Source organism: Vanellus vanellus, assembly GCF_965231255.1.
Source record: "Vanellus vanellus genome assembly, chromosome: 2".
Classification (NCBI taxonomy): domain Eukaryota; kingdom Metazoa; phylum Chordata; class Aves; order Charadriiformes; family Charadriidae; genus Vanellus; species Vanellus vanellus.
This window is the reverse complement of record NC_138906.1, coordinates 142,078,652-142,150,740: the sequence shown is the minus strand read 5'-3', so window position 1 is coordinate 142,150,740 and position 72,089 is coordinate 142,078,652.

The following is a 72,089-nucleotide window of genomic DNA, read 5'->3' as shown; positions in this document are numbered from 1 at the left end:
GACAAAGCTCAAAAAACTTCTGAAATAAAAGAAATTATATCATGTCTCCACCCGTACCACCATCCAATCTGAATGTGACTTTAGAGGAGGTTGCTTGCCTGGGATTGAGTCCAGTGGATTTTACAATTTTAAGAGAGAGCTTGGATATCAGACGCCTGTGTGCTAAACTGGGATTGCTTCAGTAAGCCCAAGTTACGTTCTGTACCTGCTGTTCTGCTCTTGGGAGCTGCAAGCAGGAACAGACAGTGACTCAACAGCCTTCTCAAGATACTGTTCACAGTAACACTGCATGACATAAGAAAACAGCAATAAAATAATCCATACTCTATACACTGTAATCTTCCTACACACAATTCAGCACTCTCCAGTTGTTAGCCTAACACAGATGTCTTCTTCAGACTTCCTCTGCCCTGCCTCTCTGTATCAGGGGAAGTTGCAATAGTTTTATGACTGAACTTTCATCCTGAGCTCAGTCATCAACATACCTGCTGACATGCTAAATTTGTATCCAGATTTGGCACGTCAGTGACCACAAAGCTCGGGCATATGGAGTCAGTCAGGGTCTCCATCTCAACTCGGCACCGGAAAGCAAGCAACTGAGGTCTGCTGGACCTCAGTGAGCACTTCTAGCCCATTTCAGGCCAAGGTCAAAGAGAGCTTTAGAATGCCCCTGAAGGTGGCTTAAACCACAGCAGAGCAGAGAGAAATTTTTGTACTTGTGTACACTTGTTTCAGCTCCAGCAGCCTCTATTTCCAGTGAGAGGGCAATAAACTAAAATATGAGAAGTGATAGCTAGTGTAATTCCTGTTTCCTTTAATATGTTCCTACATTCTGTGATTGTAGCTACCCTGTTGATTTTGGCATGGATCACACGGAGTCAGCTACCAGGTCTCAGGTGGGAGCTGTGACTAATGACTGAGGTACAGGAAAGAATAGCTAAAGCTCTCTCCACCAGGATCCTGATGAGGTGAGGAGGATGGTGGATCAGCGTCATGGCTTGTGTGCTGGCTCACTTTCCCTGGTAAACCCACGCCCATCCTAAACTGGGGCATTTCCCGTAAGGGTGCTCTGACTCAGCATCGTGTTCCTGTGACAACTTGGATTCACATTCAGTCTCCTCCTGAAGCAGCTGCTGTCTCAGGAAGTAGCTTTGTCTTTCTTCCCCCAAAATCTCCTGTCTTGAGGGGACTTTTGAAACTGAGGACCAAGATCTCGAGACCCCAGGTTTAATTTTCCTGGGAAAAGACAGTCAGGTATACATTTTCCCATTAATCTCCCAGATATTAAGTATGTTGAAGGTTTTTCTTTTTACAGAAACTTTGTATCTCTAAATGTTTTATTTCTTGCTTTGTATTTCTACCTGGCCATTTACACTTATCTCCTCATAACCACATAGGAGCCCCTGGTAAAACAACCGAATATTCACATGGCACATAAAACATTCACTACTTAGTATAATCTAGGTTACATTCTCTGTGCACACTGCTATTTTATACTTACAATTGTGTGGATACTTTCAAATACGCAACTGTGGCAACGCACCTTCCTGAGAATTTTTCAATTATATCCAGTATGTATGTGACTTTTATTAAAAAAAAAAAAAAATTAAAAAATCCTTCACATTGAGATGTTTCCTGAAAAGAGCCAGTCCACAGCAAACACTGAACACCTAAAATCAAATAACAATTATTTATTCTGAGACAGGGAAGAAGAAGTTTAGAAGCTAGCTAATCAAAGTAAAAATACGGACTGCTAGAATTCGCAGAAATCTCAGGGCAGCATAATGCAAATTCTCCCAGCATTCAGTATCGATTATTGTGCTGCTATGGACATGAAAATAGGAGCATGGCTGGAAGAGACAATCTAGGTCATGATCTGCAGACAGGCTGGTTCATCTAGGTCAGAACACCCCGAACTGTGGGCAATTGGGGAAAAATCTCTAGTTCAAAAGGCTAGAGAGACTCAACATGTACCTAATACCCTAGACTGCAAAGCACCCACCTCCATCACCCTGTACTGAATTTATAGTCTTATATATAAACCACAACATACAAGCCAAGTGTCACAGCTGTGCCATGGGAAGCATGAGTGAGAAACGGAGACCATCTCCAGTCTCTGTGCTACCACAGTAATATGTTAAACAAAACTTGCTCAAAGACAGACTACTTTCCTCTCTATGCAGAAAGGCAAGAGAAAAAAGACTTTTAAGTCAAACTTGGGAGTAAAACCCTCTCCTGATCAATATCTTCTTTAACCCTTAGCACCAGCCTGAAGCAATATAATGCACTATGACCCTCAAATGTATCTTGTAAACTTCCTCCCCACAGCTATGGCAAAAGTTTTTAGCTTCAAAGCTGAAAGCAAAACCTGTCTCCCCCAGAAACAAGAGCATTCACCTAGGGAAATCCTCCCTGGCCTCCAAATGTGATAAGTAAAAAGCCTTGAGAACATATTGTAAATGCAATGCAAGCTCACAAATATCCAGGTACTTAAGATATATCTCTGCCTACATAACACATGACATACGTGAAATTTGATTGCCCGTGCTCACAGCCTGATTCAGAAGCTTAAACACGGTCACCTAATGCCATTTGAGATGCTGTAACTTAGCTGAAAAATGTGTACAGGTCTGGCAAATACTACCCAAATCTCGTAGAAGAACTTCTCTGGACTGGCAGCTAGAGTCCAGGAGGAGTATCGCAGGACATGGCTCTAGTTGCCTCTGTCTGGGGGATTGAAGTGAGCCACCAGCTTCCTAGCCCCAGACATTTTCTTACGCTGTTATGCAGCTCTTTCCATACATCTACTGAAGTTCGTCTTAAAACAAATGTAGCTTCACCTTCTCCTGTAGCCTATGTGGATATTCTTAAAAGGAATTTCCACAATAGATGTATTAATGATCAATTTACAGTAATTTGATTTTATGTTAGTGCTTCTATTTAGCTTGAGCCATTCTTTCTCTCCTTGATATTCATCCAAAGACATATTTCTAGAGTCCTCATATCCTGTTCTGTCTTTTATTTTGCTTGGCTAAACAACCCAAGCTCTGCAAGATCTCATTGTAAGGCTTTCTCTTTACTTAATCCTATAGATTGTTTCTGCTCCTCTTCCAGTTCAGTTTCATCTTTCTTGAGCATAGTTGACCAGCCCAGTACATGATATTCCAAATGAGGCCTTACCAATGCCTTGTTGCAATGGCACTTCTGCAATTCCCCATCTCATATTGGTCTCACGCTGTGGGGCTTTTAACATAAATGGCCACTCAATTCTGGAAACATTTTATAAACTTTAGTCATTTAAAAATAATAAATCTGAGGGACAAAGCATTTAACTTGCAATTTCCGTAGAGATAGGAAGGTCGATGTAGGATTTTTATGCAAGCAGGAAGTTTTACATGGACTGTTTCTTTTGTCTTTTGTTCACTTCCTCATTTCCTCTTGTGCTGCCAAAGCGATTTTCCATCAGCACTTTGCCACTTCACTGTAAACAGCCTTTTAGTTCTTTAAGTTCTCTGTATATCAGTAATCGAGGACACTTCTTACCACTTTCTTCTGTTAGTAAGAAAGGAAGATTTATCTTCATCATGTATTTTTTCCCTTATTTACAATCAGCATCATTTGCTAGTACATGTCCCATGTAGGTCAATTGCCTAAAGGCGCTGCTGTCAAGGTCTAAGACCATTATCAAACTATCAGCGGACTCTAGAGGGGAAGAGCTGTCACCATATGCCATAAACCTATGTGAGTTTAAATGATGCATTCTTACGTGATATGTGATTTATGTTACAATGTGACAGACACAGAAATCCCTCTTTGCAAAATGTAATCAAGATACCCCAGTTATGAAAACACAATGCTTCACCAGGGATTTCAGGAAATAAAGTTTATCGTTATAAAACAGAGATGGCCATACTTAAAGGATATTATTACTGTAATTTTAAATTCAGTTAAGATGACTGGCTAGGACAGGAATATATACAAACTCTTTCCTATCAATAAACGCTGATGAAATCACAACCCATCATCTGAACTGCAAACGGCTCACTTCTTCCACTATCTACACAGACATTTAGGTCCTGGAATGTGAAATGGTTTTGCATTTCAAGTTAAATAAGCTCCTTGCAGAGTGGATATAGCAGGAATAAGTTCAAGCTAGTATAAATTGGTGTCACCTATCTTTCGAAGCACACAAACACGAAGCAGGGGAAAATAGGGAGGAATGCTAAACAGGAAATGTACACAAACTCCTCATGAGAGTTGCTGTGCTCCACCCCAGCACAACACTATCACTGTTGTGCACAGAATATTGTGAAAGCTTTTTCTCTTTGCTCCTGCTTTGCATCTATAGATATCCAGGTTCCCTATTACCCCATTCAGTGCCTACAAACTCTGTTAATTTTACTTTTTCTTTATTGGCAATGCACTTGTTCTGGACTCAGTTATCTTCTTTTCTTGACCAGCTCTACAGTTTTCCATTATCATCTATCCCACATTAACTCGTGTGAGATTTTGCTGGGGTAAGAGCAGCTGAAGGAGCATTGTCTTCTGTGTTATCTTACCCACCACCGCCACAACACAGGAATATACATGAAGACTCATTTTTTTTCACAGGTAAAGACGAAACTCCAAAAGAAGTTATATTTATGCTACTTGCATTACAGTGATGAACCTCAGCTTCTCTTTTAAACAGAAAGTGTGAATGTTTCCGTGGGAGTGAAGGATCTGCTACTCAGCCCAAGAAATGAAATAGTAAAGCCAGTACTAACAAAACTGTTTTGTGTTGGTGACATAGCACATGATCAACACATGAATAATTTATTTTTGTGGACCTGGTAATCGAGATGTTGACAAAATGTCTCCAGTATTTCTGTCACTTAACAATATCCTTAGACTGCTTTCAGTTACAGAATTCATCATCTACCATGGAATTACAAGGGGCTCAAGAGTATCTTCCCCATTCTCTAATCTCTGCTTCTGACATCCTTGTAGAGGTTGCTTCTTGAAAACCTTCTCTTCTGTATTTGCCTATTATAAGACTTGTCTGTGGATGCATAACATTCACCTCCACCCCTGACCCCTGTGAATTTGACTCCTGGCTGGGGTTCTGGCAGGCGGCTACCTGTCAGCAATTTAATGGAAGGATCCTGCCGTCATCCGTTTCAAGCTCTCTGAGCAGGAAAACGAGATGGGGGTTTCATATTTCAAAGAACAATATTGCTCAGGGATGGTTTTTTAAATTGAAATTCTGGCTGCGGGAGTCATTAAATATAGTTCTGCTTCTCTTCTAGACTGTGAGATCAAACAGCACAGGCAATAGGAGGAATATTTGCTCACTTACGGTACATGTACAATTTTTGCGTATTCGTTGGCTTCCCTCTGCAACTGACTATAAAAAGGACATAAAAATATCATTGACATGTCTGGTTTTGTGCTGAAAAAAATCCCATGCTAAAACATTTTTTCCCCAAACTGTGTCTGAACTTTTTCTTTATTCATATTCAGGCCCTAAAACTTGCATTTTTCTGTTGATAGCTGATTGGAGAAATTACAAAGTTTGAAAGTTATCTCAGTTTTGACTAAATGAACAGTATTTGTTTTGAAGGATCTGGTATGAAAAGAATTCATTTTCACCACAATCCAGCCTTGTAATGCTGAGAAACCCCATAAAAAGTTACAGATAATTTAGTAACCTCCAAGACCGTAATCCAAAAATCTTCACTCCATGCTCACTAGAGAAGCAAAATTTTCACTAAATTCACCAGACTAAACTTGGGAGCATTGTCTTTCACTTTAGGATTGAAATCATATTGCAAAAAAGCCTGCCCTACTCATGACCTATAAAAGGGAAACAGTTTATCACATCTCAGCTTCACAAAACCCCAAACTCAAAATATGGATTCAGCCAGCTTAATGCAGCAGGGTACACCTAAACTGAAATTCAAGTTCTTTTTTTTTTTAGGATGCCTAACCAGAAGCACATGTGCATGTGTAATCTTCAGTTAGAGTGTCTGGACAATGCCGATTTGTTGCAGTAAGAAATGTGGAGGATTTGGATAAAATTTCATTACTTAAGCAAAAGGTTGTTAGTTAATGGAGGTTAAAGTATTGCATTTAAAGAGTTCATTTCACAGTTATACTGTTTACATGTATTTGGTAGCCAAAGTAAGAGACAGAGAGTTGTTTACCAATATAAAATATCAGAAGAATTTCTGTTCCTTTCTAGGAGTTTTAAGGTAATAAATTAGGAATGTCTCAGAAGATTCATAGAATAGGATCATTGAATGGTTTGGGTTGGAAGGGATCTTAAATATCATTTAGTTCCAACCCCCCTGCCATGGCCAGGGACATCTTCCACTAGACTAGGTTACTCAAAGCCCCTTCCAACCTGGCCTTGAACACCTCCAGGGATGGGGCATCCACAGCTTCTCTGGGCATCTTGTTCCAGTGACTCACCACCCTTAGAGTAAAGATTTTTTTCCTAATATCTAATTCAAATCTACCCTTTTTCAGTTTAAAACTGTTACCCCTTGTCCTATCATTAGATGCTCTTGTAAAAAGTCCCTCCCCATCTTTACCATAGGCCCCCTTTAAGTACTGGCAGGCTACCATAAGGTCCCCCAGAGCCTTCTCTTCTCCAGACTGAACAAGCCCAACTGTCTCAGCCTGTCTTCATAGGACAGGTGCTCCAGCCCGCTGATCATCTTTGTGGCCTTCCTCTGGACCCACTCCAACAGGTCCATGTCTTTCCGTGTGCTGAGGATTCCAGGGCTTGATGAAGTACTCCACGTGGGGTCCACTAGAGCAGAGTAGAGGGGCAGAATCACCTCCCTCGACCTGCTGGCCACGCTTCTTTTGATGCAGCCCAAGATATGGTTGACTTTCTGGGCTGCAAGCACAGAATCATGATTTATAAATGTTTACACCATTATTTCTTCACTTTAAGACACTATTATTTTTTTTAATAAAAAGAAACCTCCAAACTAATGGGATGCTGAATTTTTTTCTCTGTAGATGGCAGAAATAATCAAAGCATTAATGAGGAAAAATTAAAAAATGCAAGATATGCATCTCTTGCATAAAATATATCAAGAGAATCTGCAAATTTCTGAGACATGGTACTGTCAAGTATGAAGGACAACTTTGAGATATACCAAAATGGAGGGCTCATAATAAATAGGTATGGGATCCAGTAAGAAACATGCAGAATCACGTCATCACAGTACAGACCCTGAGAGGCCACCTACTCCACCGCAGAGAGCAAGCCTCTGGATCACAAGAATTCATCAACACAGTGGTTTGGGTAGTCTCACCCAATCCATTGGAACAAGTCATTGCAAGGACCTTGCAAGGGCAACTCATAGCACCATTTAGTCTAGGACTGATCATCCTTTTTGAGAGGTTTGATGCCCCGTGTGAGTGCTACCCTATGCCTCATGTCTGAGTGTTTGTGCAACAGCTGAAATGGAGGAAAAGAGAGGATTTGAAATCTTAATGTAAGTACTTCTAGCAAAGATATTCTGCTCTTTTGGTGAAGCTGGTATTTTGGTATTGCTTGTCCTTTGCACCTTTTTGCAAAGAAATAGAATTATAGAATCACAGAATCATAGAATGGGTTGGGTTGGAAGGGACCTGCCATGATCAGGGACGTGTTCAACCAAATCAGGTTGCTCAAAGCCCCATCAAACCTGACCTTGAACACTTCCAGGGACTGAGCATCCACAGCTTCTCTGAGCAACTTCTTCCAGTCTCCCACGACCCTAATCATCAAGAATTTATTCCTTATATCCAATCTAAATCTACCCTCTTTCAATTTAGAACCATTGCCCCTTGTACTGTCACTACAGGATCTGGTAAAACGTCTTTCTCTGTCTTTCTTATAAGCCCCCTTTAAATATTGAAAGGCCACATTAAGGTGTCCCTGGAACATTCTTTTCTCCAGGCTGAACCCGGAAGATAAAATACTCTCTAGAAACTTCAGAAAAATTCTTCTATAATTTCAGTAAAGAAATTATAGAAAATCTTGGTTTGCTGCAATGCACAGAACCGTGGGATGAACTTCCCAGAAATCATAGAGATATACATGACCAAGGACAGCAGATCCGACTCACCTGAAGCTCAGATACCTTGTCACAGCATGACTAATTCAAGGTTAGGCAATTTACTGGAGCAATTCAAGTGAGGAGCTAAGCCTCTGCAATGGAAATGCACATGTAGAAAAACATGTATAAAGAAGGCAGATGATTTCAAGAACTGCCAGTAAGAAAATCAATATTTTTAGTATCAGAGTTTTCTATTAAAAATTTAGAGCTTAATAAATCCTAATCCCGATTTCTGACATTGAGTCCTCACATTTTTTTGAGCTCAAGGTTCACTTTTTACTGAACAATTTCTGTGGGTAGAGCTGAGTTTTGCCACTTCTAGCACTTTTTAAAAAGTGCTTTTAAAAATGCTGAATGACTTGCTCAGGAGTAGTTAGTAGGTCCTCTTGTTCTTTGTAGGTTTTTGTAATTAATGCACAATAAAATCTCTTTCTGAGATTGTGTGTACGAGTAGCAGCTGGATAGAAGATGAGAGCTGCTGCTGGAGCACCGCCATCTATACAGTGTGAAAAAGTAGACTTGGCAAAGGGCTCTGCCTGTACCAAGTGTGTCCCACTGGCAGATGAAACTTTAGCAAGCTGCCTGAGTTATCTTATTATGCATCTGTTCTCCTTGTAGTTTATCAAGGCATTCAGGGCATTGGTTGGTCTGACAGAGCTGTGGGATTCAAGCTAAATTACACCCCATGCCAGCACTGTATACGCTGAAATAATAGGAGTTCTTCTCCTATTATGAGATTATTATGAGATTTAAATTTATGCGTTATTAGAATTTGTTTTTCAGATAATGTTGCTGTTTTAATGGGTTCACTGAGTCGTTTTCATTTACTTTTCTAGTCTTAAAGATAATTATACAGCATAAACAATAAGAATGGCATTGATAATGAAAGCTTTGCAGTACTTACTGTCCAAAAATTTTTACATTTTGAGAAGGTAATGCTTCTAATGAAATTTTTACATTTTTTTTTCTTTTCAGTGTCCTTGCTGCATCTTAAAGCTTAATAGGTTTGTTTTCTAGTCGGTAGTCCTCGTTTGCACTTCTTGTGAGGTCGTGTACTAAGTAAACCTATTTGCATTAAAGATGGTGACATTTTAACAAAGATTGGTTGTAAGATTTGTTCAGTTTTTTTGCCAAGAAGCAGTATGCACAGTTAGAAGACTTCTTAAAAATACCTTGTAAAATTTTTCTTTTGGTGCCATGGGCACCTCTCCAGCTGTTCTTTCCACTGTTCTCTTGCAGACTGAAGTAACTCTATTGGTTTGTAGTCTTGTCTCACTTATTTGGAGAATTCAAGATATTCTTGCAGGTACAGAATGATTGTAGAGGAGAAGTCTGCATGCCTGGCCACTGCTACTCTTCCTACCAGCCTAATTCTTCATCATAGCAGTTATATCCCTCCACACCTCCACACTGGAACCCCCTTACCCATCTCTGCTGTGGCCCCTCAGCCCCCGGTTCTGATTCCTCTTAAACGAGTGGTTCCAGTCATTCTGATGCCCATCTCTGTATGGCCCAATATGCAATTCATTTTCAAAGCCTCAACTCATTCACGGTGTTTGAAACAACCAAGGGTCAGTTTGCTTTTGGTTGCTCTATCTATTGTTTTGGCTGTGGCCAGGATCATTTCTGGCCTCACCGTTTCCTGGGAGTGAGAGGGATTCACCAATACACATGTCAGCCAAAAGAATGTTCTCTGGTGTTGAAGTGGTGCCAGGCAGCATGGAAATGAGCCAGGAGGGTCAGCTGGCAATTACTGGACCCTTCCTGTACAAAGTACAAAGACTTCTGCCCGAAAAAAGAGTGGGAAGAGGTGAAGGAGACATTCATCAAACCAAGAACAGGTGACAGTGCTCAGGGAAAATGGCATCAACAAAAGGGAGCAGCGCTCACTAGACTTAAGTTTTTTGACAGAAAGGTCAGGAAGCAGCTGCTGGCTGAAAAGGAATGAGTCACCTCCAGCACAAGCCTGATGCATAACACAGAGTGTATGCAAAGTTGTCATAGTGTGATGGGTATTCAAGGGTGGTTAATATGACCTCTTTCCCCAACATGACCTAAATTAATATGACCCATTACTTATTTCCAAGGGATCATCAGGAAAATGGGTCAGCAGTTTTTGGGCATGATGAGTTGTCCTCTTTGGCTGCAGATAGGATGTATATGGACAGAAAGAGCTCTATTTGATGACATGAATTAATCATTAAAATGTATGGGTTTTGACAGGACATTGAAACCATAAATACCATGGATTTGATACTTTTAAGATCAAATGTATAGAAAAGCAAAGTTCCAAATTTTGTTAAGTGCAAGGTGAGATATTATAGGTGAATTTCTTAGAGAAGATTCATGAGTATACAACAGACTTCAGTTATGGGTCTATGGATCCTTCTTTGAATGGTGACAGGCTGACGTTCATGAGATGCGTCCAAAACTAGCAAAGAGACCAGGCTAGATGGGGTGAATATTATTAGGTGAGTCATCTCCGAAGAGTAGTGCAAGAGGGCAATGCAAAGAAGCTGACAGTGGAAGATGTGCTGTCTGGTTGGTGTGCTGGTGCATGCATTTTATTAGAAGATACGATGTCTCTCGATTGCTTGTGTGGCCAGACGTTGTCCTCCGACTGCTGAGAAAATATCATGGCGGCTGGCATCTGGGGCGTGAAAGAGCATGTTAAAATTTGTGGAGTCAGTTACATTGAAAAGATCAAAGAGTAGCAACTGGAGGCTTGAAATCTTATTGTGTAAAAAGGACAAAAAACTGTGTGGAATTTGTATTCTGAACTCTGGGGGAAATTTTAGGATAGGGCTCCGGATCTCACTGGATGAATAAAAACCACAAAAAAAATCACAGGAGTAAGTAGACACCCTACTAGGAACAGGAAAAAGTCCTACTTAGCGATGCAATTATGTTTAGGAGATCAAGAAGTATGGGATAATGTGAGACAAGCCAAAAGTCAGTCCGAGCCAGACTTTGTAAAGGAAATTAAACAAATAGCAAAAGGTTATTCAGCTGTATAAATAAAAAGAACACAGGAAAGCATAAGTGGGTCCACTACACCATATGACAGAGCAGAGATTAAAGATAATCTAGCTATGTCCCTAAAAGTAAATGAACACAAGTACAAACTGATGTCCTTGGAGCCTAACAAGGAACTTCCTCTGTAGGCTGGAGTTCATTAGTTGGCATCGGTAGAAGCCTCAAGAAAATGTTATTTTTGTCCACAGTAGCCAATACAGGTCTTATACGGACTCCAATGAGGTGTGTATCAGTCATTGGTAACTAATTTGTTACCAGCACAAGTGTAAAGCTGAGTAATATTGATATGAAAAGCCAACATCAGGTTTACAGATAAAAGGATCAATCACAACTGTGTGAAAAGAAACCATGGGATTGAGGGGTATTGACTACATGTGTATTGTAGTTTCGATGAAATCATGCAAACTGCAGCTACTTATGCAGTGGATGAATTAATACCCACTAACAATGCACATAATAGGTACATTCTGGACCTGGATCTCTATTTTCACCTCTGGTTGTCATTATTGGCGAGCAGGTTGAGGGAGGTTATCCTTCCCCTGTACTCTGCCCTGGTGAGGCCGCATCTGGAGTATTGTATCCAATTCTGGGCTCCCCGGTTCAAGAAGAACAGGGAACTGCTGGAGAGGGTCTGGCAAAGGGCTACAAAGATGATTAGGGGATTGGAACATCTTTCTTATGAGGAGAGGCTGAGGGACTTGGGTCTTTTCAGTCCAGAGAAAAGAAGACTGAGGGGAGATCTTATCAATACTTATAAATACTTAAAGGGAGGGTGCCAGGGGGATGGGGACAGTCTTTTTTCAGCGGTGCCCAGTGATAGAACAAGAGGTAATGGGCACAAACTTGAACATAGGAAGTTTCCATCTTAACATGAGGAGGGACTTCTTTACTTTGAGGGTGGCAGAGCACTGGAACAGGCTACCCAGAGAGGTGGTGGAGTCTCCCACTCTGGAGGCATTCAAAACCCGCCTGGACGCCATCCTCTGGAAGGGGGGTTGGACTAGATGATCTCCAGAGGTCCCTTCCAACCCTGACCATTCTGTGATTCTGTGATCTGACAATGTTGTTGCTGCATGGCAGATAGAGGTATGAGGCTAGACAAAATGTTCTTATTTACCAAGTTTTTACCATTTTATAGGGTGTGACAGCCGTGACTTTTCTAATATCCAGAGTCTAATAGGTCTCAAGTATTATCTGTTTCACTTAGGCAGTGCTTGCTGTTTCCTCCTTCAGTTTTTCAGTGGCATAGACACTGAACTGACACAGCCATATTTGCTCTCCCGTAGCGCACTTTGTACAACAGCAGTTTTCAATGCTGAATCAAATCCTATTCATATAGATAGTTTGAACTGAGCGTTGCTGTAACTGACACAGTGGTTCCTCTTTCCTGGACATGGGGAAACAGCCATATTATTATAGGGAAGAAAGGTAAAGAATACTTTGAAAATATTTTTTGTACCTCTTCATGATTTACTATATTCTAAACATAATCTTCTACGCATTGAATCAATATACAGTTCCCAATGTACTGGACTGTTTTCTCACAGTCAAGAGCCTGTGTCTCAAAACCTGATCTAAAAACCGTTGAAGTGAATTAGAAAATTTCTTCCATTTACACCAGCTGCTTTTTTGGTCCTACAAGAGATTAGAACAGATCAGGTATATAAAGTGTGGGGAGTAAAATTATAATTTCCAGTTCTCAGATGGAGTTTTTGGGATATAAATAGATTAAAAAATTGCTGGAGGTTGCACTATCAGGTTTGTTCCACTGAAAATGGTTTTTGTGTCCAGTCCAAGATCCTATGCCCACAAGCACATCCCCTCACTCAGATGAAACGGTATTTTTCATTTAAAATAGTTGACTCTTTGGTAGTATAGGCTAATCACAAATGAAGCACTAACACAAGCACTGAAATGCCACTTTAATACCTGTAGTCTTCCGGTAATATCCAATTGTTCCAATGGGGGATTATAGGCAGGGCAAAGAAAGACACTCACAATTGTTTGGAAAACCATTCCTAGAGTACTTCAGCTTAATATTGTGCGATGGTCCTCTCTCAGTTGCCTCAGTGAAGTGGAAATGAAGATGGAATAAATGAGGCCACAGCAGCATGACCATTATTTCAAAGCCTGGGTAGCTCTCATTTGAGGAAGTCTAACTTGAAACATGTAAACAGAGTAACTCTGATGAGTCTTCAATACAGATATATGCACCTGAGAATCTAAGAATGAACTCAGATATTCAGAGACTCAACTGCAGTATTTTATCCACAAGAAATATCTCTTTCTTTCCAGTAACGGAAAATTCTAGTCTTGGATAGGAAAGGACTTACATGATAAGATGTTCAGCTGAGTGTTCACAGTAAAGTTTACACATCTAATGTTAACTAATTTATTAAATTATTTATCAAGATTTAACATTTTAATTGCATTACCCATAAAATGTGGAGTCCTAAGAGATATTGATGTCCTAAGAGAAACAGAAAAGATAATAATATTAGAATGTAAGTTCAGCCCAAAGATGTAATTTTTGGGGTATTTTTAAGGCAGTTTATGTTCATGTGAATTTATTTAGGGTGTTTTTTTTTTTTTGTAGTTGGACACTTTGTTGCTCTGAATCTTGAAAGTTTCTGACAATAAAGACAAAATCGAAAGCTTTGGTAAAATTATGATTGTTCAGTAATGGTCATTATGGTATAGGTTGTTTGTCCTGAAAGTGATCTAATATTGCTTACAGCTATGAATAATTTTACTTGGAAAAATAGCTATTGTTAACTCGAATGAAAAACTTGTTGATTTAAGAAAGTCAGACATACATTTACTTGATTAGTCCTATGTCAGTGCTTTTGAAGATAAATTTCCTGCTAGTGGTGTACAAATTAATTTATAAAAATATTTTCTAAAACTAAATTGGTGGCTAGATTATATCAACCTAGTGCTCATTTTTTTTATGCTTATTAGGGCCACTTTTTACGGCTTCTTCATGCAACTTGTTCTTACTTAGCTTAATAATCCCTTTCTTTTTTCACTCCTGACCTCTTGAATCTACTGCTGTTTGTAAAACCTTTTCTGTAATCATTATTTAGCAACCATTATTTAGTAACCTTTTTTATTGCTTTTATATAACAGTGTGTATCCCTGGAAGAAATCTTTAATGGAATAAAATTCATTCCTGTCTTAGGGTGGTGTAAACAGAGAGAACTTTCACAAGAATGTATTTAACTTTGAAAAAAATAAAGGCTTAATAGCCTATCTGAAACCACACACTAAAAAAACCCCTACCATGATAAAATGCTTTTCCACTTATTGTAGTCCTCCTTGGTTCTTTGTTCTGTTAACTCTCTTGTGATGTTTTTATTTAGAAGCCAAGATTAGTCCAGAGGCAAATATTTTTAAGTCAAAAACAAGGCTAGGGTTGGTTAAAAAGTGTTGCTGCTATTTCATTTGTAGAGGAATGGGACTCCTAAAGCCCGCATCAGTGTATGGTAATGTCTGCATTTCATCTTGTGTTTTTATTGCAGAGCCAGTGCAAAAGGTACGTTCATCTCTGCTCTCTTTCACAGAAAACCCCATTACCGTCTGTGTTTTCAGACAGAGTCACCCCTGGCCACGTGAAAACACAACCTTCATTCTTTCTGTTGAATGTTGACCTGTCCACGTTGTGGCAGATGAAGCACACCTACCTCATAGCTTGTATAACTTTCTGTCTATTTTTGTCATCCTTCAGCAAAAACTGCACCTGTGCTTCCGTGTGGTGATTTCTAGTCCAACCTACACTGAGTGTACCAGAATCATAACAGGGACTTAAACTGTGCAAAGTTTGCAGGGAGCGGTAATGTCAAATTTTCCATTCCTCAGCAATGAATGGGAAGAGGCTGAACACAAATAATGGCTTATACTACAAAGCACCTGTTATCAGCTGCTGCTCTGCCTTGAGTCTGCAGCCTGGGAATGCTGATGAATTACTGTTTTGTGTTGCTTAGTGCCCATCAACTTGCTGCGACTAGCTGTACTTCAGGCACTGTGCGTGTTTACACTGAGAAAGAAATATTTCAGCACCTGCATGTTAGAAATACAGAGACACATTCATCTTCGTTTTGCGATGTGATTGCCTTTTGTGTTAAGAAATCAAACACTGATAGCTATGTTTCAAGGAGAGGAATAAGAAGTACCTTTCAAAAGTACAACCAACTCACATACTTATCTTGCTTTCATTATTTGCTGTGACTGTAGAGACAAGCATTGCTTCAATCAAGTGATCCACCTGCCAGAGTATAATACTCTGTATAGTGCAAATTTCTCCTCTAAGTGATTGTCTGTAGGCACATTCCCAGGTTGAGGGCATACGTGGTCAGTGGTGGGGAGGTCCACATTCCACCCCAGCCACGGTACAGTGGCATCCCTCACCGCCTTCTGTCCACCCCCTGCTCATTCTTGCATCATCTGGGCTCCTCTCAGCCGCTAGCTTGAATTTTACTTGTAACTTAGGGCACTGCTCAAACCTTTCTGTAGTGTAGTTTAGTTCTTTTTGTAGTTGTTTTTTTTTTCTATTTTTGTTCTTTAGCATTTAAATTTACTTCCTTTTCTAGGACTCTCTCTTTTTACTCATACGGCTTCTGCAGCTATGCCATCTGGCTTAATGTCATTTTTCACCTGAGGCATCAAGCTTGGTTCAAGAAAAATGCTTGGAGAAATTTCAAAACTTCATCTTTGGCAATGCTCTGTGCTAGAAAATTGAATTCAAGTACTTAGATTTTTACTTTGGCTCCATATCATTCAAAGAAGAACTCATTCAACTTGTGATCAAGAGTCCAATCTCAAATCTCTGCTGTGCATTGCAGTGCACAGGTTCTCAAAACATAAGGGGTCCCAGTAAGCCCCAGGACATCCCTGCCCACCTAATGACATTCCAGCTGCACTGGCAGCACAGATGGACCAATCTTGGAGTTCAAGGGAAAGGGAGCAGAGTTAACAATTCCACAGTCAGAACTGGTCTGGACTACAAAGCTGCATACAGCATTGGCCTCCAGTCGCTCTTGCAGTTCAGCAAGTTTCAACCTCCTTTTGTACTATCTGCTCTTCTGTCTCCTGGGATACATCTCATCCACTGAGATGTACAGCACCAGATGTTTCTGCAAGGAATTTTTCCATTACCAAGCTCTGTTGAAGGATGTCCTGGACCACACCTTTTCTTGCTGTTCCCAATTGCAACCCAGTATTGTAGGGCAACCCTCAGTAATTTTGATTTTCAAAATTCCTCCTTTCAGGAATCTCACAGTTTTTGAAACTGTAATGCCAGGAACTACAAAGAATGAATGAGGGAACAGGTGCTTACTTGAAGACAGAGAGAAGACTATTTATCTGGAAAGTTTTTGAGAAGTGGTCACCACATCCTTACATAAGCCACAACGTCAAAGGATGTAGAGCTATAGAGGACTGCAAGAGGCTCTCTAATTCCTGAAGCAGCATCAGAACACATAACTGACTACTCAGCAAAACCTAGCGCATATTCATCTATAGAGGTCTCTATTACAGACTCTGAAGTTTTCCCACAGATAACTCATCTTCCCTAAGAGGTGATTGACAAGCTTTCCACAAATATTTCCCATAAGGTAGGTTCCGTAAGTCCCTTCATAGTAGCATAATAGAGTTCATGATGTCATCAATACTCTAATATCATGTCCTGAGTATACTTGGCAGTTTAAAGTCTGAAAGCCATAATCAGGAAGATGTATTTAAAGTAGAAACATTTCAATTCCTTTAAGGTAGCAAGTGTTTTTTTGCCTAGGTTTATTAATTATTTTCCAAAGAGTATTTTCTCAGTCTCCTTTTATCTGACTTCCCAGCACCAGATCTGTTGGATCCTAAATTTTCTTTGCATCCCTGACCTCCCTGAACTTTCTGATGAGCCCACACATCAAGCACTGGAAAGAATCATAGTTCTACAGCTAATGTCTTGGTAAAACTTGTGTAAATAATCACTCACTGAATTGTGATACACAATTTAGCTTGTCTATATTTACACACCTTTTGGTTCATTCTTCTCCAGACAATCAGATGACCATATTTATTTGCATAGATGACCATTTTTATTTGTTTCCTAATTTTCTTTCACAATACTTATGTCCCCAGTGCAAATGAAAACGCAGAAGAGAGTACCTCTGTAACCTTACTTGTCAAGAGATTTCTTAAATGCAGATGTTGGCGACATCCTGCAGAAAAAGCTAAGCCAACGAAGATGTATTGAAGCACTGTGAGAAAGAAAACTGTGTGAACACATAAATAACAATATAATATTGCACCACTAATATTCATGTACCATAAAAATATTTAGTGTTGTAACAAAGTATTTGAAATATGTCATGGGACACCCACCAAAAGATTGCTTTGCAATGAAGAATCAAGAAGAAAAACAATTAAACTTGAATGCTCATTCAAAAAGTTATAAAAGTAGGTCTGCTGAATGTACAACTGTGGAAAGGTATTGTATTAGTATATTTATCTACAGGGAATATGAAATTAATCTGAAGAGAGACACAAAAGTTATACGGATGCACATGATCTCTTAGGACAAAATAATGACTTGAAAGTGAAGATTGTGGGTGTGGGTTATGTTCCTGATTCTGTAATAACTGTGCATCTTATTCTACCATTTGTTTTCCCATCAAATTCCCTGTGTTTCAATGAAACGAATGACAGAAAAAAAAGTTTCCATTGAACCTGAGGAACTATCTCAGATTTTGGGTTGGAATTTCTCTTAGCCTCAGTCTGTTAGACTTCAAAATAGGAATAACTTTCTTCCTTATTTTTGTCAAGACAGAACACAATTTCTTTTAGTGATAAATTCTTGCAGAAATATTGGTTTTATGCAATACCCTACTGAAAGGTGCAAATTGTTTGGACAGTACTTGTCAAAATAGACTATACATTATGTAAAGATTCATATACGGCTTTTAAGTGTAGTTTGGGTTTTTTTTTGCTTGACAGATTATCCTAGCTCTGAAGAATATCTAGATCTCTGATATTGTAGAATGCAGACAGTCAGTGAACCAGACTTGTTTGTCTCACTTTATCAAAAGACATTTTAATCAATTTCTGTATGAACATTGTCTTCATATAAGTTGAGGATGGCATGAACAGAACCACGACTGGAACAAAACAAGGTGGACTTATGAACTACCTAGTGTGCATTATATGTAAGAAAAAAAGTAAAAAGATCTTGAGAACAAGAGAGGAGGTGGAGGATGATGACAACAATCCTGGAAAACTTTGCACAAAAAAAGGCCCCTGTATCCAACCTAGCTGGCAAAAAAGTGAGAGGCACTAGAGGTGAGTCATCCAGCCTTCTCTACAGCCTTGGCTTCTGCACATATGTAGGCATGAGTGCGCGTTTGTGACACATGCGAAGCAATCTACCTCACACTGTGGGTCCAGCTATGACAGGAATCACTGAATATGTTCCAAGACTGAGCATCAGCGAAGAAAAGTTATTATATCTGTTCTATATGTCAGGCTCATAGTGACATCCTGAAATGTGTTAAACTTAATGTGAAATGGTAAGTCCATCAAAACCAAAATGAGTTATAAATTCTTCAGTCAAATCGAAGTGTTCCATTTTTTATTTCTGTGAAGACTGGGAAAAAGAGTCTGCTGGTTTGGGGGAGGGCTTCACTGAACCAAATGTAGTTATTAGAAATATTATGCTTTGCTTTTGGACAAATTCTTCACGAACAGACATATTTTACTTCGTCAATAATCTTGTATTAGAAAAATAGATCAAGCTCTTAATAACAGTCTTAAGACAGATTCTTTTTCCACTGTATTTCAGCTAAAACGTTAAGCCTTGTGTCTTTTTATAGGTTTTATAGCTCCTAGTTAAAAATACATATGCCACTCCCTCTAACCATAAGTGAGAAAAAAGAACAGTCTAAAAAGTGTTTTACGGCTACAAATCCTCAAATAGCTGACATTTAACACTACCAAAAAGAAAGAAGAGGGCCAATTTCAGCTCACAGGACCGCAAACTAAACTGAGGAAGTCTGTCAGAGACTACTGCGCACAGAAGAGCCAAGGGGAGGACCTACAGAGACAGCGCTCACCTGTGCAGAGTGCTGCACTTCAATCGCCTTGCAGATAAGATCAAATACAGTCTGAGTTGGGTTCTCTCCCCTGGGGGAGAGAGATCCAGTTCTCACACTCGCACTTTCAGGTGAACGAATTTGAGGAATTAATAGGTCATTACAGTCTCCAGGTAGTGGGAGTCTAATGCCGGTGGAAGGTGTGTACTTCGGCTTGGCAAGCTTGCATGCTGAGCCATCACGAGTAAAAAGCCAGTCTAAAACTTTTAGGCATGTGGTTCTGACCATTTCAGGAAGAGTTTTCCTTAGAGGCATGAAAGCTTTGTTTTTAATCCACGCTGTTCCTAAATTCTCATCCACCCCACTGGAAAAGCGCATACAAGTTATGCAGAAGTAATCCCAAATATATTTGGCTGAAAATAATTATTCACAGCCAATTAATGGTCATTAGAGTCATTTGGTCTAAGAAACACTTTTAGAGTTCAATAACTTTTGACATCTGCCGTGTTTACTGTCCAGAAATATTAAATAACTAATCTTCATTATAACGCTACCCATAAAATGAGATCTTAACATTTCATGTGTGTTGGGAAATTATTAAACTGCAATAAAATGATACATATGCTAAGGCTGGCCTTTTATTTCTGATGATGTGTACAAATCATTCTAGCTTCATCTTATGCTGCTTGATAAAAAGTAGTGGTCTACTACTACATTAATGGATATAATTTATTTAATCTGTTGGAATCAAAGAGACTAGTCATCCTTCAAATTTTCTTATCTGGAATAAGCCCTGGTTTCATTGCTACAATCCCATAATTATGTCCTCTTAGGAAACTGGAGAAATGCGCTCAAAAGGAACAACAAACACCACCCACTCCACCCTGCAAATAAAAGAAAATTACGTAATCCGGTAGGCAGTGAGGACTTCAATCTTGAGACATTCATTGTTTTGTATGTCTAAAGAAAGTATCTGGCCACCCCTGGAAGCAGCTGGTTTCTATTTTTCGTTCCACGTATTCTTACAGTAACGAATAAAGTCCGGAAGAGATGTTGTCCTCCTTTTACAGGTGAAAAACTAGAGTTCAGGGAGAGCAAATGATTAACTGAGGTAACAGATTCTGTTGCAAAATAGGGGCTTGAACTCTACTGCACAGTGTCTAAAGTCTACATATTGAATTAACCATAAAATAACTCATTTGTCACTAACGAGGATACATAAATTATCATGCTATTGCCAGCTGGTACCATAATCTAAAAAAAAGCTCACAGTTTTGAGATAAGACGCATTGCTGAATGATTATGATTTGTTTTATATTTGTACTGCTCTGTCATTAACAGTTGGGCATATATTTATTATGTAGCATTTTTAACACAGCACAAAATCCTTGGTCTGAAAGCGTTGTGAAAGGTTACGCTGCCTATATCTCCCTGATCCAAACCAGCATTAGTTGCACTTGTGTCGTCTCTAGGTAAACATTCACAGCAGACTTCCAGAGCTGCAAATTTCACAGCGTTTCCAGTAACCTGTTCTGGCGCTTTACTACCTTTACATTACAAAGGTTTCCCTGGTACCTAACCTGGACCTTCCTCACTGTCTTTTAAGATTCTCCTCTTTACTGTGAACACGAAGAATATTTTATTTTGCCTCTTACTGCAGCTGCTTGTAGTGATTTGTATAGGAGTAACTGCCATGCTCTCCCTCCAGACTCCTTTTCTTTAGGCTAAGCAACCCCATGCAATTCAACCTTTAACACCTAAACGCCTAACCGTTCCTGCTGATCTGCTGTGGACTTCCTGCTTTTGTCCCACATCCTTCCTGAATATACTACAGGCGAGATCTCAGTGGGATCTCACTACAGAAAGCTATCTATTTATCTAGATAGCTATCTTTTTTCCTGCATAATATATTTTTTTCCCCGCCTAATATTTTTTTTTTTCCCCCTTTGGAAATCCAGCCGGTAAATACTGGTGCGTGACAGAAAAAAACTGGGGGAGACTGGGGTTTGTGAGGAGAAAAAATCTCTTGTGTATCATTGACTTACAAGGCTGGGTGCGCCCTGCTCACATTTTTTTATTGGCATTTAAGCCAGTGTTTGCACAAATACATCTTTGTTTCCAAGGCCTCAAGCAATTTGAAATTACCCTCTGTGACTGCTAGCTCTGGAAACTAACCAAGAAAATGGTTCTTTTTAAAAACCTAATAATGAAATGGAACCTAGAGTGCCGGGAATATTTTATACATGATACTGTCTCCTGCTGCGTTATTTATCTTCGTGGTTACTATACATTGCTCTTAAGTTCTCCCTCTCAATGTTGCAAAGATAAATACCTCAGCACAATAGTTCATTATGCATTCTCTCTCTCTAGGTATAAAATAGAGATGCATTACCCAAACATTGCTGATGCAAGACAATTTGGCAACAATTGCCTATTTTGTTAGAAAGTGGCAGGCAGCTGTGGCAAAGGATGTGTGGGACCAAAATGCACAGGGCCAGAGCTGAAGGCCAGAAACATCTCTAATCTAGAGGAGCGCAAACACTTGGCTCCTGAAACTTAATAATGGTTATATAAGCCAAGGTGGGTCCTTGAGCTTCACTGTTTCCTTTAGATTTCCTTTGTTTCGGGTGTACCGTCTTGCTCTTAGGGTTGGATATTTTCCATAGTCTGATTAGAATTGTCTTTTTTAAAGGAGAACCATGTCAAAGAAAACACCAAGTATGCAGCAGCAGCTCTTTGATGCTCCACCACAAGCTTAAAGTGTTGGGAATGGAGAGAATGAGTGATAGGTCAGAGAGCCGCAGAGACCCGCTGTCTCCTGTAAGACACAGCGTAGCTAACTCCTTTGGTGATTTCTGGACCGAGTCAACAAGATGGACACAAGGTATGGAGAATGACTAGCAGAAAGCGCAGCAATCAAGTATTTGGGACAGTAAAGAAAAAAGTTTGTCAAGGTATAAGTATATATGTGAATATCACATGTTACTAATGAGGGTGAACAATGCTTTTAAATTCACATAAGAGTTCCTATGCATCTCCATTGTTGTTTTAGGACACAGGTATTTTCATAATGGACCAGTAACTGTTCCAGGATTTCATTCATTTTGTGGAACCTCTAATGAACCTGTATGCATATGGGAGCTTAAGTGCTTGTAATCAAAACGTTACCATCTAATGAGTTCATTTTCAGGCAGGTAATCCTACAGTTTCTAAATTAAGACAAAAAAGAAATGCCTCAGCTCAAAAAATTAAAGCATATTCTAATTCTTTGAGAAAAACAAAAAGCTAAGATGGAAAACAGACGTTAGATTGGCGGGTGAAACTATGTGAATTTAGACAATCTTTCTAATTATGTAGAATAGTTGTTAAATATTTTTTAAAGGAAAAAGTATACCAGTACTTCCATGGTATACTTCCACAACTCTAAGGGTTTTATTTTCCATTAGCTAAAATAGTAAGTTCGAATGCCTATTGACACAGTTTTGATTCACGAAAATTTGTCTGGAAAAAAAGTGTTTCAGATCTAATATTCTTAGTGATGTTCAGATGGCTCTGGTGTGTGTATCCAGTGCAGTCCTTCTATATGCCCAAAACATATTTGCATCCAAGATACTACAAACAGAAGAGATGTATAATGCAAAGATTCTTGCCGGCAGTACTTCTTTTAACACTAACAGTCATCTTTATCATTGTCTCTATTTGGAATCGGCATCAAGTTTGCCTTCTAGATTAGTACATTCACTTCAACATATTTTTCAGCAAATAAGGAATACACGTGTATTTAACATATGATACTTAGCCATTCAGCAAGCTTTTATTTTTTTCAGATTGCAGCACTGTAACAACTGCTAACAACTAAGCAGAAAAAGTGGGAAACGAATGTTCATGTCAATTATAATAAGAAAAATGTTTAAAATAGAGAAGAATGTTTGAAAATTGCAAAATATTGTAAAAAGATGCATACCTTATTTGAATACTGTGTACGGGAGCAGAACAGAGGAGCAAGCATTTCTATAACAAAATGCCATCACTACAAGAGATCATTAATATTTTTTGAAATATATTGTCTTTTTTTTTTGTTGTTTGTGACAGTGTTGTTTTCCTGGGGATCTCAAAATACCTTATAGGAACTAGCGGAGTACTTACGCAGTAAAATTATAATTTTTTCAAATACGATTAAATGCATTTATATGCGTCCAAGATAACTAATAGGTGAATCTTACACCAAAGGAAAATGAATGTAGAATCCTGAACCAAACATGGTACCTACAGTTTAATTCCAGTCTGTCAGGTAAAAATGTTGTCAAGATATTAATGTTTGACACTCTGTCTCCCTCTCTAGTAGGTAGAAAAAAATCACTCTGGCTTTTAAGGAAGAATAATTTCAAATAAAGTAAGCATTTCAGTAAATTACAAGGTGATAGGTTAATACAATCTCTTCCGCTGCAGAAATCTGTTTGCCTTTCCTGATATTTTATTTGGAACTTTTGCCAGCACATTCAAGATTAAGCAGAGAGGATTTTTTGCTGGGTCAAAGCCTTAGAGATTATTGCGCCAGGAAAGGTCTCACTATTTTGCTATCTCTTTCATTTCCTATTTCTTGCTATTTTTGATTGCACCTTCTAAATTAGTAAATATCTCACTTTAGGGAGCAAGCTATATGACCTGAAATGTATTAGGCTTTTCCAAACTGAAAATGCTGAAGTGCAGAAGGAGAAACATTTTATTTCAAATGCACTATCTCAGCTCTCATCAAAGTGTAAAACCAGCATGAAAGGTTGATATTTACAATTTACTGCCCATTTTACCACTGATCACTTTGATGCCATACTGTAGGTCTCCCGCAACAGGACTGGACTACCTAAGGAGTCAGATAACTCTAACAGTGTGATTGCAGAACACATCAGCCCATTGGATCTAAATCTTAGCTCATATGAAGTGTGAGAAAAAAAGCAATATATCATCATTCCCTCCAACTTCTTTACAGTATTGGAAACATTTTTAACTTTCTGGATTGAGCATTTTCCTTGAGCTCTTGAGTTTAGCATCTACTAAGAGTCTAAGTAAAGCAGCTAGACATGCCTAGGGTATGAGGATACCCCAGGCACATTTGTCCATAGCAGGTAATGCTCGATTAAATCTTTGGGTAATTGGAAGTTTTTTTAGGGATCTGTACAACATGTCTCTTCTCTGAGTATGTTTCCGCAAGCAGATTTTTTCCCATTTCAATTCTCTGCATGTAGCCAACAGGAACACGGTCCTCTTTCAAAGCAAAGAAGTGCTTTGCAATGGGAACAGAGTTAGTAAAGATGTGACTTCCTTTTTAAATGTAGTTCATGGCATTTCTGAGTTTTCTTAATGATTTCTACTATGGGAAATGGCCAGAAGAATTGAGCAGCAAAGAGAAAGGGAGAAATCGTCCTGATTACAGATCCTTAGCAAGCTAAAACAACTCCTGAGAATGATTTTATAATTTCTGGCACTTTTCAAATACGGTGGATTTGATATACTTGATATCACAACATCACAGTGACTTGTTGCTACAACTCCATAAAAATGCAGAAGACATATTGTTTTTGTCGAAATTAGACCTGCTTAATAATGTTCACTCTTTTACTGCCATGTTTACCCCTGACATTCCAACTTCTGAGTAGCTGCAATGAACTATCATATTAAAATTAGTTAAATGTTTTCCTTTGGTATCAATAAAAAAAAAAAACCACAATAAAAGCAATAACTGCGCTAACTGACGAGGTCCCAGTTGACTGGAGGCTAGCAAATGTGATGTTTATTTACAAGAAGGGCTCCAAGAAAGATCCGGGAAGTTACAGGCCTGTCAGTCTGACCTTGATGACAGGGAAGTTTATGGAGCAGATCATCTTGAGTGCTACCAGGTAGCACGTACAGAACAGTCAGGCAATCAGGCCCAGTCAGCATGGGTTTATGAAAGGCAGGTCCTGGTGGACTAACCTGATCTCCTTCTATGACAAGGTGACCCACTTAGTGGATGAGGGAAAGGTTGTGGTTGTTGTCTACCTGGACTTTAGTAAAACTTTTGACACCATTTCCCACAGCATTCTCCTGGAGAATCTGTCTGCTTGTGGCTTGGATGGGCATACAATTGACTGGGTGAAAAACTGGCTGGATGGCTGGGCCCAAAGAGTTGTCGTGAATGTAGTTAAATCCAGTTGGTGGCTGTTCACAAAGTGGTGTTCCCCAGGGCTCAGTATTGGGGCCTGTTCTCTTTAACATCTTTATCAATGATCTGGATGAAGGCATTGAGTGCACCCTCAGTAAGTTTGCAGATGACACCAAGCTGGGTGGGAGTGTTGATCTGCTTGAGGGTGGGAAGGCTCTACAGAGGGATCTGGGCACGTTGGATCAATGGGCCGAGGCCAATGGTATGAGGTTCAACAAGGCCAAGTGCCAGGTCCTGCACTTGGGTCACAACCACCCCATGCAGCGCTACAGCCTTGGGTAAGAGTGGTTGGAAAGCTGCCTGGCAGAAAAGAACCTGGGGGTGTTCAGCAGCTCGCTGGATATGAGCCAGCAGTGTGCCCAGGTGGCCAAGAAGGCCAATAGCATCCTGGTGTGTATTGGGAATAGTGTGGCCAGCAGGACTAGGGAAGTGATTGCCTCCCTGTACTCAGCACTGGTGAGGCCCCACCTCAAGTACTGTGTTCAGTTTTGGACCCCTCACTACAAGAAAGATATTGAGGTGCTGCAGTGTGTCCATGAGAAGGGCAATGAAGCTGGTGATGTGTCTAGAGCACAAGTCTCATGAGGAGTGGCTGAGGGAACTGGGGTTGTTTAGCCTGGAGAAAAGGAGGCTGAGGGGAGACCTTATTGCTCTTTACAACTACCTGAAAGAAGGTTGTAGCGAGGTGGGGGTTGATCTCTTCTCCCAAGTAACAAGTGATAAGACAATAGGAAATGGCCTCAAGTTGCACCGGGGGGGTGGGGTGGGGTTAGATTGGATATTAGGAAAAAGTTCTTCTCTGACAGGGTTATCAAGCATTGGAACAGGCTGCCCAGGGAAGTGTTTGAGTCACCATTCCTGGAGGTATTTAAAAGACATGTAGATGTGGTGCTGAGGGGCATGGTTTAGTGATAACTTGGCAGTGCTAGGTTACTGGTTCCACTTGATGATCTTAAAGGTCTCTTCCAACCAAAAGAATTCTATGATTCTATGAAAAAAATATTTATCAAAAATAAAACAGCTTCTCTCTTTTTAGAAGATGTTTTTTCACTTTCCTTGAGTACAGATTTTTTAACCAAAATCTTACTGACCTGAAGATCAGTATAGGTAATAATCTGCCTCAGAACAGTGAATACTTTAAGGTTCTGCATCTTGCTAACCAGTGGGATTTAAAGTATCTTATTCCAATAAAGCAGCTTCATAACTGGATTATGTATGGAAAATCTATTTCTGGTCTCCTGTCTTAGCAGAGAAGGTAATACAGAGATATTGGCAGGATAGCTGACTTTCCATGGTGGAGAAATAGTCGAGGGCAATGACTGGATTGGCAAATATGAAAATATATCACCTCAGATAATTTGGTTTTATTGTTACTATTATTTAAGTTGTTGTTATTATTTAAGTTATGATCCCGGATAACAGTAACCTAGATCAATAAAATTGAAATAAGTGTAAAAATTAAATTTATTTTAAACTCTTTTCTATTTTTCATGTTTCATTCAGCTTGGCCTCAGAAAATAAATGGGTCAGTTTCTTTTTTTTTGATAGTGAACACTGTGGAGGCACAATATACAGAATTTATTTGAAAACTTGTGGGATTACCTAAAACTTGTATGGTCACCACCTGTAAGTATTATTAAGTACCAGACTCAAAACTGTAAAATATTTCATAGCACATTAGCATGTTCTCTGTTTCCTACATGTTTATCATATGTATAATAAATAAGCGTTAGTGTTTTGTGCAGAAAGGAAGACCCACAGTGGCCTGGGAGCATAGGATGCTGTAGCAGTTCCTTCTGTGGTTACCCATGTAGATGAGTAGAGCTATATTTACTGGATAAAGACAGATCAAAGAGTGGAAAGGTAATGAGATGAGGAGCGTGTGACAGTCTCCCAAGAACTGATGAACTCTGAACTCCAGAGGCCAGCAGTCATGCTGGATCTACAAGAACATAGAAACTGTTCCGGTCCAGACAAGAGTGTAGAAGGCCACCAGCATGTATGGGGGCCAGCAAGGAGTTGCACAATTCTGACCTTGTGTGGGGAGCTGCAGCTGGTGGCTTCAGTTTGCGAAGAAATACTACAGGGTTATATACACGCCTGGTGGGATGAGTGACTCTTGGGGCCTTCCTGAAGACCACCAGACCAGAAGCCACTGGCGCATCAGGATGAGGAGCTGCTTCTGCAGTTGGGGTTCATGTCCCATCTGCAACTTGGTCATTAAGGGACCCCAAGTATGCATGAGAGTGAACCGCATGAGGAGTAAGTGAATGTACTGTGTAGACAGATATTGGTATTATTAATAAAAGTTTGATTATATTAATTCTTACTGCTTAATTAATAAAAGTTATTTTAATAGACAGTGATTGTTATCTCTGCTTCTCCCTGACTCAATTCCCTATCAGGGAAAAGGAAATCTAGAGCTAGCATATATAATGGAAGGCAATACAGAAGAAAGGTTTGTTTAATTAGGATGGGGGTACTAAAATTGATAGTTTTTCCTGAAGACTTACACAGAATTCCTTCTCATGAAAACTAAAACCAATTTTGCTGTAATTTCTGTGTGACTAAGATTTCACTTTATGCTTCCTTCTGCTATACACAATTCTTTATTAAAAAAAAAAAAATTAAATATTCAGAATTCATGGTGCTCATGAATCTTCTTAGTTTTTATCTGTTAAAAAAACAAAACAAAACAAAACAAAACAGAACCAAAACACTGCACCTGTTCAAAAAGTGGGATTTACTGGTCAGTGGAGAATATAGAAAGAACAGAACGAGGAGCAGAGATTGTTTACTGGTTACTTGAAGAAGTCAAGTATGAGAGTAAATTGACTGATTTGTGTAATCTGGACATGACCCAGAAATATTATATTCTAGGTGGACGGGAATTAATTAAATAATTATATCAAGATAAACAATAATTATCTAACATTATCAATGTTTTAAAAAAATTTCACATGACAAAGAACTCAATTTTACCCTGGCGGCCTGTGTCTGAGGTTAGGGGTTAAAAATGAACAATTTGTTTAAGGTAACAGAATGTTATACTAGTGCCTCCGCTCAGATATAATTATGGTCAATTTGAAAAACAGTTTTTATTGGTTAAATATAGTCAAGGAATAAAGCATGAGCAAAAATCTAAACTTTAGTCAAACATTTTATGTGAGATTTTTAAAAGTCATTAGAATTTTTGTCCTTTTGTCATCTTGGTCTGGCAGGATCAGAATGTCCATTCATCCTGCAGATCAGCCTGGTTACTATTTTAGTGGTAACAATGTGACCCAATACCCTTCCAAACTGGCGGAAAGATAACCTCAGCTTCTTGTTTGCTGTGGAGTGTACCTTCAGTTATGGGAACAAGAAGATTGCAACAGCTGTGTGAAATCATAGTGATCACAGAATCACAGAATCACAGCATTTTCAGAGTTGGAAGGGACCTCTAGAGATCATCTAGTCCAACTCCCCTGCTAAAGCAGGATTGCCCAGAGCACATTACTCAGGACTGCATCCAGGTGCGTCTTGAAAATCTCCAGAGAAGGGGACCCCAAAACCTCCCTGGGCAGCCTGTTCCAGTGCTCTGTCACCCTCACCGTAAAGAAGTGTTTCTGTGTATTTGAACAGAACTTCCTGTGTACTAACTTGTGCCTGTTACCCTTCGTCCTGTTACTTGGAACCATTGAAAAGAGCCTGGCTCCATCCTCCTTCAACCCACCCTTTAGATACTTGTATGCCATAATAAGGTCTCCCCTCAGCCTTCTCTTCTCCAGGCTAAAGAGTCCCAGCTCTCTCAGCCTTTCCTCATAAGGGAGATGCTCCAATCCCTTAATCATCATAGTTGCCCTACGCTGAACTCTCTCCAGCAGTTCCCTGTCCCTCTTGAACTGGGGAGCCCAAAACTGGACAACTGGGGAGCCCATAACTGGATATTGCATTATAACTCACATTTTCAAAGGACTGCTATTTGGTAGATCACTGACGCGGTTGTTTTTCTGGGGCCAGAGCACAACCTGTATTCCTGCAACTTGTAATCTTGGAGGTCACATGAAAATTTAGTGTCTTGAGAAGGTACATGAAGTCTTGTGTGGGTAAGAATATGCATACAACAGCAGTTTTGGAAAGCTTCTGAGGTGCCAACATTTTTAGGACCCTTTTCTGCTGACTCTCTAGGGTTATTGCCTAGATTATTAATAACTACCTAAAAAACATGATATTTCTAAAGTTAAGTTTCTTATCCCAGAATCACCAAAAAATGGGTGAAATGTGTGCCTATTTGGTGAAATAGTATTTATTAAGACACCGACTTATTGACACCAACTGGTGGTAAATTTGTGTGGTCAGTGAAGTTCATTGCACACCTACAAGAACATGCCCTAGCATGTCCCTTAAAAATATTTACCATTTTTCACATTTACATCCCCTTTCACATACTGTGCAGTCTCTTGATTTATGCCTGCATGATTTGGAGGAAATTTAGCCTTCTCTATCTCTATGTAGAAATAAAGTACATATTTGTGTGTGTGTGTGTATATATATGAACTTGGTGATACCAACATGTGAAATAATGCATCCATTTCTGATGCAGGGCTTAATTGTATTTCAACAAATACGCACACATACACACCAATTTAGCAATATCATTATGAAGCACAATAATCAGAAAGAAATATCAAGAGGTCATCACCTGAATATGGATGATCTTCTGACTGCTTTATTTTCAGATCTGATATGCTACCCTAATGAGAAAACCTCATAAGTTGCAAAATGATCATAAAATATGAATAAATGCCAGAATGTTCATTGCATTTGTTTTCCAGATAGGAAACTAATAGTACATGAGTTAATAGCAAAACTAGGCCATCACACATAAGCGTACACAGAGAATAATTACTCTGAACTGTGAACTGAGCTGTGTAGATCTGCAGTATCCATTTCACAAGAAATACGGAGATTTTGAAATTTCTTTTTGTTCTGGCTTAGAAGAAAACAAAAATATTTCTGAGTTTTCTGCGAAAAGTCTCTCAAAATTTTGCAGCTTAAGCAGAAGATGCATTGAAATTTCAAGCATTTGATTTAGAACAGTAAAATAAGGTAAATACTTACACAACTATCATTTCAAACAAACAAAAAAGTGTTCTTCATATACGAATATTTACAAAATCATTGGAACTCTTCCTCAATGTGTTTTGTTTAAAATAGCTATATTTTGGGGGGAAAGCTTTATTTTAATGCCATAGAGATTTTGAAATGTTTCCAAGCTCTCATGAGCACACCTCCAGTGTGCTTCTGACTACAGATTCCAGTCTTTAACTGCAAGGTCTCTCCAGCTCATTTTCCCACTGGAACTATATGTCTCCACCCTTCGTTACTCATCAGTTCTGCCTTCTGATTTTCTGATCTTTGTTCGCTTTCTGATAGCATGGTTACATAGAGGCCAGGAAGCCTATTTGGACTCGATGGGAGCAGGACAGAGTGAACACAGCAAGAAGTCTGATTTTGGGTCAATAGGTTCCAGGAGAGAACAGTCTGAAGCTGACAGATTACTTTAGGTTAGTGGATCCCAAATTTTTATGGTCAATGGATCACTATGTGCCAACAAAACTTCTCACAGCCCACTCAGTGTGCTCACTCACTTTTGAATCAGAGGTGAAAGTGCTGCAGTAGGGACATTATTCCAGGGACCAGCTATGCCTGGTCTTATGTGTTTGAGCTTCTTGAAGCACTAGAAGTTTGCAGACCACAACTTGCATCCACAGCTTCCACACATGGGTATGAGCATCTTGGAGACATCCATATGTGAGGAATGGTGACAGAAAAAGCCAACTGACCTCTGAAGCTGAACTTGCCTTCTCTTGCCCAGATGTTGTCGCACACTGATAGAAAAAGGACATGCTTTCCTTAACCAGGGAACATTATATTTGATAAATAAACCCTGGTAAACAGGTAACCAGGCAAGATCAAACGTTTGCACCCCAAAAGTGAAAATATATCAGCAAGTATTCTGCCAGGGATGGTGTATTTTAAATCTCTGTTTTGGATTTTCCTTCTCATCCTGAAGCCCTCCAAGAGCTGTGCTTCATCACTCCCCACAGCTAGAAGGCAACATCCTGCCTCAGCTTTCCCCACCTGCAGTGAGACAGCCTGAGGGGTTGACTGCAGAAAGGGACATTATAGGGGGTGGTGAGTGGAAAAGCGACCGTGGCAGTTATGGGGAGCGCGGGATTGCTTTTCTTTCCTTCTACCCCTTGTGTCTATTTGTGCCTGTAGCTGTTATTTTTTACCCTTGTTCAGCTCTTTCTCTGGCTTTTGGAAAAAAGAATAAATAAAAAATGCTGGACTGCATTAGCAATTAGCCAATGACACAGTGGGAAGGTGTCCTAATTTACTTGCAAAGGGTCAGGTGACGAGACTCCTGGCCTGAAGCTAATGAGGAAGAAAAGATGGGGCAGAGAAAACTGCTTTTCTGTGTAGCACCTTTGTGAACCTGATAGGACTACAGACTACATAGATGGTGCAGTAATTTTGCATTACTTTGTTTCTTTTTTACTTTCTACTGATTTGAAAGCATAAAAATTATCATGTTTTATCTTATCAATGGAACCATTTTGTGGTAGGAAGGAAAGCTCAGAGGAGAGTCTAGAAGCATGATAAATACTATCATTTGAGTAATCTTTTTCCTTGCCATATCTTCCTTTATTTCAGTAATCAGTAGTTAAGACCCACTTACCGGGAGATTCAAGCAGACTCTCACATTTATTTGTAAGTAAGATCCTGGTATATTTAGACAAGAAGAGATAAAGCATTTATTACATGCAGTGAAAGCCAGTTTTGATGAATAAATGCAGTCCCACCACTTGAGGCTGCTTCATGACATCTATCTCTAAGAGTTTGTGAAGATTCGTTATAAGTGGAGCAGGACAGACTCTCCCTTTCTCCCTGCCTGCTGAAAGGAGGACATATTCTGTCTTTCTCTCTCTTATGGCCTTCTACATAACTGTAGAGAATTTTCTCTTTTTTCCTTCTCTTTTAAAAGTAACAACCTAACATAATAAATTGGTAATAATAATTTTCTTGTCTCTTTCACCTCCAGTCATTTTTACCTCAGTTTGCTTCTTCCTGTGATTTTATACATTGGGACCCACTGGGTGTCTGGCATATTTCCCTGTTGAGTTTGTTGTATTTTCTGATGGAGGCACCGAGAAGCAGAATTCTTTTTTACTTACGAACCACGGATGAAAGCAACCTGCCCTCATGATTTTCCTGCTGAATGGGAGTCAGAAGGTTGAAATACTGCTTACTAAGCACAGGAATTATTATTTTGCCAACAAGCTTGTCTAAATTAACTGGAGAAAAAGAGCATAAAATGAAGCTTAAAATGTTTGTTTTGTCTTTGGAGAAGAGGTGAAAGCTGCATAATTTTTCATTATTACCGTTTGCTCCCCCAGAGGTAAGGTTGGGTCAGCATTTGCAGTTTAAACCCCTGTTTCCAGAGGTTAACCACTCAGCTGTAAGGCTTCAGTCTCAGTTTAACATTTGGCAGAGTTGCTGCCTTGAAATAATACCTCTGGTACATACATATAATACCTTCTCCCAAAGGGTCTCGGAGCACTTTAACACACTGAACTGTGTAATGGCTTGTTTCATCCATCGTCAAAAACCAGCCACTTTGGAAGTGGAATATAGTCTCAGAATGGAGAGATCTATATAACAGTTTAAGTAAGGAAGGAATGATCACTCTGAACTGAAACTACAAAAGGAATTAATATATTTACATACCTGCAAAAATTAGAACACTTTGGTTTGCCTGGTATTTTAAGTGAGTAACATTTTCCCTTTCTCTGGACGTGCTTTTGTAGTTACAGCTATAGTGCAGCAATGACAAGATTTGAGATCATATTAAAAGAAGAAAGACTTTTTTTACTACTTTGAATTCTTCTAATCATTCCTGCTTGCAAAACCTTTTCTAGTACCGTTCTATTCGATGAGATTATGCTCTTAGTTATCTAACTGTTGCTTAGGCATAATGGAACAATTTTTAAAGTACAATAAAAATTAAATCTCAGATTAAGCTAATAAACACTAAACATGGCAATGATTAGCTCAGTACTTCCTCCTAAAGAATCAACATTTTGGCACTGACATGAAAAATGAGGATTATTTATCAGTTTGTTACTTCAGCAGAACGATGGAATAACTTTATCGTCAAGCACTTGTCAAGACAGAGAGTGGTGGCCAAAATATTCAAATCCACGTGCCTGAAGTTAGGTTCTGGTTCGCTGTTTAGTCTCTGAAATAAAAATCAGATTATTTTCAAATATGCTGACCATAATGGGAATGAGCAAAGCAGCTTGAGCTATCCAATAATGGACCAGAATGAACATGGGTACCTATATGAAAAAATCCTTCAGAGAAAGGGCGTTAGATCAGGACATTAGATGATTACATGTGAATTTAGGTGATTCCTATTGTTAGCCAGGTTTGAAAGTGCAGTCTTTGCTTTATTCTTCAGGAACAAAGCATTAAATGGTTACCTTGAATAAAAAAGTGTGCATTGACAAACTAAGCACTTAAACACCTCTCTGCCCCCTTGCTGTAGTGTCCAAGGCTGTATCTATACCCCTTAATAACAGAGGCACTTGATTGCAGTCAAGTGGGCTGTTTAATTATTAACATGCTCCTTGGTACAGTTTTCACCCTTGCCAGAGGGGTAGCATTCATCAGGGACAGTGCCCAAGAGATGGTTTAAACAATGGCATCCTGTTCTGGGAAGAGAAGGGGAGAATTTGGGTTTGCGGATGTACCTTGTCCAAAAACTGGACTTTGCCCCTGGCTTGCTCTGTAGCCATGGTACGGATTTAGGCCTGGGGATCTCGGGTGCTCAGCAAGATCAAAGGACCAAGTCACTGCATTTAGGGCAGTTCTGAGGAAAAAGTAGGAAACGTTTAGTCTAAGGAGTGAAGCCCTACAGACTCTCAGAGCTCTTCAGCGCCTTAGTGGGTGGACAAGATTGCTGTATGCAGTGCTTGAACTCAGCCTAAATCTTGCTTTAGGCCTGTAAGTCAAAAGAGAGTTAATATAGGGACGTAGCATGTCTAAACATGTTATGAGTGGTGGCAAATGAGCTCTGAATTGAAGCAGTACATCAGCACTAACCATGTGTTATTCTCCTTGCTACTACTAATCAATTTATAAGGTTGTGCCAGCAGACTCCCAGTGTGAGCAGAATGATTTTGAATCTGGCCATGACATACTATTTACAAGTACCCAGAGGCTGTGTTTCTGATCTTGTTTTTAGTGCAATAAATCCCAGACAATGTCAAATGAATTTCTTCAAATCAAAATTAAGCCAATAACAACATTAATATACCTGGGATGTCTCTCTGCCGGTTGGGCTAGTTTATAGATACCTTAGATCAAAAACAAAGCTTATGCCTTGATGGCATTCTTTGAGAAAACATTAAGGTAACAAACATAGGTCTAGCCAGCTCAAAATGCCTTTGTGACAGTCCATTCAAAGGAGCTTTGCACACTTCGTAGCCCTGAAGCTGCTGATTCTGAGTGACAGGTAAATCAGATCTGGCTCTTCTCTTACAGCTTAATCTCTCTTAGCTGGGGAAAAATGTAAAAGGCCCATAGATCAAAAAGAGCTCTATCTGGCAAAGAGAAAAGACAGGGAAAAAGATTACCTAAATTTTCAAAGTGACTGATGATTTTGGATATTTCAATTTTGGGGCTCCTGATTTGATCAGCTTAATGGATCTTGGTAATCAGAGTGCAGTTGCTCAGCATATTATTTTTGAATCCCCATAGAGAGTCTTATAAACACCTCTAAAGCTAGACTCAAGCAGGCAGGATCCAGACAGAGAGAATTTCAGCAAAAGGTATATTGCAATGCTCCCAGGTTTTTAGAAAGTGGTCAGTAGTAGCTGAATTTTTCAGAACTCTTGCAACAAATATATTTTCCCTTCTACTTTTCCTTTTTCTTCAACAGGCATCCAGTTCAAAGCCCTCTAATCCTCTTTGCTTGAAGTTCCTTGGTCTCTGGGAGCATTCAGTGTGGTGTGGTTACCCACACTCTCCAAGCATAGTATGAGCGTTATCTCCTCTGGTGACAACACTGAGCTGTTTCTTCCTGGTTGCATTCTGTTTTATATAGAAATGCTCTCAAGCGTTCCAGTATGTACATACATATTACGCCTCACATGTTCTCTCCACTGCCGTATGGATGAGACAGAGGGTTCCTCACCCCATGGAGCTCCTGCCCATGTCCTCCTGAAGCCATTCAGTCTATTTCATTTGTGCCAATAGCATACCCACCCTGTTTTCCTCTGCTGCTGTCTCCTCTCCTGGGATTTTCACCAGGCTAAAGCATGCTTCCAATGCTTTCTCTTCCCTCCAGCAGCTAACATGGTGTCCCAGCAGCTCTGTGCTCAGGGGATGAACTGCCACCAGGGGCTCTGGCTCCAGCTCAGTATATGGAGGCTTGGTCCCACCCTGCCTGGTCTGCCTCAGACCACTGAGTCCTTGTGTTTCCACAAGGAAGAAGAGCTCCTCTTGGCTTCCGTGTCTTGGTTGTTGCCTTGACCAGTGACCTCACAGTCCCTCCTCGAAGCCTGGCATCAGCCAACACAATACTCTGTCCATCAGCAGGACTCAGGGAGCACCAACTCTCTGCTCACTACTGAGATCACTGCAGACTACACCACACTTTCCAAGCTTTAGGCTCCCCAGATACTGCACACGGTGAGGTAAGTAAGATTTTAAAACCCAAACCATTTTATCCTTCCCTTTTGCCAAATAAAACAAGCTTACCTTTCCCCTCCTAAGATGGTGTACTGGACTATGCTCCCAGGGATAGCAGAGGAGCTACACAGCATTTGTGTGTGTTTCATAAATAGAGACAAACTGTTGTTTGGTTTTTTTTTTTTTTTTCCCCACAATTTAACTTCTGTAAGAAAAAAACGTAAAAAGAAACTAAACCCCCAAATTACATATATTTGGTGCATGGTGTATGGTAGGAAATTACAGAGTGTTCAGTTTTCAAATTTTCCTGTTTTCTTTCCAAGCAACCAACAACAACAACAACAAAATCAAAACTGATTTTCCAGAAAAATCCAAACAAGTGTAAGCCCTGCCTTGGGGATAAGGATTTTGGCAATTGTCTCTTCAAAAAGCTCTAAAAACTCTAGTGTGATGGCTTGAGAGTGCATGTGATGGGTTTACTTTAAAGCTACAAACTCCAGAAGCTTTGGAGTTCTTGTCAGCCTTATGGTTACCCTGCAAGAAAACTTGGAGGGCTTCAGCCCTTATTTGCTTATGGATCAGTGAAAATGCTTGATGACTGAAATCTTACTATAAGTGAGAATTTTTGATAAATTTTAATTTTTCACTAAGAAACTCCTTCAGCAAAAAATATGCAACGAGTTCTGATGCTAAATCAACAAGTAATTTTCTAAAATCGTGACTATTATTAAAGCACAGTGGATGGAGACTATGGAGCTCTCCCTTCACGCCTTGCATTGAAACCTAACTCAAGGCTTTGTTTGTTTCTTTGGGGCATTTTTTGCCAGATTACCCTAAGCAGAGTGCTTCATTGCTTAAATCCAGGTGGAATCACCTTTCACAGATTACAGAGCATATGAACACGAGGATTGTGTTTTGCTGGATCAGGGACATTGACTGATTCTGTCCTTAATATGCCCTTTTATTATGAACAATTACATATGTCTCTGGAAACTGTATGATTCCATATGGGATACAATGACTGGGCTTAATGAGGTGCTTTATGGACACAATTCAACATTAACTTTGAATTTCCTGGCTTTTGTTGATTTTTGTCACAACCTTAACATTTTTCAAATATAGAATCATTACATTAAAAAAATAAATCTGAATTTTAACCAAGATTTATTATACCCCAGTGAGATAAACCTTGTTTTCACTTTTCAGTAATAACATGATTTATTTCCATGCAGCTGAACAGTACAAAAAAAAAAAAAAAGATAGATCTGGATGAAAAATAATACTTCCTAACAAAAAAAATGTAGACCTTTACAGGAACTTAAAAGAAATATCTATCAGCCCCCAAAATGAATATATCAAGCCTCTCATTCTGACAGGTTTGTGATATACTTTGCTTATTCTTAAGTACAATTTAATAAGAAAGCATTGATCTGAGTTGCTATTTTTAAAGTTTTCTGGAAGATTGAGGATCTGACATCCCCTCACGTATTCAGCTGCTGGGCAGACTCAGAATCAGTGACACTAAGTGGTCATCTACCATGAACTCCTTAGAAGGGATTACTATTATATCACTTGCTATTTTGCCATCTCTGGTCTTTGTGCAAAGCTACACAGAGGGCAAGAGTTTGGCGAGGCATGTCTACCACGAGTACCGCTGGTGGTACATGACTTGCAAGGCTCTTTAACAGACAGATATATATAAAAGTTTTTTTTTTTTAATGTTTCAACATTCTCTTTTCCACTGGGTCTCAGGTACTCTATTTGAATATAACCAGAGGCAGATCACAGCTGGGGCTCTTTGTTCACTTGAAAGGGGGAGGGATTATCTCCAACCACTGCCAAGAAGAGAGAGCAGAAAGGCAACATCCCAGACAAGGGTATTACCTGGTATGTGTTTGTTCCCCTATACATCCAGATGAGGCAGGGATAAATACTTAAACCTGCCCACCTCCATTCAGCCTTAGGGGAGGCAGAGTCCCAGTCTGCAGTCAGTTGCTCCTCTGAGCCTTTGCATAGCAAACATTTTCCTCTTGCTTATTCTTCTGTTTTCCACTTTTCATCCTTACAAGTAAACCTGGCAGAGCAGTAACCTTTATCCACCTGGAAAGAGACTGTGATTTATCCCTTTGTTGATTAACTGCTTTAAAACCTGTCCCACTCCTCAACCTGTAGGTGAGGGTCCGCATCTTCCATGAAAACTACCTGTTCAGCTTTCCCATTTGGAAATAGTTGCTTCGTGTTCATTAATTGCCATACTGTACTTCTGCATGTTCTCTTGCCCTGCTCGCTAACTGCCTTGTTCTTCTCTGAGTATGTGTGCAGAGACACAGCAGACTGAGATCAAAATTTTTTCTTTCCTCTTGCTTTCTTTCATCCAAAGTCTAGTGTCCAGTGTTGCATATCAGTAGCAGGGAACCTTTCCCCCCCCATTTTTCTCTGTCCTTTTTTGGGGAGTCTGTTCTCTTAGTGGCTTGTTTGTACTGTTCTAGTCCAACAATTCCCATTTTGGGACTGAAAATGTCATGCTTTCAAGAATCCCACCTTTTGGGATCACGACCTCAAGTTTGTGAACTACTTTTGCAGTGTGTTGCCAATAAGATCACCTTTTCAGACTGTCATACCTACTGTCTTTGTACTGGTACCCATTCCTAAAATGACAGGACTCTGTGGACTTAGATCATCTTCCACAGCAAAGCTCTGGACTTTCCAAATTCCCTCACCAATTTTCTCATTATTTAAAATTTGCTGTAGGTGGTCTTAGTGGTTCAGTACCCTGTCAGGCACAGCAGATAGGAGGATGACAATGAAATGAACTGAGGCACAATGAGGACAACAAATATCAGCCCCAAAATTTCTTTATAAGCTAGTAACTTGTTCTGTGATTTTTCATGTACAAGATACATAATCATGTATCCACACATGATATAGGATACCTCAGATGCAAGAGACCTCCTCCCCCAGACCCAGCAAATTGCAAGAGATTCTATATATACGTCTCTGTGGGATAAAATCCTGACTCAGCCCACTTAAGTCTCTGAGCTTATTATCAAAGGAAGAGCAGACACATTAGACTTCTAACGTAGTGGGTGATTAGACCACCTAAGTAAGGCTGCTACTCTGACTTGTCCTTGGAAGCCTATCTCTCCATTGACTTTGAAGACAGTCTGAAAAGATGAGCATTAGTAAACTAAAGTAAGCTTCCGTGAAAATCCCTGGGGTCTATTCAGCCATTTCCAGACGAAGGATAAAGTTCTAACAAACTATAAAGATTTACATTATTTAAATATAGATTGCAATTATCTGTTGGAAGAATTATCTATAAAGAAATCACAGCAGAGTTTTAATGAACTGAAAAATCCATTTATATATTTTCAAAGAAATTTTCCCGGGATAATTAGATACTTTCTTGAATCAGTCTGAGAGTCAGACAACTCAAATTGCTGGCAAACCAACGAATAGGAGATGACTAATTCCCATATAAGAGTGTCACCTAGGCACTTCTATGATTAATGCATTCCAAAGCATAAAATAGAAAGCACCTGAATTAAACCATCTATCTGAGAATATCTGAAGGCAAAGGAAGCTGAATGAGGAAAGGAAATGAATATGAATAGCCACTGAGACTTCTCAACCAACAGAGAGATTGAATGTTTGGCCCCTTCATGGAACTTTTCAGACTGCATGCTCTGAACGAATGAAGTAAATTAGGTAAAATAAAAGTGAATAAAGGACAAAGAAAAACAACACAAGCAAGAAGAGCCAGTTTTTATTTTTTATTCTCTTTTGAGGGTAAACTCCCACTGCCAGCTTTCTCTGTGGAGCATGGTGGCAGATAAATACACTTCTTTTATTTGCTTTATACAAAGGTCTTCACTTGAAAAACAGGAACACAGTGCTCACTAGTAGCAACTTGCACAGCCACTAGCAAAGTACAATTAATTTTCCTGAAGAATCAATTGTTTTGCAGCTCTATATGTCCAAGGTGTCATCCAAATCGGACTCCTCAATCTCCTACCTGTATGAGCCCTTGAGGTTCAGTTCCATGCTACAAAGTCTGATGCCAGCAACAAAAACGCTGCTGAAAGGGGCATCTTCTGGTTCTCTGCTCCTCTTCCCTGCCTCACTCCTAGACGTGCAATCCTGCTGCTTATTTTGTACTGGCCCCAAAGCTTACCGAATCCCTCTGTGAGCCCCTTCAATGTGCTAAAGCTACAGAAAACAAAACTAGAAAGCTGGTTGATTTTGTGTCTTGCTAATGAATTAGAGTGATTTACAAAGGGACTTGACAGAAGCCAGAGCAGGTCCAAGAGAGGGGGCAGGGCTGCAAAGCTGGAGGGAAGAGAGAACGAAATAGGATAGATTTCTACTGGGGAAGGAGGAAGAGGTAAGGCAGAATGGAGCTGTGAAACAGAAGACCTAGAAAATCTCCCACCTCAGCATGGGACTGAGGTGTCACGGGACCATGTAACCTTTTGGGTAAGTAAAATCTTGTATCCAAAGCAACCTGCACATTCTCAGCAAAAAGATTGGCTGTTCCAAAAAGTTGCTGGTTATGCTTGCTGAAAGAGCCAGGAACAGCAGAGAGATCACTCCCACTTTGCTCAAACCAAGCTGTACAGACCACTACCTGGCAACACAAATGAACGTGTTTCTGTATTCTACATGATTTTCCCCCTTGATTATTTTCTGAACACACTCAGATGTCTGTTAATTAGACCGAGTGAAACTGAAGTAACACCACCTAAAGTGTGCTGGAATGGTGGGTCTGGGGTTCCCTGGTTCTCCTTTTGCATTTTTTCTCCACAAGGAAAAATCCATCATTGCCAGGCAAATGAACCATAAACCTTATCTATATCCTTGAACTCCCCTACCCTTCAAAGCAGATTGTCTGCATGTGAATTGGGAGTGGTACCCTGCTTATGCTATTTTCCCCATTATGCCCAGGAATAATTTGGGAGCATGTGAGTTGGCATTGGTCAAAAGATTGCCAAGGTCTGTTCTAAAAACAGTCCAGTGCCTGGTACTATATAATTTGCTCTACAGATACCCAGAGGGACCTGGAAAAGCTCCAGAAGTGGGCCCATGTAACCCTCATGAGACTCAACAAGGGCAAGCGCAAGGTCCTGCACATGGGTCAGGGCAATCCCAGGTATCAATACAGGCTGGGCGATGAAGAGATTGAGAGCAGCCCTGAGGAGAAGGACTTGAGGGTACTGGTGGATGAAAAGCTGAGCATGAGCTGACAATGTGAGCTGGCAACCCAAAAGGCCAACCATATCCTGGGCTGCATCAGAAGCATGGCCAGCAGGTTGAGGGAGGTGATTCTACCCCTCTACTCTGCTCTCATGAGACCCCACCTGTAGTAATGCATGCAGCTCTGGAGCCTTCAGCACAGGAAAGACATGGACCTGTAAGAGTGGGTCCAGAGGAAGGCCACAAAGATGATCAGAGGGATGGAATACATCTTCCATAAGAAAATCTGAGAGAGTTGAGTTTGTTCAGCCTGGAGAAGGCTCCGGGGAGCCCTTATTGCGGCCTTTCAATACTTAAAGGGGGCTTAGAAAAAAGATGAGGACAAACCTTTTAGTAGGACCTGCTGCGATAGGACAAGGGGTAATGGTTTTAAACTAAAAGAGAGAAGATTTAAAATAGATATAAGAAAGAAATTTTTTACAATGAAGGTGGTGAAACACTGGCACAGGTTGCCCAGAGAGCTGGTAGATACGCCATTCCTGGAAACATTCAAGGTCAGGTTGGACAGGGCTCTGAGCAACCTGATCTAGTTGAAGATGTCCCTGCTTTTTACAGGGTAGGGTTTGGACTAGATGACCTTTAAACATCCCTTCCAACCCAAACTGTTCCATGATTCTATGATTCTATGGTATAGGTCTAGTATGTTTTACGTATTGCAATTCTATAATTCTCTGCTTGGAGTGTCACCTCAGGTTCTTATGCAATAATTATTATCCTGTGGCAAATTCTATCATTCCTCAGTAAAATAGCAGAAAATTAATGGGAAGATTTCAGCCTATTCTTTGAAGATTCCATGAAAATATCATAGAAATGCAGAAAAAAAATGCCCTGGAATGGACCTGTGGAGGTTATCTGGGCCAATATTCTGCATAAAGCAGGGGTAGCATCTAAGTTACCAGGACCTCAAGTTTCTTTTCTGCAAAGTTGCTTTGTAGTCTTTTAGCATCCAGAATCACAGGATCTCTGAGGTTGGAAGAGGTTTCTGGAGGTCATCCAGTTCAATGCCACTGCTCAAGCAGGGCCACCTAAACCCAGTTGCCCAGGACCGTGTCCAGACAGCTATTGAATAGCTCCAAAGATGGAGACCCTGCTCCACAGTCTCCCTGGGCAATCTGTGCCAGTGCTCAGTTGTCATCACAGTGAAAATGTGTTTCCTGATGTTCACAGAATCACAGAATCAGAGGGAAACTCCTGTGTTTCAGTTTGTGCCTATTCTCTCAGAAAAAATACAAGAAGGTCTACACACAGTCTACCCTGAAAGAAATAATGCAGCTAGTGGGCTAAAACATGAATAACAGGTTGGACTCAATGGCATTGAGAAGTTCTTTCCAATCCAAATTATTCTGTGGTTCTATGATTTAAGCTAACGTATGTGATTTTGCTAATGTGATAAGGAAGTTCTGGGGTCATGTCATTCTTAAGCAGTCATAAAGCAGAAACTATGACTCATAGCTGTGTGAAATATAATTGAAGGTATCATAAGCATGGAGCCATTGTTTTCACTGACTTCTCAAAAGGTTTTGGCTATATTATTTTAAATACTTGACTTGTCCAAAAAACTAAATTAGAGTTAAGATCACTTGCAGAATAAAGTCAGACCTGCTTAATTATTATTAAAATAGTTTTAGATCAGTGTGTATTTAGCAGAGCAGTTACACAGAAAGTGTCAAAGTATCTAGAATCATTATTAAAAAAATTGAGAATGCTACCCAGACACAAGGCAAAAGAATGATTATAAATCCTTCTCTTTACAGGTAGCTCTGTTCCTTCCTATTTCTCCTTCTAATTACACCAGATCAGTCAGGAAAACACATTTCTACTTGACCTTTTATTTCCAGCTATATCGAACGATTTACACCAATTAAGCCAGTATTGTATCTGGTTTCAAAAAATGGCATCATATAATATTGAAACTATGTCACCAATACTTTTATTAGTTTAACAGCCTTTTGATATATTGTTATGGTTTGAGAAAACCACAACAATTTTTTGTCTTTAGACAATTATTCGATCACCTGATGACCCCTCCCCACCCAGGAAGGGGAATCAGGAAACACAGAATCACAGAATCACGGAATTGTCAGAGTTGTAAGGGACCTCTAGAGATCATCTAGTCCAACTCCCCTGCTAAAGCAGGACTGCCCAGAGCACATTACTCAGGACTGCATCCAGGCGGGTCTTGAAAATCTCCAGAGAAGGGGACCCCACAACCTCCCTGGGCAGCCTGTGCCAGTGCTCTGTCACCCTCACCAGAAAGTTTTTCCGTGTATTTGAATGGAACTTCCTGTGTTCTAACTTGTGCCCATTGCCCCTCGTCCTGTCACAGGGAACCACTGAAAAGAGCCTGACTCCATCCTCCTTCAACCCACCCTTTAGATACTTGTACGCCATAATAAGGTCTTCCCTCAGCCTTCTCTTCTCCAGGCTAAAGAGTCCCAGCTCTCTCAGCCTTTCCTCATAAGGGAGATGCTCCGATCTCTCAGTCATCATAGTTGCCCTACGGTGAACTCTCTCCAGCAGTTCCCTGTCCCTCTTGAACTGGGGAGCCCAAAACTGGACACAGTATTCCAGTTGTGGCCTCACCAGTGCAGAGTAGATACTGGCCACACTCTTCCCTATGCAGCCTAGGATTCCATTGGCCTTTTTGGTGACAAGGGCCCATTGCTGGCTCATGGATAATTTACTATCTACCAGGTCCCCCAGATCCTTCTCCTCAGAACTACTTCCCAGTGGGTCTGCCCTTAACGTATACTGGTGCTTTGCATTCTTCCTCCCCAGGTGCAGGACCTTGCACTTGCTCCTGTTGAACCTCATTAGGTTCTTCTCTGCCCAGCTCTCCAGCCTGTCCAGGTCACGCTGGATGGCAGCACGGCCCTCTGGGGTGTCAGCCACCCCACCCAGTTTGGTATCATCAGCAAACTTGCTGAGGATACACTCTGTCCCCTCATCCGGGTCATTAATGAATATATTAAACAAAATTGGACTGAGTATTGACTCCTGGGGGACACCACTGGTTACAGCCCTCCAACTAGACTTTTTGCCACTGATCACAACCCTCTGAGTTCTGTCACACAGCCAGCTCTCAATCCACCTCGCTGTCACCTCATCTAGCCCACACTTCCTCAGCTTCCTAATGAGGATGTCATGGGAGACAGTGTCAAAAGCCTTGCTGAAATACAAACAGATTTAATAGAACAAGACTAGATGATTAACATTAAAAACACTAAAGAACCAATATTCATCCTGATACCAAAATAAAATGTACAAGGATTATACTGAGCCAATTCTATCAGTAGAACCTGTGCACTCATAGAATCATAGAATCACAGAATTATAGAATTGGTGAGGTTAGAAAGGACCTTTAAGATCATCAAGTCCAACCATTAACCTGCCTTGACAAAACCACTTCTAAACCATGTCCCCAAGTACCACATCTACCCTTTTTTTAAACACTTCCAGGGATGGTGAATCCACTACCTCCCTGGGCAGCCTATTCCAATGTTTAATAACCCTTTCAGTGAAAAAATGTTTCCTAATATCCAATCTAAACCTTGTCTGATACAACTTGAACCCATTTCCTCTCGTCCTATCACTTGTCACCAGGGAGAAGAGGTCAGCCCCCACCTCGCTGCAACCTCCTTTCAGATAGTTGTAGAGAGGGATAAGGTCTCCCCTCAGCCTCCTCTTCTCCAGGCTGAACAACACCAGTTCCTCATAAGACTTGTCCTCCATACCCCTCACCAACTTTGTAGCCCTTCTCTGGACATGTTCCAACACCTCAATGTCCTTCTTGTAGTGAGGGGCCTAAAACTGAACACAGTACTTGAGGTGGAGCCCCATCAGTGCTGAGTACAGGGGGATGATCACTTCCCTAGTCCTGCTCACCACATTATTCCTGATACAGGCTGGGGTGCTGTTGGCTTTTTTGGCCACCTGGGCACACTCCTGGCTCTTATTCAGCCGGCTGTCCACCAACACCCCCAGGTCCTTTTCTGCCGGGCAGCTTTCGAGCCACTCTGCCCCAATCCTGTAGCACTGCATAAGGTTGTTGTGACCCATGTGCAGGACCTGGCACTTGGCCTTGTTGAACTTCATACCATTGGCCTCGACCCATCGGTCCAGCCTGTCCAGATCCCTCTGCAGAGCTGACCTACCCTCAAGCAGATCAACATGCCCACCTAACTTAGTGTCATCTACAAACTTACTGAGGGTGCATTTGATCCCCTCATCCAGATCATTGATAAAGATATTAAAGAGAACTGGCCCCAGCACCAAGCCCTGGGGGACACCACTTGTGACCGGACACCAACTGGATTTAACTCCATTCACCACCACTCTCTGGGTACGGCCATCCAGCCAGTTTTTTACCCAGCAAAGAGTATACCTGTCCAGGCCATGAGCAGCCAGTTTCTCCAGGAGAATGCTGTGGGAAACAGTGTCAAAATTTTTGCTAAAATCCAGGTAGATAACATCCACAGCTTTTCCCTCATCCACTAAGCGAGTCACTTTGTCATAGAAGGAGATCAGGTTTGTCAGTCATGACTTGCCTTTCACAAACCCATGCTGACTGGGCCTGATCACCATGTTCTCCTGCATGTGCTGTGTAATGGCACTGAGGATGATCTGTTCCATAACCTTCCCAGGTACTGAGGTCAGACTGACCGGCCTATAGTTCCCTGGATCCTCCTTCCAGCCCTTCTTGTGGATGGGTGTCACATTTGCCAGCCTCCAGTCAGCTGGGACCTCCCCAGTTAGGCAGGACTGATCATAAATGATGCAAAGTGGCCTGGTGAGCACTTCCGCCAGCTCCCTCAGTACCCTCGGGTGGATCCCATCTGGCCCCATCCACTTCCAGCAGTGGACAGTAAATGTCAGACACTGCGAACATAGCTTTGGGAGGAAGGGAAGGGTTCAGGGGTCCGGCATTGGGGCAAGAAACTCTCAGGATTGCAGCCATCAAAGAAGAGAGAGCACTTCTCAGCAAACTTTCAAATTTATATTGAATGTGATGTTCATGGTATGAAATAATCCTGTTGGCCAGCTTGGGTCAAGTACCTGGGTCTCGCTCGTCCTCATCCCTGCACCTGGCAAGGTTGAAAAACAATGAGACCTTGAAACTCACACACTACAGCTGGATAGAAAGTAAATATTTTCACCAATTCAGACATTAGAGTCTTCTAAAAGTGCATTTTTCTCAGGCATTAGAAGATAGATTAGTCCTGTGTTGCTCAAACCAGGACCTATATCAAATTTTCACTAATCCTCTTTTGTGGATCTGTGTTTGAACAAAAAAGCTGTATTTACATTCAAGTCCCTCTGGAATACTCATCCAGATGAGTAACTTTCTCCTGGACACCCTGTTTGAATACTTATCAGCGGTCCACAATATCTAGGCCAACAGAAGTGGAGGGTTCACTGAAGAATCCTTTCTTTACATAGGTCAAAAGCATTATTTACCTTCATCCGAGCCATGGAAAAAGAGAGACAGATAAAGGAAATGAGCAGATCTAATTGACTTAGGCAAAGACAGGGTTTGGATTGTTTGGTTTCCCTTGTGAAGGCATACAGTTGTTGAGCTGCACACAGCTACCAGTGGAGCACATCTAATATTGGATATTCCGGGAAGATGATGAGTGTTAGTGTTATTTTCTAACTTACAAATTTATAGCTGGGGACGCCAGTCCAGTTGAGATTAATATCTTTGAAAAATCCCACTCTTCAGGTCTCACTCCGTGAGCATAGCTAATTCATACCTGTGTCAGTGTATGCGTGCATGTATGAAAGAGATAGAGGAAAAGAGCAGCTCCGCACTGTGCTCAAAGGAAAATTCTGATTTTCATTTCCGTTATTTTGGGGTCATTTTGTTTTTGTCTCTGAGCATATATAGACATTTTTTACACTGTGAAAAGTGTGAGAGGAATCCGACCAACAAAAGTAATACAAATTAATTATGTTGTTGATCAGTACATAGCTGAAGGCAGCTTGGGCCTCCTGTATGTATTCTACCTGATTACTTCTCTTCAGAGAGAGAAAGAGACCAGAAGTCTACATCTTACATATGCTTTCCTCTGTCCATAAGGGATTTTATATATTGTGCACAGCAGTTGTTGTGCATAAATAGCTTGAATCAAATGAGCAGACAGACCATTTGCAGCAAGTGAAACCTGTTTCTCTAAGGATTATGTTTTTTCTAATAAAGCTTCTAATCTACAGGCAATAAAAGGAGAGGGAAAACGGAAAATTGTAGTTCCTGACAAAAATATGAATGTCTTTCTTTAGGAGCCACAGTAAATTCTTCCTGCAATATTAAGCCACATTTTGATAATTCTTCTGTGATGTTATCATTATGTAAAGAGGTAATCCAAGACTCCTTCAAAAATCTGGGATTGTAAATACTCCAAGATACTGGCATACATAATCTGAGAGAATTCATCATTAAAGTTAATGTCCATCTGACTCCCACCAACATTTAGTGGACTATGTTGCTCCCAGTTTCTTTCTTTTCCCAAAGAAGGCATGGAAGATTTTAAGAGATACTCATTCTCTTTCTCATTTTGTGAATAAGAGGGAAAAAGAAGGAACAAAACCCACCCCCCTTCTCAAATAAATGATTCATAATATTCATTTTAACATTTGTAACAACTGTACCAGGATAAGGAGAAAGGTGCATGCAAATTTTGAACTTATCAGGTATAGGAATTTAACAACAGCCAACTTGTTAATATGAAAGGAGCAGTAGTAATGGTGGTGAAAAGTGATATATTGATGATACATCCCTATACAAAACACAGGGTAAAGGATGAGAGGGTTATTGAATGAAAGGGAGGAGTGCTGGTGAAGACAATGAAAAGAAGTAACATTACACAGAAGCTTTAAAAATATAGTATCACAGAAAAATGACCTAAAATGATAATCAGAGCTGACTGATTTTGAATCAACTAGGAACCAACTAGGGGAAGTGCCCTACTGGACTTACTGTTTGTTAACAGAGAAGGTCTTGTTCGGGATGTAAAGGTTGGAGGTCTTCTTGGGCAGAGTGATCATGAAAAGATAGAATTTTCAATTCTTGATGAAGCAAGGCAAGGAGCCAGCAGAACTGCCACCTTGGATTTCCGAAGGGCAGACTTTAGCCTGTTTAGGAGCATGGTCGAGAGTGTCCCTTGGGAGGCAGCTTTGAAGAGCAAAGGTGCCCAGGAAGGCTGGGCATACTTCAAGCAGGTGCTCTTAGAAGCACAGGAGAAGGCCATCCCCATGTCTGGAAAAACGAGCAGATGGGGAAGAAGACCAGCCTGGATAAATAGAGAGCTTTGGCTGGACCTCAGGAAAAAAATAAAAGTTTACATTCTCTGGAAAAGGGGGTTGGCAACTTATGAGGACTATCAAGATAGAACAAAGCTATGTAGGGGGAAAATGAGAAGGGCCAAAGCTCAATCAGAACTCAGCTTGGCCACTGCAGTTAAAGACAATAAGAAGAGATTCTTTCAGTATATCAATAGAAAAAGGAAGACTAGGGAAAATGTAGGCCCACTGATGAATGAGGCGGGTGCCCTTGTGGTGGAAGACACAGAGAAGGCAGAGTTACTGAATGCTTTCTTTTCTTCAGTCTTCACTGCTAAAGCTGTCCCTCACGAATCCCATACTCTGAAGGCAAGGGGGAAGGTCTGGAGAGAGGAAGATTTTCCCTCAGTTGAGGAGGACCGGATCAGAGACCACTTGGCCAAGCTGGACATTCATAAGTTCATGGGCCCTGACAGGATGCACCCGCGAGTGCTGAGAGAGCTGGCAGATGTTATTGCTAGACCACTCTCCATCGTCTTTGAAAGGTGATGGAGAACAGGAGAGGTGCCTGAGGACTGGAGGAAGGCTGACATCACTCCGATCTTCCAAAAAGGCAAGAAGGAGCACCCAGGGCCGGTTAGTCTAACCTCTGTCCCTGGGAAGGTAATGAAGCGACTCATTCTGGATGTCATCTCCAAACACGTTGAGGAACAGGAAGTTATTGGAAGTGGTCAACATGGATTTACCAAGGGTAAATCATGCTTGACCAATCTGATAGCTTTCTATGATGTTATAACTGGTTGGCTGGATGAGGGGAGAGCCGCATATGTCATCTTCCTTGACTTTAGCAAGGCTTTTGACACTGTCTCCCATAACATCCTCATTAGGAAGCTGAGGAAGTATGGGCTAGATGAGGTGACAGCGAGGTGGACTGAGAGCTGGCTGTGTGACAGAACTCAGAGGGTTGTGATCAGTGGCACAGAGTCTACTTGGAGGGCTGTAACCAGTGGTGTCCCCCAGGGGTCAATACTCAGTCCAATTTTGTTCAATATATTCATTAATGATCTGGATGAGGGGACAGAATGTATCCTCAGCAAGTTTGCTGATGATACCAAACTGGGTGGGGTGGCTGACACCCCAGAGGGATGTGCTGCCATCCAGCGTGACCTGGACAGGCTGGAGAGCTGGGCAGAGAAGAACCTAATGAGGTTCAACAGGAGCAAGTGCAAGGTCCTGCACCTGGGGAGGAAGAATGCAAAGCACCAGTATAGGTTAGGGGTGGACCTGCTGGGAAGTAGCTCGGAGGAGAAGAATCTGGGGGTCACAGAATCACAGAATCACAGAATTATCAGAGTTGGAAGGGACCTCTAGAGATCATCTAGTCCAACTCCCCTGCTAAAGCAGGATTGCCTAGAGCACATTACTCAGGACTGCATCCAGGCGGGTCTTGAAAATCTCCAGGGAAGGGGACTCCACAACCTCCCTGGGCAGCCTGTTCCAGTGCTCTGTCACCCGAACCGTAAAGAACTGTTTCCGTGTATTTGAACGGAACTTCCTGTGTTCTAACTTGTGCCCATTGCCCCTCGTCCTGTTACTTGGAACCAATGAAAAGAGCCTGGCTCCATCCTTCTTCAACCCACCCCTTAGATACTTGTATGCCATAATCAGGTCTCCCCTCAGCCTTCTCTTCTCCAGGCTAAAGAGTCCCAGCTCTCTCAGCCTTTCCTCATAAGGCAGATGCTCCAAGCCCTTAATCATCTTAGTTGCCCTTCGCTGGACTCGCTCCAGCAGTTCCCTGTCCCTCTTGAACTGGGGAGCCCAAAACTGGACACAGTATTCCAGTTGTGGCCTCACCAGTGCCGAGTAGAGGGGGAGAATGACCTCCCTCGACCTACTGGCCACACTCTTCCCTATGCAGCCCAGGATTCCATTGGCCTTTTTGGCGACAAGGGCACATTGCTGGGCCATGGATAATTTACTGTCTACCACAACCCGTAGATAGTAGATAGTAGATAGTAAATAGTAAATTATCCATAGTAGATAGTAGATAGTAAATTATCCATGAGCCCTTGTCACCAAAAAGGCCAATGGAATCCTAGGCTGCATAGGGAAGAGTGTGGCCAGTATCTACTCTGCACTGGTGAGGCCACAACTGGAATACTGTGTCCAGTTTTGGGCTCCCCAGTTCAAGAGGGACAGGGAACTGCTGGAGCGAGTCCAGCGAAGGGCAACTATGATGATTAAGGGATTGGAGCATCTCCCTTATGAAGAAAGGCTGAGAGAGCTGGGACTCTTTAGCCTGGAGAAGAGAAGGCTGAGGGGAGACTTTATTATGGCATATAAGTATCTAAAGGGTGGGTTGAAGGAGGATGGAGCCAGGCTCTTTTCAATGGTTCCCAGTGACAGGACGATGGGCAATGGGCACAAGTTAGAACACAGGAAGTTCCATTCAAATACACGGAAAAACTTTCTGGTGAGGGTGACAGAGCACTGGCACAGGCTGCCCAGGGAGGTTGTGGGGTCCCCTTCTCTGGAGATTTTCAAGACCCGCCTGGATGCAGTCCTGAGTAATGTGCTCTAGGCAATCCTGCTTTGGCAGGGGAGTTGAACTAGATGATCTCTAGAGGTCCCTTCCAACTCTGAAACTCCATGATTCCATGATTCCGCGATTCTGTGAATTAGGCTCGGAACAAAACCTGTTTCTAGAGCTCAGCAAGCCCAGTATAATAATAGAGTCAGAAAATACTGGGATACCCCCACGTACCGCAATTTGAATATTCTGAGTGGAGTCTCTCCTGTCAGTGGATGAACCAGGTTATATGGAGAATAGGAGCAATGTCTACTGTAGACAACAAACACATTGCTGTGGGGAACTGAGGAAGATGAGGCTTCTAGCATAGACACACAAAACGAGATATCTGAAGTCGATCGTGAAAATGCATTAGTTCCTCAGTAATGTAGCTTGAAGAATCAAACTGCTTGGATTACACCCACCTCCATCTCCTTAAGGCTTCCAGCTAAGGAAGGGGAAAGTCTTCCTTAAATCAGGCTCATTGCACAGTAAGTTTGATATAGCTATAAACTGCATTTTTGGGAAAAAACTGTTAACTTAAAATTTAAATTTTAAAGTTTAAAGAAAATATTTCAATGGCAATCAACATTCTGAATAAATGCAATCATGAATGCAATTTTTGTCGATGGAGGCTTTGCAATCTCTATTATCTCACAGTGCATCCTTTACAACATCTTTATGTTCATATTTAAAGGGCAACTGTATGTGTGTTGCTGAAAAGATAACGGATGAGAAATACTGGTGAAAGGTGTGAAAAACTGAATGATGAGAAGGAAAAATTCAATAGAACTATTAATGGTCACAAGGATATCTTGGCTGGAAGCTCTTGTGTGACCATGTAAAATTAGGATTTGCTTATGAAATTAGACACTTTTGCCTCTCTGGATGCACCTTTGAGTTATGCAAAGGTGAGGGCCAGGCAGGGAGAAGAGAGGAGAGGAGAGGAGAGGAGAGGAGAGGAGAGGAGAGGAGAGGAGAGGAGAGGAGAGGAGAGGAGAGGAGAGGAGAGGAGAGGAGAGGAGAGGAGAGGAGAGGAGAGGGGAGGTGGGAAAGTTCTTCTAGAGAAAGGAAACTTTGCAAAGTCCTGACTTCAAAGAAATATTAAAAATAGCAGCACCAACACTTGACTGTGCCTTTTCTTTTTTTTTTTAGTTTTGTTGTTTTTGTTGTTGTTGTTGTTCCCAGCCTGTTGGAAAAAAATGAGTTTATTAATTCAATTCACAATTTTCTTCTCGGGATACTTTTTTGTTTCCAGAGTAGACTCAGAAAACCTCTTTGTTTTGAAAGATTTAAGGTTGGTAATTCATTTTATCTCTGAGAATGATTTCCATACTGAAACACCACTTTCTTGAAGACTACTGTCACAGTTTTGGTGTGAGATATCTGTGCAAAGCATTGTGGTCAGAAAAGGAGAGACAATAATTTTCTCTCTTGGAGCTTTTGAGGTTCCTGATACTCAAGATTTCAAAATCTAGTTTAAGTTCATATTGGAACAAAGTTACCAAATATTGGATTTCTTTTCATTTTCTGTGAGAGATTTTTTTTTTAGGATTGATATATTTAGTAAGCATAAATCTCTAAGGTGTTTTGTTTTGATTTTCTTTCAATATAAAGTGACAGAAAATATGTCAGTGAGGTTCAAAAAAAAAGTATTTTTCTGAAAATCTTAAAATAGAATGTTTCAGCACTCACAGAGCTTCTCACATTAATTTCTTCCTAATGCTGAATTTGAGAAACTCACTGTCTGTTCCTGAAATTTTGATTTGGATGGAAAAGTTTCCACCAGACTTTATCCAACAAGCTCTATAGACCAGCATGAAAGGGATGGTACAGATCACCTGTTGCAGTTCATAAATGAAATATAAATGATTTAAATATATGACTCAGGCAAGCAAAGGCTCATATAATGCCAATTTTGAAAAGATATTTTTCCCCTTGCAGTAATATAAGTGCTTCTGATCAAAATTGCCAGATGTCTCCCAGAGAGTACAGCGATTTGTTCATATTATCAGTTATTACAATACAGATGAGCATAATGATAAGGCAAACTCATTTAGTAGCAGGGTTTAATAATGAAATCATTTAATTAAGACTAGGATCTGAATCAAAACTCTGATGCCAAATGTCCCCTAACTTGTGAAAGGAACTTCACAATCCAAATAATAAAACTCATACTCATCACTAATTTTATTGCACTCAACCAAAATTATCAGTGATACTTCACTTTATTTTTAAGCAGTTCATTAGTTTGATTTACTCTGGTGATTGCATAGGAGATATTGCTAGTAGACAAAAAGTTACCAGGAATTAAGTGTTATTCTGCAGCTTTGTCACGCATGGTTATTTATGTCAGGGATTGACTGGAAAGTGGGCCTCTAGCTACAGCTAGAACTGTCGTGATCTGTGAGGATTTTGTTTATCCTAGAATAAATAGGTAAAAAAAGAAACAAACAACAAAAAACAATTTTCTTTCCATTTTGTATGGGATCATTTATGCAGATGGGGCCTATTCCAGGTAAAATAATGATCCACAGGGTACTTAGCACAGAGGAATGAAGGCAGCAACCTCAGCTTTAGTTTTAGAAATGCATCATACCATATCAGTTATTCAGATCAACTTCTATCTCTTTTACTCAAAAAGTCGGTGGAAAAAGTTTGGTTTGAACCAATTACATAGGATCAACATCACTACTGTGATGAGTGGGTCTGGTGAAGCACATTCCGAAATCAGAGACTAGAGCCATGGACTGCATTTTTGTGAACATGATGTAGATCCTTCTAATGCCATGGGTCTTTAAAATCTTTTGGTCTCTTTTCTCTTTCCCCGACACTGGTACGTTTAAGGTTAGACATTAGTACAACTGTAATGTAATGCATTGCAATTATAGCATCTTCCATTTGACATTTTAAACACTTTTCTGTCTGATGGCTGTATTTTACCTCTTTTTTACAGAGAGTGAAACTGAGGCCTAAACTGCATGAGGCTTGGGATGCTGTGTTATATGTAGGTAGATTGCATTTCAACAGGCAAGCAAGAAAGTGGCTACTGCACAATTCCTGGGGCCAGGCAGCAGCTGCAGTCCTTAACCGTACCCCATCCTCTTGTTCTGTCTACCAAGTAAGAAGGACAGCAGAGGGGCAGCAGGAAAAATCACAGTTACGGAGAAAAAAGGCCGGGGCAGTGGGTAGGGGGAGTCAGAAATTAACAGGAATTATGAGTGTTTAGAAACTAAAGGACAGAGGATTCAGGTATTTGTGATTCAAAATATATGGGTACCATCTTCTCTTATGCAGTACAGGTGACAGGTATTTTCAGACTCTACTTAAGGGTTAGGCAAAATTCCCTGGAATTGTCTTTGTTGCTGAGGAGTTGCTGTGTTTCTTTAGCTGGAAAGCTCTTCAAGACTTGAGCGAAAATTTACAGCCTCTGGGGTGCAATTCAGTCTGCCTAATTTATGGATGGGATTCGACCTGCCTAAATCTCTCCAAGTTTAGTCATAACCACCTAAGCCCCGCTAACTCCCAGGGAGCCACTCAGCATGTCTATTTTCCAGGATAATCCCAGTTAAATCTTCCCAGAGTAAAGCTTCCCCTTGCAGCTCTCCATGGAGCCTCCATGTCCCTGACATTGCTGGCATGGTGGCCCAGCTTCAGTTGGAGGACTGCATTCCTTGTATGGGACGTTTGAGATGTGTTTCATGCAGAGCACAGCTCCAGCCTCTTCTTTTCTGGAAGGATGGTCACATGAAAGTGAGCAGTACATTCAATTCTCCTACAGATGGATTTGGTTGTAGACCTTGTCATGGGAAATAGGCTGAATACTGGTGGCTCTTTGCTTTTGATTATGTAGCTGTAGATAAAGGAGAGACTTATTTTCCCAGTGTACTTTGGGTATAAGAATCTGGGAAAATTTTAGACTGAATAGGAAGGTACTTTAGGTAATGTAAGCAGACCGAAATGTGGCCTGTTAATGGACTAACTGTGTGAAGCTGATGAGGGTTGTAGTTGTCTACAAGCAGCTTCAAGCAAGATCATGAAGTTTCATCTGTTTTAACATTTCTTGTGTATACCAGAGCCTTGTCAGAACGGGGAACCAAAATACATCCTTCCTCCTCTTCCTCTTTTCTAACCACTCTGGCTTACTGAGGGTTTCTTTTTCCATTCCCTTTTCCTCCTGCTCTCTGTATATACATATGAAAAAACCTATCCTTCAAAAAATAATTTATCAAGGCAAAATATATTTTTATCCTTCAGGTCTGATCTGCTCAAGCTGACAGGTACTATTATTATGATGATTGACTGTGCATTGACATAAGTTGCTCTGTTTTCTTTTTTGGAAAGAAAGTGTTAAAGACTGGAGCATTTTTTCCTTTTTTTGTGCTACTGTTGAAAGAGCAGCTTACTTAAAGAAGCATAACAACTCTCTTTCTCTGAGCATTTAATGAGAGGCAGCCAGTTGAATCACTTCTATCAGCCTGAAGCTTAGATTTCTGAACTTTGCATCTAAGTGCTTCACTGCATTTTGCTTCAATTTGATAGCAGTGTCACTGCAGATGAAGACACGGAAGAGGAGCAGGAATGCCAAGGTACAAGGGGTAGACACAATTAAATGACTTCTGCAGACTGAGTGGTCTGACTTCTGCAGACTGAGTGGTCAAACATTCATACAAATATTTTGAAGTAGAAAAAAATGTTGACAGAAATTAAACATGAAGATACCCTCCCCTTGTCTTCATTAAGAGCCCTGTTACAGCATTTTTTTTTTTTTTTTCATAGAATCATAGAATGGTTTAAGTTGGAAAGGACCTTGAAGATCATTGAGCTCCGCCCTCGGATCATCCTCGTGGCTCTCCTCTGGACACGCTCCAGCAGGTCCATGTCCTTCTTCTGTTGGGGACTCCAGAGCTGGATGCGGTACTCCAGGTGGGGTCTCATGAGAGTGGAGTAGAGGGGCAGAATCACCTCCTTTGACCTGCTGGCCACACTTCTTTTGATGCAGCCCAGGATACGGTTGGCCTTCTGGGCTGTGATCGCACAGTGCTGGCTCATGTTGAGCTTCTCGTCAATCAGCACCCCCAGGTCCTTCTCCTCAGGGCTGCTCTCCAACCATTCCCCGCCGAGCCTGTATTTGTACTTGGGATTGCCCCGACCCAGATGTAGGACCTTGCACTTGGCCTTGTTGAGCTGCATGAGGTTGGCTTGGGCCCACCTCTGCAGCCTGTTCAGGTCCCTCTGGATGGCATCCCTCCCCTCCAGCGTGTCTACCTCACCAAACAACTTGGTATCATTGGCAAACTTGCTGAGGGTGCACTCGACCCCACTGTCCATGTCGCTGACAAAGATGTTAAACAGTACAGGCCCCAGTACCGACTTCATTTGAGACTCTTCTATTCTGCTGCCAGCTGTTACAGATGAAACCTCATTAGGATTGCCATTAAACACCTTGGAAATTTTTGCCTTCCTCTGCTGCAGTAGGTACTGACCTTGCTGGAGAGAGATATTATGAGATTGGATGAATCAACAATTTGACTATGGTATTAGGGGGATGCCTACATTGCAGTCACCTTCCTGTCAATATCCTGAGGGCACATGAGATACTTACTCCCATATTTGTGAAACAAAGTGTGTCTAAGAAGCCTATTTATTCTACTAATTGCAGTGGTTTGGAGGCATTTAACTTATAAAATAATCTCCCCTCTGAGCTCTGTTTTTGCAGGTTTAATTGCACAAAAAATTATTATTATGTATGGACAGCTTCAGCTTTGAGGACTTTTACGCGCTACTCAAGTCCTTGATGAAGCTGGAATTCAGTTCTATGAAGAAAACTGAGAAGATATCACAGTTTATCACTTCAATATAGGCCTTATGTGGTCCACAGCCTTGTGCCAGTTCTTTGCCTCTGGCTGAATTACACTTTAAGCCCTCCAGTCAAAAATGCAAATTGAAAGCTACCTTGAGAAACAAGTTTGGGGAATGTTCTACTTGACTGGGGATAAATTAAAAGTTAAATAATATCGTTTGATTTGGTTAAAAATTAGCTTGTTAAGCAGCACTGGCTGCTTTATCACAAGAAATGGCAGACTATTTGCTTTAAGTGATGCCTAAAATAGACATGAAACTACTTGATCTAATTGGAACTATTTAATAGTAAAGTATATTAATTTTTAACACAGGCAGGAGGTTCCATCAGTACGGCTGGAGAATTTTATCAAGAGAGCTTTGTGGTGGTTAGGTGAGGATTTCTGCCATTCATTACTACAATTGTGGCGAAGATAGCAGTAAGCCTTTATATTTTATTTCTTCCAGCAGAACAGGCACATAATGTCACAACATCTGTCGTTAACACCATACCACGAGAACCTTATTTTAGTTGCTTATAATTTTAATAATTTATGCTGAAACTTGCTTGGTTAGTGACCTGCCTCTAGCTGAAATGTCTGGAAAGTTTCAGCTCATTGGTTTGCAAGAATGAAGGTAGAAAAACTGTTCCCAGGTTGCAACTATTCCCAGTTGTGCTCTGACAAAATCAGTGCTTGGAATAAGGACTTGGAATTCAGCAGTGGGTTTCTCTGGTATTGAGGATGAAGCTCTTACCTCTTCCGTCAGTGTTAGTTCAAACTTGATCAAATCACAGTTGCTGAAGATATCTTTGGAATGAATTGCTTGGGTCAGATGATTATTGAAAATAAACTAAAACTGTATCTCAGAGTAAATTTTAAAACAAATGGAAAATTATGGTACATCAAAAATACTATGTTTTTAACATCATGGAATTGGGTGTAATCTTCTCATTTTCTTTACAAATTTCTCCCTTCCCCTTCTTTTTATTTTTATATTTGCCTTTAGCTAGGGTGAGATATGTTGCCTTACTAACATCAGTGTGATTTAACCATGTGCTTAAAAAGTTTGGGTCCAGTTTTGATATCTGTCCCATTCTTCAGTGATCAGTACACACTTCTTGAAATAGTGTTGTTATTGTTCATAAAAGACGTATTTCTTGACAAGTGGTACTAGTGTGTTTAAGTATAAAGACTTCCAGAATCCTTCTGCCTCTGTATATACATTGTCTTGAATAATGCTTTTTTTATAAATTAAAAAAAATTATAGAACATTATCATTTATTAATAGAAATTGCATCCAGGTACATTATATTAAAGAAATATTGCATTTAAGTATATTTATTTCAGTCATATATAAAAATTCTGGTAACTGTAATGTAGCAGTACACAAATGCTACCTGATCTCCAGCTAACATATTTTACCACTAGCAGTTATTACTTTGAAAACTGCACCAAATACACAGAGCTCTGGCCTTCGCTAATAAATTGCATTAACTCTAACATGTAGGAAAATTATACAATATGTTTATATTTTATACGTGTATCTGATTTTAAAGTGCACTTAGGTATTGACTCTAAGCATTTTATAGAAGGAGGTAGTGGGTGCTATAAAGCTTTAATAGGATGTAAAATGCTTCATTAAGCATTATCTAACACGTCTAAAACAAAATGCAGGCTAAAGATGTGGTACTTTGGATGTTATTATGATTTCCCCGAGCATCATATGTATAATTACAATCCCAAATGATTAATTTCCACACTTAAATGTAAGCAGAAAATGAAGTTCTCACTTTGACTTCAGAATATAAATATAGTGCAGTGGTTGGGAATAATTAAGGTTCTGGTGTCCTCATGTACTTTCTTGCAGATGTTTGGAGTCCTGTTAACTTTAGTAGGGTCCATGTGGGAGAACATGTCTACTCAGGCACACTACAGTGTGCTGTTGTGACTCAGACACTGCTCAATGTGCTGGTGTTCAGAGCTTGGGGAGTGCCTGTGTCACTATTTTATGCTTCTTTGGGGTAAGGAGTAAAGTTTTTAAAAAGACTGTATTTCGAGATTTGATGGTTTTCAGGCACGAGACCAGCCAACTACCTCTGACAAAACTCATGTTTTATAGACATTATTTTCCAACTTTTTTGCCATTTTCCTTATTCATTGCTGGAGGAAAGTAAGTGAATGAAAACACTGCCTTATAGGTAACAAAATGAGTAGACATAATGTTTTATTCAGATCCTCAAAGACAAACCTGAAAGTTGTGGGGTTTTTAATTTCTCGATGCTTTGGCTCAGTGCTGAGGTGCTTGGAAGAGTGATTAATCACTTTCCCTGCACAGGTACTGTCTTACATGTTTCTACCCAGATTTTTTTACAATCGCTACAAAACTCAGCAGTATCCATTTAAAATGTTTCTCATATCTTTCCTATCTTGATAATTATACAGCAGGGACCAGTGCTTGCTGCTACCAGTCTGTCGCACATGAGTGTGAGGCTGCTACGAAAGAAAGAAGAAATGTGCGGGATTATCAGAAACTCAGAGTAAAACATCTGTGAGACCAACCTTCTAACACTGACACATGAATGTCAAGGAATATACAAAATGTTAAAAGAACGCTTTAATCCCTGGAGCAGTGGGCTTTCAAACCTCAACATTAGTTCCAATCATGTCCATATAAGGAAACAACTGATACTCTCATTTATTAACTTATTCCAGGAAGAGAAATGCTGAGCTTTTTGTGGTATAAAGAGAGATGGTGTAACGGTATGAAGTTCAGCAAGGCCAAGTGCTGGCTCCTGCACTTAGGTCATAACAACCCCATACAGCTTGGAGAAGAATGGCTGCAAAGCTGCCTGGTGGAAAGGGACCTGGGGGTGTTGTTCAACAGCCATCTGAATATTAGCCAGCAGTGTGCCCAGGTGGCCAAGAAGGCCAATGGCATCCTAGCCTGTAGCAGGAATAGTGTGGTGAGCAGGACTGGGGAAGTGACCATCCCCCTGTACTTGGCACTGGTGAGGCCCCACTTTGAGTACTGTGTTCAGTTTTAGGCCCCTCGCTACAAGAAGGACATTGAGGTGCTGGAGCATGTCCAGAGAAGGGCTACAAAGCTGGTGAGGGGTCTGGAGGACAAGTCTTATGAGGAATGACTGAGGTAACTGGTGTTGTTTAGCCTGGAGAAGAAGAGGCTGAGGGGAGACCTAATCACTCTCTACAACTACCTGAAAGGAGGTTGTAGAGAATCACAGACTCATAGAATCAGAATGGTTTAGGTTGGAAAGGACCTTGAAGATCATTGAGTTCCAACTTGCTGAGGGTGCACTTGACCCCACTGTCCATGTCACCGACAAAGATGGTGAACAGTACAGGTCCCAGTGCCGACCCCTGAGCATGCCGAACCATGCTGGCTGTCACCAATCACCTCCTTGTTTTCTGTGTGTCTCAGCAGAGTTTCCAGGAGGATCTGCTCCATGCTCTTGCCAGGCACAGAGGTGAGACTGACTGGCCTGTAGTTCCCTGGGTCTTCCTTATTTCCCTTTTTGAAAATAGGGGTTATGTTTCCCCTTTTCCAGTTGGCAGGAACCTCACCAAATTGCACGACTTCTCAAATATGTTGGCTAGTGTCTTAGCGACCTCATCTGCTAGCTCCCTCAGGACCCGTGGATGTATCTCATCAGGTCCCATGGACTTGTGCACCTTGAGGTTTCTCAGGTGGTCTTGCACTTGATCTTCACCTACAGTGGGCGGTTCCCCATTTTCCCAATCCTCACCTTTGCATTTTGCGTCATGGGCTGTGTGGCTGCAGTCCTTGCCAGGGAAGACTGAGGCAAAAAAGTCATTGAGTACCTCAGCTCTGTCTCTGTCCCGGGTAACCAGTTCTTGCGTTTCCTTCTGGAGAGGGCTCACATTTTCCCTAGTCTTGCTTTTCTCACTGACGCACTTAAAGAAGGATTTTTTTTGTTTGTCTTAATGTCCCTGGCCAGATTTAGTTCTATCTGGGCTTTAGCTTGTCTAACCCAATCCCTGGCTGCTCGAACTATTCCTCTGTATTCCTCCCAGGCTACCCGCCCCTGTTTCCACTCTCTATAGGCCTCCTTTTTCCTTTTGGTCATGTCCAGGAGCTCCTTGTTCATGCATGCAGGCCTCCTGGTGGGGAGGTGGGGTTTGGTCTCTTCTCCCAAGTAACAAGTGATAGGACAAGAGGAAATGGCCTCAAGTTGCTCCAGGGGAGGTTTAGATTGGATATTAGGAAAAAAATTCTTCACTGATGTGGCTATCAAGCGTTGGAACAGGCTACCCAGGGAAGTGGTTGAGTCGCCATCAGCGGAGGTATTTAAAAGATTTGTAGATGTGGTGCTGAGGGAGGGACATGGTTTAGTGGTGGCTTTGTCAGGTTCGGTTGATGGTCAGACTTCATGATCTTAAAGGTCCCTTCCAACCTACACAATTCTGTGGTTCTATGGTTCTACGCAAGACAGAGTACACATACCCACACTTCACACTACACAAATAGAGCAATCCAGGTGGTCATACTGTGACCGATGTTCCTTAACCATGTATCTCTTCTCTCTGTTTTTCCCTAAGATATTTTTTCCTTAGAGGGAAGCAGTTGCATACTTCTTTTTCTACAGTATTTAGTAATATCTTTGTAGAATTTGTATAATATTTAGTACTCAATCTGATGATAATTTCAAGACCTTTGGAAGCTGCTTAGGAAGCCAAAAATTATAACAGACTTTGACTGAAAAGTCCTGAGATGGAATTTAAATGGACATGCAAAATTTACTGATCCAAAGTATAGATGGGGATGAAACTGGATGGAAATTGACTTAATAGATCAATACAAGTGACATACTTTTTTCTTTGTTAAAAGTCTGTATAATGGTCAGTTGTACAAATAGTGCAAATGGTCAATTGCCAAGAGGCCAACTGCACAAAATTGGAGAACAGCTAACAACTGCACCATACAAGAAAGTTAATAGGAGTAAATTAACACACGATGAAGAATTTTGATATATGTGGTCTTGGTTCCTAGATTTATGACTAAGATGGCTACCTAATAAAGGTTCAACTTGACTTTTGTTCTTTGCATGTGTGAATATTCTTGTGTACTTAAACTTCCTGATAACCAAGTTGTTATTTTTCACAGAGTTGACGGATTTTTTAGAAGAATTTTACCCCAAGGAGTTCTGTTTGCATTTCTGAGGGAGAATTGCATTCCTTGCACAGGAAAAATCATATGAATATGTGTCCACTTCCCTATTAGGTTGCTCCAGGAGCTCTCCTCTGGATCCCTTGTGGCTCTAGGAATGGTTGCTCAGACAGAATCTAGTCCTGTGTCTAGACGGGAATGCAAAGCAATTTTGGCTGAGCTAATCAGCACAAGTGTGTTGGCTCTGAACATTGTACAAAAATGGGAAAAAAGTAGTTTCCTCGCATAAAGGTGATGACGGTCAGGAGGGTGGAAATAATTTCTGTCCATTTTATTGTTTTTTGTTAATTCTGAGAGAAATGAAGTAATCTGGGATAGTGTGAAACAAAAGAGTTTTGTAGGTATTAAATTAATATACTACAGATGATTCAAAAACTAACCTAGTTCCAGTGGAATTTCCAATGCATTTGTTAGTTTAAATAAAAGTGGAGCTATGAACAAAGAAGAAGGTTCAGCAATAGCCCTTTGGAACCAGTGAGAAAAGTGAAGAAAGAAGGCTTTGCTGGTAGGCTAAGGAGCATGACCAAGGCAGGGCAGGTGCAGCTTCACATTTATTTATTGAGTTGGAAAAACATCTTGAACTCATTTCCTTGTCTTCTTGTTTGTGGCACCCAAGCTCATTTGTGAACCTCACGCCCCATAAGCAGGGAAATGTGGGAGAACACCTTTAGACATACCATCATACAATCTCAATATGTGAACAGTGAGCTGCTGCAGCAAAGAAAACCAATAGGATGCTGCTGGGTTGCATCAACAAGGCCATCACCAGCAGAGATAAAGTCATTATCCTGCACTACACTACTCAGACCTTGTCAGGCCACACCTAGAATACTGTATGCAGTCTTGGTCCCCGCTATACAAAAAAGATGTGGACAGGCTGGAGAGGGTCCAGAGAAGGGCCACCAACATGATCAAAAGACGGAGAAGCCTGCCGTATGAGGAAAGGCTGAGAGAACTGGGTTTGCTCAGCCTTAAGAAAAGAAGGCTTAGGGGAGACCTAAGATCCCCGTGTGCCAGTATATAAAGGGTGGCTACAAGGAGGATGGAGACTCCCTTTTTACAAGGAGTCACATGAAAAGACAAGGGATGATGGATACAAGTTATTTCAGGGGACATTCCGATTGGACACAAGAGGACAATTTTTCACAATAAGAACAGTCAGCCATTGGAGTATTGTCCCCAGGGAAGTGGTGCATTCCCCATCATTGGACACTTTTAAGATTCAGCTGGTTGTGTTTCTGAATTTGGCAGAGCTGGATTCTTTCAGGCTACTTTTAATTTATTTAATATTCATTCACAGTTTAATTTTACTAAAATACAATTGCTACTTACCTTTTTACAGTATTATTGGCATTTTAGCCTGGGTATTGCACTAATTATTGTACTATTCTCCCCAGCTTTGACTGTGTTCATCATACCTGCTTCATTTGTAGTCACTATATCCACATTACTCTTTTCCTGTACAGGAAGCAATCCTGTATTACTTTCATAATCATGCTTCCTTCCTACTTTTTCCCACTAATATTTTCCTAGGAAATGTCTAGGCAATTGAACTCCTAACAGGATCATTACACCAAGTTTGATACAGACTTCCTTCATCTGTAAAAACATTTCCTGATATGCTTTCTCATTCTCTTCTGAAGGTCTCTGGCAAGATCCAAGGACTAACTTTTTCCATATCTCATTCTCCAGTTTGCTTCAAATACTCCCTGCTGCATCAGCCAAAATCCTGGTGTCATTTATTTCTGTTTATTCAGTGTTCTCCCTATACACAAATTGCTCCCTCCCTCATTACTTTTGTTTTACCTCACCCATCTGCAAAATTTATACGTTGGTAATTTTATCTCCCAGTTGATAGCTTTATTTAACCAAGTCTTTGTCATTCCAATGTAATCATAATTTTCCCTCAACATATGTTTCTAATACAACAATCTTGTTTCATATGTTTCTAGCATTTGTAAAACACATTTATCCTGTTCTTTGTCCTTTCTGTTCACTTTAAAAAAAATGTATAGTAAGAAAAGGTTTCCACACTGACTTCATTTACGAACTCGGCACCTCTTTCTCTAACCGTTATAGTCCTTATCTATTTTGTCTGTAGGAACTCCGGCTGTTGAGCCATTAAAGGAAATTAAGACTCTGTCAATTACTTTTTTCATCCCGATCTGAAACTATTTCTGCAAAGTCAATCTGTTTTGACCCTGGTAGGTTGTTAACCTTTCTATTTAGGTAAGAGATCATAAACTATTTCTTCTCTTCATGGGATATTTCAGACCTGTATATCAGTTATTACTCTACAAGATCGAGCCATTGCCTTCTTGATTCCAGGTTGCCCTGGAAAGGTATTTGAATGGTGGAAACGCATGATTAGTTCTTCCCTTATCAAGCAGTCATCCATGCTGTCAATCCTCTCTGCCTGTTAGTATCTTCAGCCTGGACTAAAATTGCCTGGCTGGATATTAGAGTATTTAATTATTTGTCTGGGTTGCATATATCACAGGTATCTTTTTGTCATCAATCAACTTCATTGCTCTCCCTTTCTGACAGAACTAGGATGATACAGAAGGGTTTGGATGCTTGTCAATCAAAGATCAATCTGATTTTGGAAATGGAAAAAAAAAATCACTTATCTGTCTGTTAATGGCAGAGAGTGGCTGTCCAGCTATCCTGCAGCTGCCCACGGAAAATAAAAGTCTGGGCTCAGAGGACTGGGATAATTACAGGCTGTCCCTGTTCTGGTTTCAACCAATCTAATATTCACTCCAGCTGCTTCTGCCTAAACACAGGGCAGCACCTTAACTATTCAAATGGCTGATTAGATTATAGATTTACCACTTTTTCCCAGTAGGAGAAAGGCACAGTGCACCTCCCATTCAAAAATATACAATTTTTCTACTTGAATGAGGCCTGAAGAATAAGTGATTCCGCTGTAACTCAGCAGGTTTATAGCTTCACTCTTCCTGTCCTTTTTCACTTTCATTGTCTATGTTCTGTTGTGGGCTCTTCCCCTTCAGTTGCCTTATTTTACAACGACTGCTTCACACTTCTTTTGACATATTTACCTGTAAGCCGTGTCTACATCTGCGCACCGACCTTCTCCTGTCTAGCTAACCTGAGACATATTTCATTGCAGTTCTGGTAGCTCCATCAGCAGTTATGATTCTGCTAGCTGAACTCTGATGATGATTGACCTGGTGTATAGGGGATGAAAAACTGGAATGTCTTTTCACTCTTCCTGTCAGTAAAACACCTGCTTCTAAGCCTTCCACTAAAGAAGGAAAAAGAAGAAAAACGAAAAATCAATCAAATATATTCTATTACAGTAAAACTGCAGAGTGCAGGGAGATTGATTTAGGTAGTATGCATTTATCCAGATTGGAATATGCTTTGAAGTCTGAGGATCGGGGCCATATACTTGAAAGAGCTGTAAGGATTTGTGGGACAGACTCTAAGTCTGAGCGCGCCACGTGAACCGGGCAGTGTGGACACAGACCCAGGAATCTGGATGTGTTTGGCACACGAAGGAACACATGAAACACAAATAACATTGGTCCTTGTCTGTAGTAGATGGGACTCTGATGAGCAGAGATTGAGTCAGATTTCACTCTGTCATGTGGTGGAGACCATGGGAAGGAGTGCATTGCTCAGCAGTTCAGGAGTCTCTGATAGATAGGGTGGACTCTTGGGAAATCTTTTTGCTACTTGGAGAACTCCTTTCTGAGTGAGATTCGCCTCCATCAGAACTAAGTGGAACCTAATTATTTTGTGGGCTGAAATAAGAACGAATCAAGATAGAGAAGAAACTACGTCCGGAGCAGCAGATCAATAAAGAAAAAGTCTGCCACAATGTAAACAGAGGGAGAAATGTATCACAGCATGAGGGAGAAGGTAAGTCAGAATGCAAGTGAATAAATGTTGGGGAACGAACAAACCAAAAATATACAAAACTATGTCGCAGAAATGGATTAAGTATACAGACATAAGAGACCAGTAATAGGGAGTGAAAATACGATTACACCGAGAAAACTGTTTAAAAACATGCATTTACCTGACATGACTTTAACTTGCAAGATAACATGGCATCAGTGCCAAAATTACTTTACAACTGTTAGCTTGTGCAATACTAAAAGCATAATCATGTCAATTGCTTATTTGCATGATTTTTCATATATCCACAGTTGAAATGGAAATTATCCATTATGTATCAGTAAAATTTTTGAACATTTGAGAACAAATACTGTGACTTACCCTTTAGAAAAGAGCCTCCAGGATAATATTCTGATGGATTTTACTTTATGTCATTAAAGCAGAGGATTGGGGGTAAGCTGGTACTTTTTAGGGTGTGTTCATTTTTAATATATCAGATGACTAATGATCGTATGTGTGAAATGTTATATGCACCCTTTTAAACTTGATACAGGCTGATTCTAAGGAGCCACATGATCTCATCTCACTCAAAAGCTAAGAGATCTTGAACGTGACATTAAGATCACACGTTTTGATCAAAATCTCCTTTCACGGCACCGAACTAAACGGTAACAGAGGGAGCTTAGCACCTGCTATGACTTGTGGGTCGTTAACAGGATCAAGCGGAGAATGTGCAGGAGGTGAATCAGGAATGAGGTGCTGCCACGAACCAGGAACTATCAACGGCTGTCTTTCTTGCTCTGTACACAGCTTTTCAGAATAAACTCATACAAATCAGGATGGCAATATGAGGCAAAAATTGACCTAAGGTATGATTGTATGGCTACGTATTACTGTCAGTTAGAGCTGCACAAGTTTGCCTATGGGGAGAAGTTAGCCAGCAATGCCCTGACTTAATGATAACTCTCACACTCACTTTGGAATATTCAAATGTTCTGCAAACAGCAGTACAGGCATTTAAAACAAATACAGCTTTTCTTCAAAGTTTAGTTAATATTCCACATAGGCTGCTTGCCATGATGACTAATGTACTGCAACCTTGCTGTTCTGCATTAAACATCATGAAAATGTACATCTGCACTGGATTTTTTCTTTCCTTTGTTTCTAAAATGCTGAGTTCTGCTAAAAAAAATTGGATGGAAATCAAATATGAGAAGCTTAGCCAACTTTAGTGAAATGATATCAGAGTTATATTATCCCTTAATGAAACAAGTATAGAGAGCTGATTGATTTATGGAGCAATTTTTTGCACCATTACCTAACTTGATTGTGTACAAATAGTTTTCTGTATTCACAACCATCATGTCCCTGCATTTCTTCTAGTACGTACATTTCAAAAGGTGATGTTTTTTTTATACAGGGCTGAAAGATCTGAAGGTTTTCAGCTGAACAGTGTTGATGTCACATGAAGCTGTTTATTGAACTTTTATATGTTTTAACACTTTTCTCTAAGGTTGACAGACAAAGAGATTCTTTTTTCCTGCTATGATTAATACCTGTTTGGAACAGAGAGAAACTTCAATGTCTAATCTAAGTATGGTGTTGCACAGTTGTGATGTGATATGATATGATTGTGATATGTGTTGTGTCTCCTTTTAAATAGACTATGTGTTGTTCTGCCCAAACATTTACTTAACCTTCATCCATAAACAATGTAAACTGCAACTTCAAGAAGCTGTTGTATTAAGTGGCTCCTCCTGATTCCTTCACCTCTGGTTTTAGGCCTAGATTTGAAGAAATACTGATTTTTACAGGGATTCACAAAAATGCCGTGTTTTTTTCCCTCAGGGAGCACTGTGTAATTATGACTGCGGGACGATCACTTATTTAAGTGTCAGATGTTCAGAGTCTCATGCACTATCTGCGAAACATCTGGCTCCTGGCTCACATCCCTGAATCTAGACTCATGTCAGGAACGCTTGCTGACTCCATTCTCTGCAGCCACCTCTGGCATATTGGGTGAGGGTACGGGAGGAAAGTCAAGGTCTTACTCTTCACATAGAAGAAACCTGTGCTCAGGAGGGTCTGAGGAATGGAAAACTTCATGACTCAAGCTCCTCCTTGTTCCAGTACTTAGGTGACCAGCAAACATTTTATTGACATGCGACTTCAGCACAAGTACAGAAAAAAACAACCCCCAGAGGTGAGAACCTGGGAATTTAGGCATTAGTTACCTCCATCTCCACAAACAAAACCTTTGGATGCTCAAAGGTTTTAATTCTGTTTTGGATTCATAGCAGATCCAATTTTCTTGGGAGTATAATAACATAGTGCAAAGAAGCTTTTTGAGGGGAAGAACTCCTATGTGTTGCTATGCATGACTGAATATAAAATTTCTGCTCTCAAGAAATTATTTTCAAGCCATTTAATTATGACACATCCTGTGATTTTAGTGGAGGCTTTATAATGCAGTCAGATGTTTGAAATAATGGATTTTCATGTATTTTTCCATTTTTCTGTATTCCAAGAAATCTAATTTGGAAAAGGAACCCCCTACACTGGCTGATTTCCTCTCTGTGGGGGCCTGAGTGTAACTGATACTGTACTCCAGTACAATGACAATCAGGCTGTTTTCAGCCTCGGATCTTGTATATCTAAGTGAGAGAAAGAAATATTCAAAGGAGGGGGATGGAGACTATGTTCACATAAATATTTAAATATAATAGGCCAAATTAAATTCTGGGATAATTACATGGATATTACATTGGTTATATCTATAATTCAGAAATTAATCTGGTAAGTAATAGTCTCAGTTGAGCTAAAGTACAAATTATCCAGTGTTAGAAAACGCTGAAGTAAACATGATCTGATTTGCATATTAGAGAACCGTGGAGTAGATGTTTCTGCTCTGAAAGCTTAGACCAGTTTAGACACGGAGGAAGAAGGATGATAAGCGTGGCAGGGCTGGAACACTAGCTGCAAATGAGAGAATAAACCAGCACATCTGCATATCCAGGCATGTCACCTTCACAGTGGATTTCCCGTTCGCAAGTTCCTTTTGACACAAGTGACTCCACGGGGGAGCTGCTCTTCCTGCTTCCGGATGCTCGGGAATTGTCCTCCCAATCTTTGCGATTTATAAAGCCAACTCAGAGCCCCACAGCAGTACAGCATTTGTACTACTTGCTGTTAAAAACTAAACACACAGAGCAACAACTCTGACACAACCGCCAGCAACAGGTTCACAGAAAACAGTCTGAAGCCCCATCTCCTCTCCACAGAAAGAAGATGGATTGTGTGTGTATTTTGTTCCACAATGACAGAGATATCTGACTGTGCGTGCCTCAAAACCTAGTGGCCAGGGACTCTTTCAACACCAGCTTAATGACCTATTTGGCACCTTTCAAAGAAAAAAAATAATCTGCTGACACTTTTCCACCCAGTAAAAGCCAAGAAAAACATGACAAGATGTGCAGAGGTGGAAGTCTCTCAGAGAACACACCTGGCAACAGGGACAATCAGGCAGATTTCCTTAGAGCACTGTTTTGAAGAGTTTCTAGGGACAAGAGTTTGCTATGAATGATTATCAGTGATGAAAATGGTTGCCAGCTGAAAACAATCCAGCCATTTTCAAGCGCAGCTTCCCATTGCCTTTAAGGCAGGCCTCTCAGTTCCCCAAAAAAGGATCGTCAATGCAGCTGTTTTGCCAAATAAATCTGCTTCTGATGGACCAGAATCCTTTCTAATGTAGACCTAGTGATAGGTACCAGGTCACGTTTGAGATGGGGTCTGAAGTTTCTGAGCAGTATTTGCTAGACCTTCACAGTATCAGTGTCAAGGCCGATGCATTCAGAGGAGGCTTTGGGGTTGAAGTGTTAATAGGGTGGTGTTATGAACCTGGTGACTTATCAGAAAGTATTTTCCACCTTTGAGTGAAACAAAGGAAGGTAGTGCCCTGAGGCAGAATGGCATCTGGGGACAAGGAACCAGACCAGGAGCTGGAAAACAGTGAAAGATTGGAAACTAGTGGGGTAATCTTGGAAAGATAGTATGGTTTCCGAGTGCCTACATATCACCAAGAGCTAATCTCATTCTATCCATAAAACAGAAATCCCTAGCAAGGTAGGAACATGTTGCAGCTTTAAGGACAAGAAGAGTGGAAACATCAGGGACTATAAATTGAGCCAGACAGCTTTAGGAAATATATGTAATAAAAATTACCATAGGCAATCTTGGAAGAAATAACGTCTCACAAGAGGATCTCTGCATTGGTAGTTTCAGCTTCTAAATAAGGATATGACTCCTGGGATTTAATGAGCAGATGAACTGTATATTGTCTTAGAAACCAAGCAGATGCAGAACTGACTGATCTCGAAATAATAAGTGTTAATAAATGTGAGGAAGGAATTGTCAGTAGGAATTCTGAGGAGATATGATTAAAATATCTTATTTTCCAAAATGTAACAGCTCAAAGTTGCATAACTGAGGGTGAGAAGACAACGTCAAAAGGTCCAAATGAAAAACAAGGTTGCTTATGCTTTTCAGTAAGTGTTGAAACCAGCATAAAATTTTGAAAGGACAATAATGGTCTCAGAGTCAGACCTTAGATATCAGTAAATAGGTTCTTAGTGTCTAATAAGAGGTTACTGAAATACCAGTAAAAGGCATCAAAATTTTTAGACTCTAAGTGTTTTAATTTTCCTTTGTATACATATGGCTTTTAATTCCTGTTGGGTCTTCCACAATATTATTATGGTGCTGTCTTCAAGAGTCGGGCAGGTCAGACAACAGAAACTAAATAAAGGTTTTGTTATGTCAGGCATGAAAATACATTTTGGCTTTCAGGCTTTTGCAAGCTTTATTGTTCCAAAATTCCTCTTTCTGCTGAGGAAACAGCAATCACCTTTCAAGCCATTTGAGCTGAAATGGGGCTTCATGTGGCATGACACCTCCATGGCAGGTTAAGACGATTCATTGCTGTTCGTGTCCACATCCTATTACTCATTTCTCAGAGTGCTTTCTAAGAGCAAAATCTTTGTTTTTACTCCATTGTCCTAGCATTTTCTCTTGAATCTATCAAATATAATAATAGCGTTGACAGTAAATTTTAACTACTTTCTTTCAAATGTATATATTGCTTCAAAGGTGTTCTTTAAGATACACAATAACCTCTATTTTGACCAAATAAAAAGCTGTTAAAAAATCCCAAACCAAACTCTTATAACGTTTTCTGTCAACAACTCTTCTTTTCTTTGTCATTGAATAATAATTAATGTAAATGCTATAATTGAGTCCAAAGTTAAAATTGGGTCCCCATCACCGCAGTTCAAGAAGTTGCATAGGTCACCTTGAGATGTTGCAGATTGAGAAAGTGCTATGTGAACTGAAGTTGTTGGCGCTCTCATGGCCGTCTCTTATCTATGACGCAGGAGATTATCTGCTTCACAGAATGTTTTTACCAGCTTCTTACCTTTCAGTTGTACTTAGTTTCAAAGAGCCTCTGCTGTTCCATCTCAAATGTTGTGTCTACATTTTACCAATAATCATCACTTACCACCTTTTGTTCTCCTCTTTCAGATTGCCAAACCGTTCAGTTTTAGAATTTCAGTTCTTCCAGACAAATTCCTGTCCTTAGTTAAAATCAGTGGTGCTATAGAGATACATATGAGATATTGGTTTTATTTTGTTGTACCAGGCTTCTTTTTCAGTTTATCTTTCCTAACCAATTTACCGGACAGGAGCTGTCGGGGGCTAATAAATATTCCTTGATTAAGGTAGCCCCTTTATTTCAAGTCAGTCACATTTTGACCTATTTTGGAGACTCTCAAGTCTCTGACATTACTTACTGAGCATTTCAAAATGTGTGAGGCTCTGAAACCACTCCCTGTGAATGCCGCAGCCTGAGCAGAGGGCAGAGG